The sequence below is a fragment of the Thalassophryne amazonica genome, chromosome 14, assembly GCF_902500255.1.
Source record: "Thalassophryne amazonica chromosome 14, fThaAma1.1, whole genome shotgun sequence".
Lineage (NCBI taxonomy): Eukaryota > Metazoa > Chordata > Actinopteri > Batrachoidiformes > Batrachoididae > Thalassophryne > Thalassophryne amazonica.
This window is the reverse complement of record NC_047116.1, coordinates 19,518,271-19,590,359: the sequence shown is the minus strand read 5'-3', so window position 1 is coordinate 19,590,359 and position 72,089 is coordinate 19,518,271. Positions and strand designations below refer to the sequence as shown.

The 72,089-nt window shown below is 41.9% G+C and overlaps 1 protein-coding gene across 1 annotated transcript; it reads right to left on the bottom strand.

The window, feature by feature from the left end:
* Nucleotides 1-29,791: 29,791 nt before the first annotated feature.
* cbsb (cystathionine beta-synthase b) lies at nt 29,792-71,809 on the bottom strand. The gene is given in 16 exon segments (XM_034186508.1): nt 29,792-30,025; nt 30,174-30,258; nt 30,329-30,437; nt 30,531-30,665; nt 30,750-30,827; nt 32,701-32,806; nt 37,230-37,314; nt 37,416-37,541; nt 40,023-40,114; nt 40,302-40,506; nt 40,605-40,684; nt 40,835-40,903; nt 40,906-40,968; nt 48,879-48,985; nt 60,535-60,840; nt 71,667-71,809. Coding segments are annotated over 15 exon segments (1,758 nt in total). The 5' UTR covers nt 60,834-60,840; nt 71,667-71,809; the 3' UTR covers nt 29,792-29,906.
* Nucleotides 71,810-72,089: the final 280 nt, after the last annotated feature.

Genomic DNA, 72,089 nt, shown 5'->3' with positions numbered 1-72,089 from the left:
CGTCACAGATCTGAGCTGGCTTCCAGCTCTTCTCACACTGTGCCTGTGACACGAGGGTTAGTGCTACTATTTTGTTTCTTCATGTGCACATGCTGGAGTTGTGTATCTGTGACTGTTGACTTCTGTTTGGTTGTGATATAATTAAAGGTTTTTCGTTATAGAGGACGTCATAAAGGGGTGTAAAATTACCAACCTGCTACCATTAAATAGTCGAGGTTTCACATTAAACGTGATTCAACTAAATGGACCGCATTTATATAACGCTTTTCCATCTGCATCAGATGCTCAAAGCGCTTTACAATCATGCCTCACATTCACACACAGTGATGTCAGGGCGCTGAGAACTTGGGGATTAAGGACCTTGCCCAAGGGCCCTTAGTGATTTTTCAGTCAGGCTGGGATTTGAACTGAGGATCCTCTGGTCTCAAGCCCAGCGCTTAACCACAAGACCATCACCTCCCAACTACCGGGTTTCAAGCTAAATTTAAGCATCCAGTGGGTTGTTTTGAGACATGTGTGACATATGTCACAGATGTTCATATCTGGACATTTGCCTGCTCTGTGAGACACGCCTACTAGCCGCTCTATACGCTGTGTGACACATTCAGCAGTTCTGTGGTGGACAGATAACAAGATGCTCAGACTCCAAAGGAGGGGGCACCACTTATCTCGCCAATGATGTTCATGACTCTGGCTACTCAGACAGATCGAAAGATGTTAAATGGTAAATGGACTGCACTTATATAGTGATTTTCCATCTATATCAGAAGCTCAAAGTGCTTTACAATGATGCCTCTCATTCACCTATTCACACAGACAGTGGTTAGTGTGCTTGGCTTCAGTGCAGAAGGCTCTTGGTTACAGTTACTTTTTACAGTTACTTTATTAGCAGCTGTTGAATGTAACTAATAATGCAACTAGTAATCTAACTTGGTTATTTACAAGATTAAGTACTCGGAAAAGTAACTATTAGTTACTTTACTGATTAGTTACTTTGCTGATTAATTGCCTCGTTGAATGGAACATTCCAACTTTCACCTCATGAAATATTTGTTCCATTGAAAGAATGAAAAAACATTCATTATTTGTTTTATATAACAGCTAAAATAGATCCTTGTCATTTGATATTTTAGTAATTTATAAACAACAGGAAGGGGACTTGCAACAGATCCTGGACATGTTGTGGCAACAGTTTATTTTTAACCTTACACATAAATTTGTATTGTGATGTAATCAACCAAGTCCCAGAATTTTAGAATATGTAAATAGGCAAATAATGGATTTGTTGGCTCGCAATATGATTTGTTACAGATAATTCTTATAGCTTTCTTTTGCAGCAAAAATAATGGATTAGTATTAATTTTCTATGTACTTCCCCAAACCTCAATACAATAGGTCATATATGGAACAAGTAATGAATGATATAAAATAGTTAATGAGCATTGTGCTTTATGCAAAATTGCAATGGCTTTTGACATTTTAGATTTAACAAAATTAATGTTTTCCAGCTCAGTTTATCATCAATAACAACACCAAGAAATTTGGTATCAGTTACAATTTCAATATCATTTAATGATAAATTTCTGCAGAAATTCCTGGACTTGTTTCCAAACATCACACACTTAGTTTTATCAAAGTGAAGCTTTGGTAAAACTTTCGATAATTTGTTTGAATCAAACCATTGTTGTTTGGGGACCATCACTTCAGGGGAGGTGATGGTCTAGTGCAGGGGTGGGCAACCTGTTCCAGAAAAAGCCATGAGGGTGCAGGTTTTCTTTGCAGCCACTGACTCCACCAGGTGATTTTACTGATTAATATCACTTTGAGCAGATGGAATCAGTTAATCAGTGAAATCACCTGGTGGAGTCAGTGGCTGCAAAGAAAACCTGCACCCTCATGGCTCTTTCTGGAACAGGTTGCCTACCCCTGGTCTAGTGGTTAAAAGCATTGGGCTTGAGACCATTTTCCTCGGAAAATCACCAAGGGCCCTTGGGCAAGGTCCTTAATCCCCTAGCTGTGAGTACCTTTTATAGCAGCACCCTCACATCTGGATGAATGTGAGGCATTATTGTAAAGCGCTTTGAGCATCTGATGCAGATGGAAAAGTGGTATATAAATGCAGTCCATTTACCATTTACATTTTGGTGTTCCACTGGTGCTTAACAGTCCAATATGAACTTTAAATTGGAGTCCAAAATCGCGACAATGTAGTCCATGATGCCGTCCATGGCTTATGGCGTAGTGGATTTGTTTTTTTGTGTTAGAAGAATTAGCAGTGTCAGTTATCTCCTTCAAATCATCGTCCACCAGCAAAACAAACTCCGCTATGTTTAGCTAAACACCGCCCCCGGTAGTGTGAGCACCAAAATTGCACGCTAAAAAAGAACCATTGCACGGTCAATGAAACACAACGGCAAATGGTATGAATTATCCACATCACGTGACATACAACCCACCAATCAAATGACAAGGATCCACTCAGCCGTTATATATTTTTTCCTCATTTGTAGCCACTGCCCCTATATTTTCCCCTATATTTTGATCGAGCCTTGCTGGGCACCCTGTATTCAGAATGTCATACTTTAAGCTTTTGGCTGGCAAGTTGTAACATAGCCATTTAATTTTTGGTGCAGCCCCCTAGCTCCCACCCCCTTAGATCCGCCAGTGGTTTTCTCAAGCACAATCTACCATCAGGCCGAGGGGGCTCTGACGGAATCCGCAGTCGATAGATGAGTAGTTTTAGGCAGGACTGTACGTAAATCTGCTGATCCAATCATCATTCGAGGCCAAAAGCTCTTCTGTGAGTCGGAGGTCGTGCCATCAGCTCGTGCTCCAGGTAACGGTGAGCATGCACTTGATAAAGTCTCAATGTGGGTCGCCGGTGTTTACACCACAGGATGGAGGGCAGTAGTACACGGGATAGAACATTGTGTCTCGCCGGGCAGTCTTGTGATTCTGCTGAGTTTTTGGAGGTCATTAAAGGTCAGGGCTCAGAAATTTAATCCTCATGCTACTTGTCGTTGTTCACAAAGACCGTTTGTCTGTCAGCGTGTAAATTTTCTTAATTGGCTTCACGCTGCTCAGGGTTACTTCCCCATCTGTGCGGTGCACGAAACTGTTGCATGACATCAAGTCCAATGACAGAAACGAGCGTTGTGTTCAGAGGAAGTGAGTGCACATCCTGTTGGCGTCATTACCCCCGGTTCCTTTTTGTCATTTCACAGATAGGGGAAAAAAAAAGAGACAGTTATGGTCTGAGTGGAGAAGCACCTGTTTTAAATAATTCCAGGGTGTAAAAGTGGAAGCCGGACAGTTCAGGAAGTTTACTCAGTGTTTCCACTGAGGTTTTGTCTGCAGCTGCATCAGGATCCACTGGCCTGTAAAAGTGCAGAGCCCGGAGTAATGAAGCGTGACTGGAGCTCAGGGGGACTCGACCGGGAAAACCCTTTTTTCTAGTGACAGTCTGCTGACTTTGACGTAAGCAATGGAGGGGGAAAAAAGAAAAGAAAAAACAGATCTAGGACGGGGCTCCCAAAATGGAGTATCTCCTGACAGAACAACAGTACACACTTACATTTTCACTTTCATGTGCGCACACACACACAAACACATGCACACACTCATGATTCAGTCCTTTTTATATTTATGTTTTGTTGACAGATTTTTGTCATATCATACAAACAGTTAAGACCATAAATCTACATACGCCTCACTGAAACTATCCAGTTTTATTCAACTGCATATATTTTATCAAACAATGTGTGTGTTAAAACATTAGGATGTCTATATTATTTCTGTATGAAATGATTTAAAATAATGGTTACAAGATACATTTGTTTTGATGTAGCTATATATACTATAGATGCACTCGTAGGTATCTATCTATCTATCTATAAATATTTCAATTTGTTATTTTATTTTAAGGTGCAATTTGCTCTTCCAGCTATTTTTTTAAAGCTACAATGTGTTGAATTTAGTGTCATCTACTGGTGAGGTTGCAGATTACATTATGTTATCACCGGCCACGATTCATGCTGCCTTGCCTTCTTGTGTGATAAGTACCATATATGCCGGAGTATAAATTACTTTTTTTTTTTACTAGTTTGAGAGGTGCTGCAATCTATACTCCTGGAAATATGGTAATATGTACGTATGATTCTTCATTTCACAAAAATGAGGGTTCTGAAACCTCTTAGTCTGCACAAGCAACCAGCAGACTGTATATTTCTTCTTTTTTCTTCAGTCTTCTGACCATGCTACAAAATGTGAAAAGGGGACGGCCCTTCAGATCGTGTGCACAGCGCGCTCAAGTTATCACGTCCACAGGCGCAGGATCTGTCAAAACGCACGCTGCGAATGCCACAAGTGGATGCAGAAAATGGGCGGAGTTTCTGTTTGTGTTCTGGAGGCTGAGTAAGTCTCGCAGTCGCCATGTTTGCGCAGCCTCGTGTGTTCCTGAAAAAAGAATTAAATGAAAACAAAACACTTAGTCTGCTGGTCGTAACCACAAGATTAACAGTGAAAAGCAAAAGAATGAGTGACTGACATCACCCTCCTGGGAGGAACTTTTTTCAGTGACTGTTCTGCGCAAGGCCGGGAAGCACGGCCTGGACAAAGACCCATAGCAGCCAGCGTGATCGAGAGGACACACTCAGTCCAAAATTCTTCACTTTTGGACATATATACACACCTGGTTTGAGCAACAGAGATTCTACAAATGTGTGTGAGTAATCTGAAAATAAAACATGACGTAAGTGCACCACTGAACACTGAAGTTTTATCGGCTAACATTAGCTTAGCCTTTAGCTGCAGTATGCTGAATCAATCACTCTGTCGAGCTGACTGAACATTATATACTCAACAAAAATATAAACGCAACACTTTTGGTTTTGCTCCCATTTTGTATGAAATGAACTCAAAGATCTAAAACTTTTTCCACATACACAATATCACCATTTCCCTCAAATATTGTTCACAAACCAGTCGAAATCTGTGATAGTGAGCACTTCTACTTTGCTGAGATAATCCATCCCACCTCACAGGTGTGCCATATCAAGATGCTGATTAGACACCATGATTAGTGCACAGGTGTGCCTTAGACTGTCCACAATAAAAGGCCACTCTGAAAGGTGCAGTTTTGTTGGGGGGGGGGATACCAGTCAGTATCTGGTGGGACCACCATTTGCCTCATGCAGTGCAACACATCTCCTTCGCATCATCCGTGAAGAGAACACCTCTCCAACGTGCCAAACGCCAGCGAATGTGAGCATTTGCCCACTCAAGTCGGTTACGACGATGAACTGGAGTCAGGTCGAGACCCCGATGAGGACGACGAGCATGCAGATGAGCTTCCCTGAGACGGTTTCTGACAGTTTGTGCAGAAATTCTTTGGTTATGCAAACCGATTGTTTCAGCAGCTGTCCGAGTGGCTGGTCTCAGACGATCTTGGAGGTGAACATGCTGGATGTGGAGGTCCTGGGCTGGTGTGGTTACACGTGGTCTGCGGTTGTGAGGCTGGTTGGATGTACTGCCAAATTCTCTGAAACGCCTTTGGAGACGGCTTATGGTAGAGACATGAACATTCAATACACGAGCAACAGCTCTGGTTGACATTCCTGCTGTCAGCATGCTAATTGCACGCTCCCTCAAATCTTGCGACATCTGTGGCATTGTGCTGTGTGATAAAACTGCACCTTTCAGAGTGGCCTTTTATTGTGGACAGTCTAAGACACACCTGTGCACTAATCATGGTGTCTAATCAGCATCTTGGTATGGCACACCTGTGAGGTGGGATGGATTATCTCAGCAAAGGAGAAGTGCTCACTATCACAGATTTAGACTGGTTTGTGAACAATATTTGAGGGAAATGGTGATATTGTGTATGTGGAAAAAGTTTTAGATCTTTGAGTTCATCTCATACAAAATGGGAGCAAAACCAAAAGTGTTGCATTTATATTTTTGTTGAGTGTATATTTGTAAATTGTTCGATCTATTTTTATTTTTACAAAATGAATCTACACAATGGGTTTTTTAATTGCTACTGCTCTGATTACTACTAATTTATATAACTTTGATTTTTTTAAGTTAATTTTTTTATCTATTGCGTAATCAGACCTTAAAGAAAATAGCACAGAACTGTTTTGTGTTTCTTTATATTTTAAGAAATATATTTCTTTACTTGTCCCACATCAGGAAAATTTCAACATTTCCTGTGCAGAGGAACTTGCAAATACAGATGCACTTCAAAACTTCCAGTGATGGAGCTGAACAGCAAAACCTGAAGTCCAGAAGGAAGAAGAGAACATCTCTGCTCTTCAAAATGTGAGGAAAGTGTCTCCAAAAACTCCACCAAGAGGTCGAAGCTGCAGAGGGAAAGAAAAACAAGGACTGAGTTGAACTTTGACTACAGTGAGTTTGACGTCAAGCGGTGGTGCGCGCTCCCAACAGAGGATCACGCAAGCTCTGTTTTTGTGCATTGTGCTGTGACGCAACGTTTTGCATTGCAAATAATGAGTTTTAGCACTTTGTGTGCCGTGTTTGTGCGCTCGGTGTGAAAGGCCCCAATTCATGTATCAACATGGCTTTGCAACGACGTGACCTATATTGGGTGTGGTGGTGGGTGTCAATATAAGCTTGTAGAATACATTGATTTTTGTTTTCTGGTAAATCTACACAAATGAACAGTTACTTATGAATGCTAAAATTCATTTTCTGCTAAAGAACACCCCTAAATTCTGCACACTGTAGCTTTAAATGTTTTTTTTTTTTCATTGTGGTAACGCTTCCTGTAGACCCATAAGCAAATTGCTTGCCGTCACCTGCATGGGAAGGGGGGGTTAATCACATTAATCCATCACACACCCCAGTTTGCTTATTCAGTACTTGATGCAAGAGCAACAACCTTGATGATAAATGAGGTTTTGAATAAATGTAGTTTTAAAAAGTGTGTGTGTGTGTCTTTCTCTCTCCTCTCTCTCTCTCTCTCTCTCTCTCTCTCTCTCTCTCTCTCCATATATATATATATATATATATATATATATATATATATATATATATATATATATATATATATATATATATATATATATATATATATATATATATACAAACTTTGGTCAAGACATACAACCCTCTTGGTTGCACAGTAGCAGACGTTTACTGATCAATCACATGTTCATGAAAAAAATATAAATATCAATGCTGAAATGGTGAAACACAAACTGGGAATCTACATAAAAGACAACTGGGGCCGAAAAGCAAATTGCATGAACTCAGTGGCACATAGACACACACATGCACAAACAAAGTCAGGTGTGACTGTGAGAAGAGTTTGATGCTGATGTGCAGTGAGATGAGGAGCCGGTGCATCAGATGGGTTTTGGGCTGCTGTGAATCAGACGGTGCTGCCCCGTCAGCTCCTCCAGACAGACGTTTGTCTCCGGCTGTGTGTAGGCATTGTCCCTCGGGACACTCGGCCTGCCTGTTATAAAACCGAGAGCTCAGAGCATTGCAGGTGCTGCAGCTCTACAACTTCATTTTCATTTCACAAAGCCACGAACACGTCATCTTTATCTCTTGTTTCGTGCACAGTGCACAACATGATTTTTTTAAAATAGTCTTCATTTCCTGTCCATGAATGGAACCACTTTCCTTAATTTCAAAGTGACATTCTACAGTATTATCTTCACCAAGCAGGAGGTCTGTGCTTCAGATGGCCTGTCAGCAGGGTTACAATGAACCTGTTTTTCATTAAACCTGCTGCAAATTTAAAGCTACAGTTTGTAGGATTTAGTGTCATCTAGTGGTGAAGTTGCAGATTGCATTATGTGGTCATGATTTTGTTTCCCTTCGTGTTTTTGCTTCTTTGATGACATGGATTCATGCTCCCTTACCTTCTCTTGTAAGGAAGGAACAGTAACATGAATATGGAAGCTCAAGTGACAGGAAGAACTGGAAATACACAGGAAGCAGGTGTCAAAATAAGAGCACAAGTGGAAAGCTAACATGGAGAATTCACTGGGAAGAGCATGAGGAAACAGTAAGAAATAATTAAAAAGAACTATCAAAATTCAACAGGAGCAGAAAACAGACACTAAAAACATAAACCAAGACCCTACGGTCACATTAGCTACAAGCGACGATCTGCCATTCATTTTCAGTCAAATTGGGTGTATTACAACAGTCACTATGCCACCAGCTAGGCGGGCCAAAATAGAACAGAAGGCTATTTTATACAGTATACAGTAGACATACACCATTAATGACCTTTAATTCTACTGTTGTCTATAAATCTGTTGAATTGAAAACCAACAATGGTAAGTCACCATAATTATTTTTTTTTTAATTGTCACACTTTTGCAACATTACTTAAGTTATTTAGTGCAACATATAGCCTACCATAAATGTAAAAACAACTTCAACATGCGCTCCTTAATACTAGGACTAGGACTAGTGGACCCTAGGACTAGTAGGAAGTTCCCATTTGGGGGCTAATGTGACAGTAAGATGAGACTTAGCTAATGTTAGATAAGGCAAATGTTCACCCTGCTCAGTGTGCTGCTCTCGTTGGAGCGACATCTCTGCTATTTTGGCATTGTGGGATATCTCGCCCACAGATTGAGCTCACCGGGTTACTTTCGCCTGACACAGTTTCAGGTTCTTTTCAAAATGGCGCTGATTTTTCCGACATGAGAAGATGCTGCTGGATGAGTCAGGTGTAAAAACACACGAGATACACAAGTTCTTGCGCCAAATATCACAATTATCTGGGAACTACTTTTTGCGCATGAATTCATCAAGCACGTCGGCCGCAGGCGCGTAGTAACACAGAATATACAAAAACTGTTATAGACGTTTAGCCAAAACAGGAGCATCCACTTTTAGCTTGCTATAAACTAAGCTAGTAGCGCTCGTGAGAGTATGGCAAATGTTAGCTAGTTAGTTAGCTAAAATGTAATTTAAAGTAAAAGAAAAACTAGCTAATGTTAGTATTCATCTCTAGACACAAACTGATCCATAACCTTTGAATGTAAGAAAGTAAAGTGTATTAAACAAACATACTTAGTTACATTATCCTACTACAGAATCCTTTAGCTTCCAGGCACGAATCATAACCATCCCAGCTAGCATCCCTCGCCCATAGATTGAGCTCGCCGGATTATACTTTTGCCTGTCCCAGTTTCAGGTTGTTTTCAAAATGGTGCTGAATTTTCCGACATGAGAAGATGCTGCTGAATGAGTCAGGCGTTAAAAACACACGAGATACACAAGTTCTTGCGCCAAATATCACAATTATCTGGGAACTACTTTTTGCGCAGGAATTCATCAAGCACATCTGCCGCGGGCGCGTAGTGACACAGAATATACAAAAACTGTATATAAGTTTGGCCAAAACGAGAGTGTCCACTTTTAGCTTGCCATAAACTAGGCTAGTGGCGCTCGTGAGAGTATGGCAAATGTTAGCTAGTTAGTTAGCTAAAATGTAATTTAAAGTAAAAGAAAACTAGCTAATGTTAGTATTCATCTGTAGACACAAACTGATTCATAACCTTTGAATGTAAGAAAGTAAACAAGACACATACTTAGTTATGTTATCCTACTACAGAATCCTTTAGCTTCCAGGCACGAATCATCACCATCCCAGCTAAACCCCCACCTTTTAAAGCAAAAACATGAACAAAATCCTTACTGAAGCTGCTTTAGTGTTTTAATAAGTTTACACAACCCAACATGCCCTTTGCACTGGAATTATTCAACATTCCACCTTCATAATGACACATGGTAAGAAAATGGAGGAAATGGGAATAAATGCTGCTGCAAACAAAAGAGCTCACAGTAAATTGAAAGGGTTGGTTCCAAACTGCTGTGCGCTCCCTCGGGGGCCCGTCTGTGACGCAAAAGACAAATTGGGGAAAACAGCTGCTTCACGGTAAATTCATTTGGCTTTTTTTTTTTCCCCTCTCACTCTCTTTGATTCCAGTATGTTTCTCTCTGTCTGTATTGATTCCAGCTATCTTTTGTCTGTCACAGGCAGAAAGTCTTTTCATCTGATCTCCTCTGTCACTGCAGGCCAGCAGAACCAAATAAGCTGTACAGGACTATAGATTAGAGACGGCAGGATGGAGGTCTCCGCCGTCAGGCTTTTTGCTTTTGATTCACAACTTTTGGGAGAGGAATGACGCAAAATGAGGAAATTAAAACCAAGACGTGTTTTTTTTTTCCTCTCGGTTGCCTCCTGCACCCGTGCCGTAGTCTCATAAAAACCGTGTGATTCCGTACAATGTTCTCCATTGTGCTGCATTCCTGTTGGATAAACAGGCATTTCCTGTCAGAAATCCTGGAAGTGGACTCACGGCCTAATATGCTCTTTAGGCGAGAGTCACTGCAGGTTCCGACAGGGGGGCGGGGCCAAGACATGACCTGTACCTGGTACATGTAAACACAAAGATGATTCGGTTCATTTACAAGGAAAATAAGACGTTCATCTGAACCAGAATTGATGTTTTCACCTGAATTTCAGCCAAGGGTTTTTTTTTTTTTTTAAGCAGGGTTACTTAAAACTAACAAGAAGGGACAGACACCTGCACCTTACACTCACAGAAATATTTAACCGTAACTTTAAGATTTGTGTAATTTTATTACATGACAAATTCCCATTTACTTTTTTTTTGTTGATCATTTTAATACAAACCTACCAAATAAACCTTACATGATGCATATTCATTACTGTAATAAATCCTATTTATTTGAAATGCATAATCCTCAGCTTTATGTATTTAGTATTAATAAAATATAATTACTCTAAAATCAATAATAATGACAGTATTTATTTAAAATACATAAAGTATATTGTTTGAATTGCATAATAATTATGTTACCTATGCAAGATAAATGGCATAGGTAACATAATTATTATGCACTGAGGATTATTCATTTCAAATGAATAGGATTTATTACAGTAATGAAAATGCATCATGTAAGGTTTATTTGGTAGGTTTGTATTAAAATGATCTAAAAAAGTAAATGGGAATCTGTCATGTAATAAAATTACATAAATCTTAAAAGGTAGGGTTAAATATTTCTGTGAGTGTATGTTTGACACTCTTGTGCAAATTAACTCTTTGGGATTCAGTGATTCCATAATATACTTTATTATTCTGTGTGGTTTTAACATTGATCAAGTTTGTAACAGCACTCGTGGGTATAAAGGCAACTAAAGGCTACAGCAGTCTGACATTTGACCCTGATGACCTTGACCCCTTCACCTCTTTAAAGGCAAGGTTGGGGTCAACCTTCATTGATAAACCAAATGGTAAATGGACTGAATTTATATTGCACTTTACCAAGATTGGTAGAAATCAGCAACAGGACCTAAGGGGACTAGGTCCACTGACCCCAGTGACTGACCTTTGACTAATTTGATCTTGCCAGGGCAATTCCAGAATCCGCCTCTGTGTGTGTGTGTGTGTGTGTGTGTGTGTGTCTGTGTGTGTGTGTGTGTGTATGTGCTAAATTTTGTGCAAATCAACATGGAAAAACTTAAATGTTGTCCTTTGACATGAATGACCTTGACTCCAATGACTGACTGGTAAATTGGATTTGCCTGGGAAATTGTAGAGCAGCTGTCGAAAGAAAACTGGCTGTAAAAGTGATGATTTACTTTAAATTCCTCAAAGGGTGTCAACATTTGTGTCCAGCATACATTTTATGTCAAGATTTTTTTGTTTCATTTTATGAAAGTGTTATGTTTTGTTCTTGTTGCCAAATAAATTTGGACATTTTTAAAGATATTTTGATTAAACAAAATTGTTTTGTTTGCATTTATTTCTGACCATATATTGTGTACATAAAATATAGGTGTACCAAAAATTTTGTTCGTGTGTCTAGACAGTATAGTTAATTTAGGATGAGTGTGTCTGGTTTTTAAGTTAAAGCAAAAAGACTGTTTTGAAGTTATGACCTTTCAGTTAAATATTATTTCATAATGAAGCAACTCCAATCGAAAATGATTCCTCAGAAACATTTCAATTTAATTTATAAAGGCTTTCTTTATGTCATTTAATGACTCCTCACAGCACAAAAACACACAGCAGAGTTCAAGGACCCAATCAAATACACAACAACATTATTCCAAACACGAACAAAGGATTGCCTTCTTCTTTCCTTAAAGCCTGTTTATTTCTTTGAGGACATGCAGCTTCAGAGCCTGCTGACTGATCTGAGGTTACTTTGTGTCACTGTGTCCAGCATTGTTAAATACCAAAAACTAAACTCTACAAAGGTTCCAGAATGATTTCCTGCAAATATCTGTACTTTTATCTTCAGACGGTGATGCATCCAAGAGCTCTCCCAGCAAATTGGACAAGAGTGCTCTGACAGCACAATATCCCCCGCTGACAAATGCTGTTTTGGTACAAGTGTTTGCTGATAACGTTTCAAGGAACTGTACCAAGTTTCCTGAAATTCCTCCAAAAAAATGTGAGAGGAGTTGATTTCAGAATGCAAGCAAGTCATGAAACTGGCAGTGTCTAGGTTTGTTAATCGAGAAGCAAACTTTTGCCAAAATATGTTAATCTTGTACAATATTACAATATGCGTATTATCGACCTATAACCAAGTACCAAATTACATGAAATTTCAACTAAAATGAGAGAAGAGTTAATTTCAAAATGGAGGCACCAAAGCATGAAAGTGATGGAGTGTAGCTTTGTTAATCAAGGGTCATAACTCTGCCAAAATGTGTCAATCTTGTACAACATTACAATATGCGTATCATCGAACTATAACAAGGACTTGTAACAAGTTACATGAAATTCCTACTAAACGTATGAGAGGAGATGATTTCAGAATGCAAACGCCCACTCATGAAACAGATGGAGTCTAGTTTTGTAAATCAAGGGTCATAACTCTGGTAAAATGAGCCCAACTGGAATGATATGAAAATATGCATATTTTCAACCTATAACAAGGACTTGTACCAAGTTACATGAAATTCCAACTAAAAATGACAGAAGAGTTGATTTCAGAATGCAGGCACTCAAGCATGAAAGTGATGGAGTGTAGCTTTGTTAATCAAGGGTCATAACTCTGCCAGAATATGTCAATCTTGTACACTGTTACAATATGCGTATCATCGAACTATAACAAGGACTTGTAACAAGTTACATGAAATTCCTACTAAACGTATGAGAGGAGTTGATTTCAGAATGCAGGCACTCAAGCATGAAAGTGATGGAGTGTAGCTTTGTTAATCAAGGGTCATAACTCTGCCAGAATGTGTCAATCTTGTACACTGTTACAATATGCGTATCATCGAACTATAACAAGAACTTGTAACAAGTTACATGAAATTCCTACTAAACGTATGAGAGGAGATGATTTCAGAACGCAAACGCCCACTCATCAATCAATCAATCAATCAATCAACATTTATTTATAAAGCGCTTTACAGCACCGACTGGTGTCCAAAGTGCTTAACATTAAAAACACAAATTTAAAAAAATAAAACACATATAAAATAAAATTTTAAAACAACACAGAAAAAAGAACATAAAAATAACAGAACATGTCACCTCCCCACTAAATGTTAAAAGCCAGTTTAAATAAATAAGTCTTTAACTTAGATTTAAAAAGTGGTAGGTCAGGAATAGTACGTAACTCAAGAGGTAGCTCATTCCACAGTCTGGGGCCAGCTACCGCGAAAGCATGATCACCCCAGCGTTTATATCTTGACCTTGGAACATCTAAGTAAAGCTGGCCAGACGCCCTTAATGTCCTACTGTAGGTGCGCAAAGTTAAAATTTCAGACAAGTAGGGAGGTGCAAGGCCATAAATAGCTTTAAAAACAAACATTAAAATTTTAAAATCAATTCTAAAACGAACTGGAAGCCAGTGGAGTGAGTACAGGATGGGCGTAATATGCTCACGTCTAAAAGTGTTTGTCAAAAGACAAGCAGCAGCATTCTGCACCAACTGGAGACGTGCAAGAGACGACTGATTAATGCCCGAATAAAGTGCATTACAATAATCAAGTCTGGAGCTGATGAAAGCATGAATGGCCGTCTCAAGATCACGTCTACTGAGAAAGTGGTTTATTTTAGCCAAAAGGCAAAGTTGGAAAAAACTAGCTTTGACAACAGAATTTATCTGTTGATCGAACCTCAAACAGCTGTCAAATATCACTCCCAAATTCTTGACAGCTGGTTTTACATAGTTAGCCAAAGCACCAAAATTTGGTGTTACCACATTTGGTATGCCAGTGCGCTCAAACACCATGATCTCAGTTTTACCATCATTCAGGTAAAGGAAGTTTTGGGACAGCCACTGCTTTACATCATGAATACAATTAATTAATGATGACAAAGCATCACTCCCATTAGTCCTCACAGGCAGATAGATTTGCAGATCATCTGCATAACAATGAAAGGACAGGTTGTGCTGGGTTATAACTGACCCCAATGACAGAATGTACAAAGAAAATAGAATCGGCCCAAGGACAGATCCCTGCGGCACTCCACAGCACAGAGGAGCAGTTGATGAGGAAAGGTCCCCAATCATGACAGAAAAGCTCCTTTCAGTCAAATATGATCTAAACCACTTAAGTGCAGTACCATGAATGCCAATAAAATGTTCCAACCGGGAAACAAGTACTGTGTGATCCACAGTATCAAAGGCTGCTGTGAGGTCCAACAGAACCAGCACAGCAGGATTCCCTGCATCCACCGACAGAGTAATATCATTATGAACTTTTAAAAGTGCTGACTCAGTGCTGTGTCGCGATCTAAACCCAGACTTGAATTTTTCAAGGATGAGATTGTCTTCTAAAAATGATTGTAACTGTAAAAAGACAACCTTTTCTAAAACCTTAGATAGAAATGGCAGATGAGACACAGGTCTAAAATTGGATAAAACTGATGAGTCCAGGTGAGGTTTTTTAAGAAGAGGTCGAACCACAGCATGTTTAAAAGCAGCTGGAACAGACCCTGATCTAAGGCAAGCATTGATAAAAGTTAGGAGACCTGCCCCAACAGTATTAAAAACCTCCTTCAGCACCTTAGCTGGAACAACATCTTAAAGGGCAACTTGTAGATTTTATGTGTTTTACAACATCAGCGAGAGATGCAAAAGAAATGGGCTCAAACTGTTCGAGCACAGCAGAATGTGCACGAGGAGCAGACAACTCAACATTACAGCTCTGATCAGCGTTCTGTCTGACTGATGAAACCTTATCAATAAAAAACTGAAGAAACTCTTCACAGGTTGTGGTTGTAGCGTCCATCAAAACAGAGGTGTGTGGATTTACAACTGAGTTTATACTCTGAAATAACACACTGGGACGATGACAACTGCTCGAAATAATATGAGACAGATATTGTGCTTTTGCCTCCTTCACAGCCTTCTGATAGTCAGTTAGACTGTCCCTCAGAAAACCCAGAGACACCTGTAGTTTGTCCTTTTTCCATTTTCTCTCCGCCCATCTGCAGCATTGCCTGAGGGCACGGGTCGTGGCATTTAACCAGGGGTCGGATTTTAATTTCCTGGATTTGCAGCGCATCGGTGCAACAGAGTCCAAAATGACTGTGCATGTAGAGTGGAAAGAAGAGAGGATGTTATCTGGGAGTAATGGAGAAACCAGTCCATTCATGGCATAAAACTGAGAGTCCATGAAGGCAGCAGCAAAGTCCCCCGCTGTCAAGGAGGTGACCAAACGGCGGCGAGAGACAGGAACAAGTGGCTTACTAGCAGATGGAGGAGCAATAAATTCAAAAATAACAGGAAAGTGATCTGAAATAGCAATGTCTGATATGTCCTTAAGTGAAACTGAGAGCCCAAAAGAAATAACCAGGTCCAAGGTGTGTCCAAGATTATGTGTTGGTCCATCCACAACTTGTGTTACACCAAAAGAGTTCAGGAGGCTTTTAAAATCATCAGCCAGCTGATTAGGACAACAGATATGAATATTAAAATCACCACAGACCAAAAATTTGTCATATTTTGGGATAAAATCTGCCAGAAACTCAGAAAACTCCTGAATAAAATCCTTATTAAATTTTGGTGGACGATAAACAACAGCACAGAGCACAGGACAGTCGAACTCCATCACAAACAACTGAAGTTCAAAAGTGGAGTAGACATTAGAAGATAAAAATCGGCATTTAAAACTGTCTTTAAAAACCGTGGCCACACCACCGCCTCGACCATGAAACAGATGGAGTCTAGTTTTGTAAATCAAGGGTCATAACTCTGGTAAAATGGCCCCAGTTAAAACGATATGAAAATATGTGTATTATCAACGTATAACAACGACTTGTACCAAGTTACATGAAATTCCTCCTAAACGTATGAGAGGAGACGATTTCAGAATGCAAATCAAGGGTCATAACTCTGGTAAAATGGGCCCAGCTAGAACGATATGAAAATATGTGTATTATCAACGTATAACAAGGACTTGTACCAAGTTACTCGTATATGAAATTTCAACTAAAAATAACAGAAGAGTTGATTTTAGAATGCAAACACCCACTCATGAAACTGATAAAATGTAGCTTTGTTAATCAAGGACCATAACTCTGGTAAAATGGCCCCAGCTAGAACAATATGAAAATATGTGTATTATCAACGTATAACAAGGACTTGTACCAAGTTACATGAAATTCCTCCTAAACGTATGAGAGGAGATGATTTCAGAACGCAAACGCCCACTCATGAAACAGATGGAGTCTAGTTTTGTAAATCAAGGGTCATAACTCTGGTAAAATGGCCCCAGTTAAAACGATATGAAAATATGTGTATTATCAACGTATAACAAGGACTTGTACCAAGTTACATGAAATTCCTACTAAACGTATGAAAGGAGACGATTTCAGAATGCAAATCAAGGGTCATAACTCTGGTAAAATCAGCCCAACTGGAATGATATGAAAATATGCGTATTTTCAATCTAGACTCATAGAACATCCACAGGAGTTTCCTGCAGATGTTAACCGCAACCTCCTCAGAAAGTACAGCCTGCTCTGTCCCTTCCTGTACAGGTGGTTGGTGGGGGTTGTTCAGTCCAGCCACAGCCTGAGGTACTTGTAGGAATCCATAGTCTCCACCTCAACTTCCTTGATCAGAACCGGTCACGGTCTCGGTCTGGACTTCCCAACGTCAATGACGAGCTCCTTTGTCTTCAAGGTGTTGAGCTGTAGATGGTTTGTGTGGCACCAGGCAGCAAAGTCCTAACTAGATGAGTTAAGATGAGTGAGTCTGACATTTGACCCCAGTAAGCTTGTCATTCACCCAAATTAATGTCCTCTGGCTGACCTTGCCAGGACAGTAATAGAATCCATCTAAGTGTGGGGAGGTGATGGTCTAGTGGTTAAGCATTGGGCTTGAGACCAGAGGATCCTTGGTTCAAGCCCTTCCCAGACTGGAAAATCACTAAGGGACCCTGACATTAGTGTGTGTATGTGTGCGTTCGTGTGTGTGCGTGCATGCGTGTGTGTGAATTGGTGAATGTGAGACATCAATGTAAAGCGCCTTGAGATTCAGATGGAAAATGCTATATAAATGCAGTCCATTTATCTATATTCGGTCCAAACTGGGTTGAAAATCAAAATCCTTCAGCTTGACCTTTGCCGATCTTGAACCCAATAGCTGACCTTACAGAGCAGGTCTCGAACTCAAATCCACATGTATGCAGAAAAACATATTTTGATCATTGAAACTAATGACATTGACCTCAGTTATTGATGGTTGGCAAATTTGATGTCGCCTGGCCAATTCTAAAGCCCACTTCCATGTGTGTGACATTTGGTGCAAATAAGAGCAATAAAATCAAACAAAATTACATTTTGACCATTGACCTCAATGACTGACCTTTGGTATATTTGACATTACCTGGACAATTATGAATCTACCTCCATATGTGCACTAAGGTTGGTGCAGATCAGAGCAAATAAGTTACATTTTGGCCACTGACTGCAATGACACTAACCCCAGTGATTGACCTTTGGCAATTTTTACATTGTCGAGGCAATTCCGGAACCCACCTCCATGTATGTACCGAGGTTTGTTCAAATTGTACCAAAATGCTTACATTTGGGCCATTGACTCCAATGACATTGACCTTTGGCAAATTTGACATTGCCTAGGCAATTTCGGAACCCACTACTATGTATGTGCCAAGTTTGATACAAATTAGAGTGAAAAACCAACATTTTGACCATTGGCCCAATAACTACCAATTGGCAAATTTGACATTGTTTAGGCAAGTCCAGAACCCACCTCCATATGTGTGACATTTGGTGATATTGAGATGAAAAAAACAAATTTTGATCTTAAACTTTAAGGCCAATTCCGGGGTTAACCTTCAGCGACACACCAAGTTTACCGTAAGTCTGACAAAGGACCTGGGAGGAGACGGGCAACAAACAGACAGATGTTTGCATCACTGTCCAAATACTGTGCTTATGGTAAATGGACAGCATTTATATAGCAGTGTAAAGCTCAAAGAGCTTTACAGTGATGTCTCACATTCACCCATTCACACACTGATGCCATGATGCTGCCATGCAAAGCACCCAGTCGCTCACTACACACCGGGAGAAACTTGGGGATTAAGGACTTTGCCCAAGGGCCCTTAGTGATTTTCCAGCCTGACAAGGATTTGAACCAATGATCCTCTGGTCTCAAGGCAAAATACATCCGTCGAAATTATTTAGCAAAAACAAAAACTGGTTACTCAAATCTGTAAAGGCCATCAAAAGGTATAGCTGGAGCAACTGCGTATTTCCAGTCACGCAGATTTCGCACAGAGGGGCGGCCATGATAGTAGCTCTGTGTATGCGTGAGCCACTTTGAGCACTGACGCAAGCGCCTCTTTCTCGGTGAGGGGTCGCGCCTGTAAGTGCTGTGACCTGGTTACTCGTCGGTTAGATAATGTCCACTGCACCAGCAGAGCCGTTACCAACACTGAAGGACAAAACGACTGCTTCTGACGGCATGACATAACCACAGGCACAGAGAGGGTGACGACGGCTCTGTGTCACCACGCTGACAGTGACGTTCACAGCACAGTGCGTGTGGTGTGTTCCCAGCTTCCATTATTCTGTCTGAGTTCACACGCGCAGAACAGAGACGGTGCATTCTAATGAGGAATGATTAACACATGAAATAACAACTCTTTAACACTGAACCCTGAAGCTGAACTGTATCATCTACGTCGCTGAATTTGAGGCTCTTCGTGTTTTCACGACCCTCAACAGTGACTGAAAGTTGGGATATGGAGTCCGAGTTCTTTATAAAATGCCAAAAGGAAAGTTAACTTTTTAAATAGACTGTTGATTATTTAAGCAGTCAAACCTCTGAGTCCTCAACTCACAGTTGACTATTGAAGCAGTTTCAGCCAAGCTCGAGTGTCCCATGTGCCTTCAAGCAAATTGTAACTCTGGGATCTACTCACCTACAATAGATAAAGAAAAATCGACAGCAGTTAAAGTAAATGCTAAATGGTTTGGAGTTGTTCTATATATTTTGTCAATAATACCACTTACTGGAGTTTTAATCATAATATTGTAGAATTGTGCTACAAATTTTTGGACCAGTAGATGTCAGGATGGTGTGGATGCTGTGGCGTCCCATAACATTATAATGTGACTTTTCGTAAAGTCTGAAATTACGAGCCCCACCTCAGAGAAACAATTTGAATGCGTGGCCAGGTTGGATTGTTTGCTCGGAAACCATCTCTGATTTATCAGACGTCGTAAGAAGTACAATCATGGCTTCCACCATTATGACTGTTAAAACAGCAGTATTTCAATTAACATTTAATTACTTTTTTCCAAGTGATTTCTGTTTGCCTGTGATACGTTTGCACTCGTCATATATAAGTGAAGGGCATCAGTTTTTTGAGTGTATCACTCAAACAATTGATTCATTGGATGAACTCAATTCAATTATGTGCAAGATTTCCAGCTAATAAGTATATGTAGCCCAAACGAAATGAAATTATCTTGCATGGATGCACTTTATTCGAGTTGGGGCTACATATATTTATTAGATGAAATCCTGGTCATAATTGAATTGAGTTCAATCAGTGCATCAGTTTTTTGAGTGTATAACTCAAACAATTGACTCATTGGATGAACTCAATTCAATTATGTGCAAGATTTCCAGCTAATAAGTATATGTAGCCCAAACAAAATGAAATTATCTTGCATGGATGCACTTTATTCGAGTTGGGGCTACATATATTTATTAGATGAAATCCTGGTCATAATTGAATTGGGTTCAATCAGTGCATCAGTTTTTTGAGTGTATCACTCAAACAATTGACTCACTGGATGAACTCAATTCAATTATGTGCAAGATCTCCAGCTAATAAGTATATGTAGCCCAAACTAAATGAAATTATCTTGCATGGATGCACTTTATTCGAGTTGGGGCTACATATATTTATTAGATGAAATCCTGGTCATAATTGAATTGGGTTCAATCAGTGCATCAGTTTTTTGAGTGTATCACTCAAACAATTGACTCATTGGATGAACTCAATTCAATTATGTGCAAGATCTCCAGCTAATAAGTATATGTAGCCCAAACTAAATTAAATTATCTTGCATGGATGCACTTTATTCGAGTTGGGGCTACATATATTTATTAGATGAAATCCTGGTCATAATTGAATTGAGTTCAATCAGTGCATCAGTTTTTTGAGTGTATCACTCAAACAATTGACTCATTGGATGAACTCAATTCAATTATGTGCAAGATCTCCAGCTAATAAGTATATGTAGCCCAAACTAAATTAAATTATCTTGCATGGATGCACTTTATTCAAGTTGGGGCTACATATATTTATTAGATGAAATCCTGGTCATAATTGAATTGAGTTCAATCAGTGCATCAGTTTTTTGAGTGTATCACTCAAACAACTGACTCATTGGATGAACTCAATTCAATTATGTGCAAGATCTCCAGCTAATAAGTATATGTAGCCCAAACTAAATTAAATTATCTTGCATGGATGCACTTTATTCGAGTTGGGGCTACATATATTTATTAGATGAAATCCTGGTCATAATTGAATTGGGTTCAATCAGTGCATCAGTTTTTTGAGTGTATCACTCAAACAATTGACTCATTGGATGAACTCAATTCAATTATGACCAGGATTTCATCTAATAAATATATGTAGCCCCAACTCGAATAAAGTGCATCCATGCAAGATAATTTAATTTAATTTAATTGGATAATAATAATAATAATAATAATACTACTACTACTACTACTACTAATAATAATAATAATAATAATAATAATAATAATAATAATAATAATAATAATTGAATTGGGTTCAATCAGTGCATCAGTTTTTTGAGTGTATCACTCAAACAATTGACTCATTGGATGAACTCAATTCAATTATGTGCAAGATTTCCAGCTAATAAGTATATGTAGCCCAAACTAAATTAAATTATCTTGCATGGATGCACTTTATTTGAGTTGGGGCTACATATATTTATTAGATGAAATCCTGGTCATAATTGAATTGAGTTCAATCAGTGCATCAGTTTTTTGAGTGTATCACTCAAACAATTGACTCATTGGATGAACTCAATTCAATTATGTGCAAGATTTCCAGCTAATAAGTATATGTAGCCCAAACTAAATTAAATTATCTTGCATGGATGCACTTTATTTGAGTTGGGGCTCCATATATTTATTAGATGAAATCCTGGTCATAATTGAATTGAGTTCAATCAGTGCATCAGTTTTTTGAGTGTATAACTCAAACAATTGACTCATTGGATGAACTCAATTCAATTATGTGCAAGATTTCCAGCTAATAAGTATATGTAGCCCAAACTAAATTAAATTATCTTGCATGGATGCACTTTATTTGAGTTGGGGCTACATATATTTATTAGATGAAATCCTGGTCATAATTGAATTGAGTTCAATCAGTGCATCAGTTTTTTGAGTGTATAACTCAAACAATTGACTCATTGGATGAACTCAATTCAATTATGTGCAAGATTTCCAGCTAATAAGTATATGTAGCCCAAACGAAATTAAATTATCTTGCATGGATGCACTTTATTCGAGTTGGGGCTACATATATTTATTAGATGAAATCCTGGTCATAATTGAATTGAGTTCAATCAGTGCATCAGTTTTTTGAGTGTATCACTCAAACAATTGACTCATTGGATGAACTCAATTCAATTATGTGCAAGATTTCCAGCTAATAAGTATATGTAGCCCAAACGAAATTAAATTATCTTGCATGGATGCACTTTATTCGAGTTGGGGCTACATAGATTTATTAGATGAAATCCTGGTCATAATTGAATTGAGTTCAATCAGTGCATCAGTTTTTCGAGTGTATCACTCAAACAATTGACTCATTGGTTGAACTCAATTCAATTATGTGCAAGATTTCCAGCTAATAAGTATATGTAGCCCAAACTAAATTAAATTATCTTGCATGGATGCACTTTATTCGAGTTGGGGCTACATATATTTATTAGATGAAATTGCTGGTCATAATTGAATTGAGTTCATCCAGTGCATCAGTTTTTTGAGTGCTCTCTATGTTGTGTTGTTTTGACTCCTCCCACTCACCTTGGGACGTGAGCTCACGATCTCTGGCATGGGAGGTGGACGCTCTAAGCAGAAAGCTCTGGCCCTGTAGCCAGAGAGTCCTATTATCTGTTGGGGAGCAAGGTTTATTGACTACTATTGCACAGCGACTCCTGCTGGCCTCCGGCACACAAAGATCACAGCACTGTCTAAGACGTCATGGTCGAGAAGCCTTAAAGCTACTATTCTTCACAATCAAACAGAAAAACACTGAACAGAGTAGGAACCAGAACACATCCCTGAGGAAGGCCATAATTCACTGTGAAGAAGTCACAGATTGTTCCTGTACTCTGCACTCACAGTACCTGGGTACTGGCCAGCTTTGATATCCAGCAAGAAAATAAACAAATAAAAAAAAATCCCCATAAGGCCAAAGATGACTTGATGGCAAACGTGCAGTTATTCCTCATCCCGCTATCGCTCCTGATGACTTTTCCCCTGACTTAACAGCTCTGATGTCTTTGAATATCATCTTCACTGTTGGCATTCATCTGTACAGGAAACTGTAACCAGCAGCTTCATTATTAAACAGGGTCACAGGGAGCAGGTCTTCAACGGCACGCTGTCCCCGAGTCTGCTGTGCACCGAGTCATTCGATCTGTCCTCATCTGAAGACAGATCGTCCTGGTGTGGGGCTGATGGCCTGAGATCACAGGAAGAAAAAAAAAAAAAAAAAAAGATCTATCTCAAACTATAAGACACTGTAACTTCTAAAGGTCAGCAGTGGAAAAAGAAAATGTGAAGAGGAAAAAAGAGGGTGAAGAGAAGTTGTATATTTATTTTTTTGCAAACTAACTAAATGAATAAATTATAATTAAGCAGACTGTTAGAATCAGTGCATCAAAGTGGTGGTTTTAGGATATAATGCTCTTGTTCAGTCTTTTAAAAGTGCTGTGCGATCGTGCTAAAATGATCAAACTTGTGCTGTGTCTGAGTAATGTTAAGACTTAGACTTAGACAACTTTATTCATCCCACCAGGGGCAATTAATTTCAGCAGCCTGCATACCGGCACATCACAAAAAAAACAAACAAACATACTACATCCACATAAAATGTGCAACATACTACATCCACATACCCATACATCTACGCCTTACAAGGAATTTAAAAGATGGATAGCAGAAGGAATAAAAGATTTTAACAACCGATTCGTCCTGCAGACAGGTGAAACATAACGACGGCCCGAAGGCAACAAAGAAAATTCACCTGCCAGCACATGTCCGGGAGAAGACAAAATACAATTTGCCTTCCTCACCATTTGCTGTTCACAAAAACTAGCTAGGTCTCTGGTTTCCACTCCAATGATATTTGAACATGTCTTTGTGATACTATGCAAGCTATTTTTATCTTTCAGTGCCAGGCTAGGAAACCAGCAGATGAAAGAAAAACATAAAAGACTTTCAATAAAGGACTGATAAAAACGACCCATAATAACAGAACTGACAGAGAAGGACTTCAATTTGCGAAGGAGGTACACTCTCTGTTGCCCTCGCTTCACAATGTCTGCCGTATTTACGTCGAATCTCAACTTCTCGTCAAAAAAAGTGCCCAGATATTTATATGCAGGAACTTTTTCTACAGCTTTCCCATGAATAATGCTGTCTATAGCAAACCCTTTGTTACGTCTAAAATCAATTATAAGCTCCTTCCTTTTAGATACATTTAACTCCAAGTGATTTGTATCGCACCATGAAACAAAATCAGCAAGGGCCTCCCCATGTCCTGACTCCTCTCCCTGAAGAAGGGACAGCAAAGCAGTATCATCAGAGAACTTAACTAAAGAGCTGCGTTGCCTGACACTTCTGCATTCATCTGTATATAAGATGAAAAGCAAGGGGGAAAGAACACAGCCCTGTGGTGAGCCTGTGGACAAAACTAAGGAGTCTGAAACGCGTCCATTTACCAAAACTCTCTGTCTCCTATTCGTTAAAAAGTCCGCCAACCATTCAACCATCTGGTGAGGCAATTTAAAATCACACCTTAACCTCTTAATTAAAAGGCAAGGCTGCATCAAGTTAAAAGCTGAAGAGAAATCAGCAAATAAAAGCCGAGCGTGAGCTCGAGGCTTTTCCAAATGTCTGTAAAGACAGTTGAGAATAAAAAGCTTAGCATCTTCTACTCCTTTACCCGCCTGATATGCAAATTTCATATTTGACATTATCATATTCTTCATAATTTTCTCAAAGACCTTCATACACAGTGATGTAAGTCCCACTGGTTTAAAGTCATTAAACTGTTTAGGAAATGACTTTTTCGGGACAGGAATTATAAGTGATGATTTCCATAAATCTGGCACTCGGCCGCAACTAAGTGACCTCTGAAAGATATAGAGGAGGACACTACTGAGTTGCTCACCACAATACCTCAGTGTACGTCCACAAATTCCATCTGGACCACAAGACTTCCTTACATTAACCTTCTTCAGAAGTCTTTTCACACTATCCTCGCTAATGATTATACCATCGTCAGTAGCAGAGGAAGTGCTCTCAAGGGGGAGTTTATCTGCAACTTCATAGTTCTCAAACCTAGAATAGAAACAGTTAAATGCATTCGGCAGATCCTCATCGTAGCTCCCCTCTACTTTAATTGGCGCTCTAGATTTAATGCCTATCCAGGCTGCCCACAGATCACCACTACTGTACATATGTTCTACCTTGTCTTTGTAAGCTCTTTTAGCTTTACGGATTTCGTTCCTAACCTCCTTGTTAATTTCTTTCTTTTCCACATTATCTCCTATATAAAAATTTTTTTTCTTATTATTTAAAACACTCTTTAAATTTTTGGTGACCCACGGTTTATTATTGGCATAGCTAATAATATTCTTCTGAGGAATGTTGATATCCACACAGAAGGATATATAAGAGGAAACAGTCTGTGTCAGTTAAGAAATTTGTTGTAGATTTTGTATTGAATTAGAATATTTAATGGCATAATTAATGGCATAATTCCAAACAGCAGGGGTTGTGGCCAAGTGGTTAATGCGCTTGGTTTCAGTTCAGAAGGTTCCGGGTTCAAATCCCACCCCTGCCACATTGCTCCATGTAATGTGGAGTTGCGTCAGGAAGGGCATCCGGCGTAAAACTTGTGCCAATTCAACATGCAGATCCACCTTGGATTTGCTGTGGCGACCCCGAGTGCAAACAAGGGAGCAGCCGAAGGGACTTACTAATGGCATAATTCCAAACACTCTGATACAGTAGGTGGCAGTATGCACCTCTAAAGCTGGTTTGTGATCCGTTAATAAACACAATGAAAAAGAAGAAGTTTTTTTTAATTACACTTTTTTATCCATATAGTAAAAAGGAAAGTGGCCTCTGTGTTTGTGTATCTGGAGCATCAGCTGAAATCCAGAAAGAACTGATTTTCGTCCTTTGGCATGTTTATTTTTTCATGAAAACAGCAAGTTGATTGGACCAATACGCACTTCCACAATAAGAACCTGTATTTCAAAATAAAAGCCTGTGAGGTCGCTGCAAACCTGACAGAATTCATCCGTCTGTCCATCCCCTAACATCCCAGACAGCAGATTCAAATCTGGACCTTTTCTCTATGCATGTGACCCCAAACCTAGAATTAACATGTTCACACTCCGGACAAAACAGCAGAATTGTGTCTCTACGGTGTCTCACACAGGCCAAAAATTAAAAAAAAGAAAGAAATTTGATCTAATGTGAACACAGTCAGTGTGCAAATATAAAACTTCACTTATTCATAATTCATTAGATGAAATATTGTACTGGTTAAGCAGCTTCAGAAAAGCTTATTGACAACAAAAATTCATTTTAGAAAATTTAACACAACTGAAAACAGATTAAACCTTCAATAAGTACTTTCATAAAAGCCAATAAATTTTTCAGTATCAATGCTTAAAAAAATGTAACATAACTTTAAACAGATTTTCCCTCAAAGTTAGCTGTCCTCTGTATATAGCACAAAGGATACATCATGAATGTTCTAGAATGTTTAACATTCTAGTTAATTTATAAGCGTTAGTGTCTTTTCAGACTGTGGGTGACTATGTGACCAAGGAGAGCACCTTAAAGCAGTGATTAATGATGGATTTAATCATTCACGTGTCTTGAAAACATTTTTAAAAGTCACTAGACTCACCTAGCACGATGCTAACATTAGCATGACTGAATTGCTTATATTGTGATCATGTCATTTTAAATATCTGTAATATTATGGCTTGATGTGTTGATTTGGCGTCACAGATCATCTAAGAAGTGTGTGTGGCTCTCTCTCACACACACACAAACACACATGTACGTTAGATATAGGATTGTAAAGTAAATATTTCTGGATTTTGGACCCTGCCCCATTTGACCCATGATCAAGTAAGCCATGTCATGTGAAAAATTTCACAACAAATTAAATTCTGTTGACCTCAATGTGATGATGATGATGATGATGATGATGATGATGATGATGATGATGATTTTTGACGCCACACATACCGAGTCCCCACGTTGTGGTCAACACTACCCCCTTCTGGGCAACTGACGCAATCACAGTATGATCTAATGCAGAATTTTAAGTACTGGTGCAAATGAATTAATATTTTTCTTTTGTAACTTAAGATCAAAATAAACACGAAAAAGCAGCCTTATTTCTCATGAAAAACCATAATTGATTATGATCACTGCTTAATTTAATTTCACTGATTTGGAAAGGTTCTAGTCTCCAGTGTGTGTGTGTGTGTGTGTGTGTGTGTGTGTGTCTGTGTGTGTGTGTGTGTTCTCGTACAATCCATTATTTTGTGTTTTATGTAATTGTATTTTGTTTAAAATAAATATAAGATTTAAATGTGTTATCTCTCCATTGCTAAAAACATTACTTTGACTGTTGCAAAACCTTTAACAAATGTATCTCACAGATGAACTACAACCCCTGGCAAAAATTATGGAATCACCGGCCTCAGAGGATGTTCATTCAGTTGTTTAATTTTGTAGAAAAAAAAAGCAGATCACAGACATGACACAAAACTAAAGTCATTTCAAATGGCAACTTTCTGGCTTTAAGAAACACTATAAGAAATCAAGAAAAAAAGATTGTGGCAGTCAGTAACGGTTACTTTTTTAGACCAAGCAGAGGAAAAAAATATGGAATCACTCAATTCTGAGGAAAAAATTATGGAATCACCCTGTAAATTTTCATCCCCCAAATTAACACCTGCATCAAATCAGATCTGCTCATTGACATTGACCATATGCCGTGACATTGACCCTATGTGTCTTTTTGCAAGGAATGTTTTTGCAGTTTTTGCTCTATGGCAAGATGCATTATCATCTTGAAAAATGATTTCATCATCCCCAAACATCCTTTCAATTGTCCAAAATATCAACATAAACTTGTGCATTTATTGATGATGTAATGACAGCCATCTCCCCAGTGCCTTTACCTGACATGCAGCCCCATATCATCAATGACTGTGGAAATTTACATGTTCTCTTCAGGCAGTCATCTTTATAAATCTCATTGGAAAGGCACCAAACAAAAGTTCCAGCATCATCACCTTGCCCAATGCAGATTCGAGATTCATCACTGAATATGACTTTCATCCAGTCATCCACAGTCCACAATTGCTTTTCCTTAGCCCATTGTAACCTTGTTTTTTTCTGTTTAGGTGTTAATGATGCCTTTTGTTTAGCTTTTCTGTATGTAAATCCCATTTCCTTTAGGCGGTTTCTTACAGTTCGGTCACAGACGTTGACTCCAGTTTCCTCCCATTCGTTCCTCATTTGTTTTGTTGTACATTTTTCGATTTTTGAGACATATTGCTTTAAGTTTTCTGTCTTGATGCTTTGATGTCTTCCTTGGTCTACCAGTATGTTTGCCTTTAACAACCTTCCCATGTTGTTTGTATTTGGTCCAGAGTTTAGACACAGCTGACTGTGAACAACCAACATCTTTTGCAACATCGCGTGATGATTTACTCTCTTAAGAGTTTGATAATCCTCTCCTTTGTTTCAATTGACATCTCTCATGTTGGAGCAATGATTCATGTCAGTCCACTTGGTGCAACAGCTGTCCAAGGTGTGTTCACTCCTTTTTAGATGCAGACTAACGAGCAGATCTGATATGATGCAGGTGTTAGTTTTGGGGATGAAAATTTACAGGGTGATTCCATAATTTTTTCCTCAGAATTGAGTGATTCCATATTTTTTTCCTCTGCTTGGTCTAAAAAAGTAACCGTTACTGACTGCCACAATCTTTTTTTCTTGATTTCTTATAGTGTTTCTTAAAGCCAGAAAGTTGCCATTTGAAATGACTTTAGTTTTGTGTCATGTCTGTGATCTGCTTTTTTTCTACAAAATTAAACAACTGAATGAACATCCTCCGAGGCCGGTGATTCCATAATTTTTGCCAGGGGTTGTGTGTATATATATATATATATATATATATATATATACACACACACACACACACAGTGGAAATGATGTTTTTAATCATCCTTTCTGTGCTATGTATTTCCATCACCTGTAACTCACTGTGCAGAATACATTGAATAGGTCGATTAAGATAAATTTTACTTACTAAATAATTTTGCACCAAAATATCAAGCAACAATACCTTAGTTTTTGTGCAGCCTGCACTGTAATTCATAAGAAAAGTCTTAAGTTCCGGATGTCTATGTTAAAATGATCATATACGAGGAGTAATTGGAAAGTTTTCAACCCGACCCAGAAAAATTAGGGTGTGGTTCTCCATGTTTTGCATTCTCAAGAACCAACAATTCTCAACATTGCACTCAGTGAGTCAAAACTTCACACATTTTCAAAAAATGTTGGTTTCTCAGAACGTAAAAGATGGAGAACCACGCCCCACTTTTTCTGGGTCAAGCTCAAAACTTGCAGTGGCCCCTGGTATTGTTTTTATGAGTTCTTCATTTCAGGATTACAAAAACGCCCACCAACACAAACACATTGTAGCACTTGAACATTAAGCTGTATTTTAATTTTATGAGTTATATTTAAAACACATCTTAATCTAAGCACGATAGATAGATAGATGATAGATAGATAGATAGATAGATAGATAGATAGATAGATAGATAGATAGATAGATAGATAGATAGATAGATAGATAGATAGATAGATAGATAGATAGATAGATAGATAGATAGATAGATAGATAGATAGATAGATAGATATTAGCAAAAAATGGAAAAACCAACAAATCACACACTAAAAAATATATTATTTAGCCCATAAACATCAACGTTCATGAGCTGCATGTTGGCAGGAGTGTGATTTTATCCACCGATAAGGATGGACAGTCACAGAGGCGCGTCATCTGAGGACAAACTCTCGCGTGCGCTGATGAAGTCCAGAAGGTCGATCGCTGTCACGACCCCGAACAGCATCTTCTTCAGACATGAAGATCCATCAACATCGTCTGGATGGAAACAAGAAAGATTAATCAATATGAGGTCATTAGTGCTGAAGGTCAGCTTTAATTTTACAGTAATTTTACACACACATACACACACACACACACACGCTTTGTAGTGTAGATAATTACAAGAGCAGTGTAATGATCTTACACTGTATCTGGTTATGAACCACCAGCGCAAACTGCTCCGTTTCCAGGATATGGAACAATCTTCCCAGACTGTCCGTCAGTTGCACCTGAGCAAAAAACAGACACGTTAGACGAACGTGCAAACCGCTGCACGTGTGCAGCCCTTCAGTGACTGACCTGTTTGAATTGATTTTGCAGGACTCTGCTGACAGAGTCTGAAGGTTCCACCTTCCCAGACACCAGAGAAGACAGAATATTCCCAACAGTCACCATTCCCACAGTCACACTGTGCTCACACAAATGCAGGTAGAAAACTTTATTATTAACTGATAAGTTAATTTTACAGTATTACAGAGCAAGGCGACGCTCACAGACGCACCCTGATTTGTCTACAACGGCCGCTTGGTCCAATCCTTCCTTCTTCAGGATCTTAATGGCTTGGTGGCAGGACACTGAGGGTGAGACAGTGAGGGGGACAGGCAGATGCAGACACTGGACAGACAGGGTCCACCACCTGAGACAAAGTGAGAAACAGACAAGTTCCTGGTTTTGATAAATTTCCTTCTAATATCCATGAGATGTGACCGAAGCTTCTTACCACAGTTTAGACTCCATCGGTTCGTCCAGTGTGAGAAAGCCCTTCTCCCACATCCACTGGTCACTCACGAACTTTGACCTGGAACCAAAGTAAAGAGTAATCAGTGAGAAGATTGTATAAAATGTGATATATTGATTTCAATAATATGCTTTGCTGATCTTTTTAATGGCAAAACTTTAAAGGGATACTATAAAAATGGCAATATTTATAGAACTACTTAGGATAGGTTCTTCACAATTTTCAAGGTAAATATCTAAATCAAAGTAACTCAAAATATGTGGAATTTCAGGAGTATCACTCAAGCTGAACAGAAATTTTAACCAGTTGGAGACCCCTAATGTTCGACTGCGGTAAACCAGAAAATAGAACATTGTAGTAGTCCAGTCTAGAAGAAACAAATGCATGAATCAGCAGAGGTGGGACGAAGTCATCAGTACGAGGTCTGTCAATAAAGTATAGGTCCTTTTTATTTTTTTCAAAAACTATATGGATTTCATTCATATGTTTTTACGTCAGACATGCTTGAACCCTCGTGCACATGCGTGAGTTTTTCCACGCCTGTCGGTGACGTCATTCGCCTGTGAGCACTCCTTATGGGAGGAGTCGTCCAGCCTCTCGTCGGAATTCCTTTGTCTGAGAAGTTGCTGAGAGACTGGCGCTTTGTATGATCAAAATTTTTTCTAAACCTGTGAGGCACATCGAAGTGGACACGGTTCGAAAAATTAAGCTGGTTTTCGGTGAATATTTTAACGGCTGATGAGAGATTTTGAGGTGATACTGTCGCTTTAAGGACTTCCCACGGAGCGAGACGTCGTGGAGCGCTCCCAGGCGCCGTCGTCAGCCTGTTTCAAGCTGAAAACCTCCACATTTCAGGCTCTATTGATCCAGGACGTCGTGAGAGAACAGAGAAGTTTCAGAAGAAGTCGGTTTCAGCATTTTATCCGGATATTCCACTGTTAAAGGAGATTTTTTTTTAATGAAAGACGTGCGGGCGGATTGCAGCGTCGGCTCGCAGCCGCCGCGACGCTCCGCCACAGGAAAAACACCTCTGTTGGAAGCCTTAAGGACAAGTTGGAACATGTCCAGCTGTTAAACAATTTCTCAGATACTCACTCCACTGAAAGCCATCAAAAGCCGCCTGGATTTTACAAATGGTTATCAACACGGAGGTGTTTTTCCTGTGCCGCCGCACCGCGCCGGCTGCGTCCCGACGCGCGGACCCGTCCGCACGTCTTTCATTAAAAAAATCTCCTTTAACAGTGGAATATCCGGATAAAATGCTGAAACCGACTTCTTCTGAAACTTCTCTGTTCTCTCACGACGTCCTGGATCAATAGAGCTTGAAATGTGGAGGTTTTCAGCTTGAAACAGGCTGACGACGGCGCCTGAGAGCGCTCCACGACGTCCCACTGCGTGGGAAGTCCTTAAAGCGACAGTATCACCTCAAAATCTCTCATCAGCTGTTAAAATTTTCACCGAAAACCAGCTTAATTTTTCGAACCGTGTCCACTTCGATGTGTCTCACAGGTTTAGAAAAAATTTTGATCAAACAAAGCGCCAGTCTCTCAGCAACTTCTCATACAAAGGAATTCCGACGAGGGGCTGGACGACTCCTCCCACAAGGAGTGCTCACAGGCGAATGACGTCACCGACAGGCGTGGAAAAACTCACGCATGCGCACGAGGGTTCAAGCATGTCTGACGTAAAAACATATGAATGAAATCCATATAGTTTTTGAAAAAAATAAAAAGGACCTATACTTTATTGACAGCCCTCGTAAGTCACTCTCAAGTCATGAATTGCAAGTCACAAGTCTCAAGTCATAATGACCACCAATTGTTTGCAAGCTGACTTGAGACTTGCAGATTCAGGACTTGAGAATGACTTGAACGACCAGATGGATAATGATTTCGTCCATATAAACGTTGCCGTCATGCCAGTTGTCTCTTACATGTAGTTGTGGATGGAGTCGGCCAGAATGACCACACAGCGTTGACCCTCCTTCAGCTCCTGAGCCACCTTCATCGCTGCTGTCACGACTGAGCCGGAGCTGCCGCCTGCATTCAAAGAGGCCTCACAATTAAGAGCAGGTACCAGGATTTTTTTTAATTATTTTTATTTTACTTGTCGAGAACCTGCTACATCAAGCAGAGGGTCACTCCTTTGAGTCTGGTCTGGTCTGCTTGAGGTTTCTTCCTCAGAGGGAGTTTTTCCTTACCACTGTTGCTCTGGGGGTTGGTAAGGTTAGACCTTACCTGTGTGAAGCGCCTTGAGGCAACTCTGTTGTGATTTGGCGCTATATAAATGAAAATAAATTGAAATTGAAATTGAAAAATTCTGATTTGTGATTTTGATTTCACATTATTTTTTATTTTTTTTGAAGCACTTTTTTTTTTTTTTTGCAAACATGCAAATTCCAGACAGAAATTCCCAGGCGGAAAGCAATCCCGTGACCTTCTTGCTGTGGATCAACAGTGCTAACCACTGAGCCTCTGTGCCATCTTGGGGTCACAGTTTTCCCAACATACATAAGTATTTTTACTTATACATTTCATCAAAATAAACTGAACAGCAGATGACCATGACTCTCCACATTGCACAATTTAAAATATCAAATTCAAAATATGCTTTAGGCTAACCTGGCCTACATGGGGCTGTGTAGGCCAGGTTCATTTAACGGCCTCGAGCTCTCTTTAACCGGGAACATTCCATGTTTATATCCTTTCACTAAGGTACTTATATATCATATCTCCATATACATTTCAACACGCTTTACTTTTCTTGTTCCCCCCTTTTTAATATTATTATATTTATGGAAATACTGGAGGAGTGGGGTACAATTAGTTATACTTAACAGCTAACGTTAGCTTATCTAGCCGGCTATAGAACTGTTTATCGTAGCTTACAAAATAATTGGTTCTTTTCTGTTTAATAACCCAAATTAATTCATACTTTTGTCCACATTTATTTTTATATGTATTTGCTAATACCGTTATTGTAGGTTTAACTACGCTATTATACTTCATACAATACTTACCGTTTTTGTTTATCTTGTTAGCTTGCTAGGTACGGTTGGCTTATTAATGGATAATTTAGCTCTTCTAAGTATAACCAGCTTATTTTTGTTATTTACAATTTTATTTTAAATGGTGTAGATTTTAATGATTCATCAGTTTACATGTTCTTTTTAAAGATATCAACATATAGTACCTTAGTTCTTAGGTTTCCATTTAATAGCATATAGATTATGCTTTTTATTTTCCTATAGTATGCTAGCAGAGTTAGATAGATAACAATACACATTACATTATAGCTTCTGTTTCTATAATAAAATACCATGACCATGACCAAATCTTCTGTATTAATAGTTAGGTTTTAATACCTACTCCTGTATATTATATAGTACCACATTTATTGTACAACCCCTGGCAAAAATTATGGAATCACCGGCCTCGGAGGATGTTCATTCAGTTGTTTAATTTTGTAGAAAAAAAAGCAGATCACAGACATGACACAAAACTAAAGTCATTTCAAATGGCAACTTTCTGGCTTTAAGAAACACTATAAGAAATCCCCAAATCCCCAAAACTAACACCTGCATCAAATCAGATCTGCTCGTTAGTCTGCATCTAAAAAGGAGTGAACACACCTTGGAGAGCTGTTGCACCAAGTGGACTGACATGAATCATGGCTCCAACACGAGAGATGTCAATTGAAACAAAGGAGAGGATTATCAAACTCTTAAAAGAGAGTAAATCATCACGCAATGTTGCAAAAGATGTTGGTTGTTCACAGTCAGCTGTGTCTAAACTCTGGACCAAATACAAACAACATGGGAAGGTTGTTAAAGGCAAACATACTGGTAGACCAAGGAAGACATCAAAGCGTCAAGACAGAAAACTTAAAGCAATATGTCTCAAAAATCGAAAAATGTACAACAAAACAAATGAGGAACGAATGGGAGGAAACTGGAGTCAACGTCTGTGACCGAACTGTAAGAAACCGCCTAAAGGAAATGGGATTTACATACAGAAAAGCTAAACGAAAGGCATCATTAACACCTAAACAGAAAAAAAACAAGGTTACAATGGGCTAAGGAAAAGCAATTGCGGACTGTGGATGACTGGATGAAAGTCATATTCAGTGATGAATCTCGAATCTGCATTGGGCAAGGTGATGATGCTGGAACTTTTGTTTGGTGCATTTCCAATGAGATTTATAAAGATGACTGCCTGAAGAGAACATGTAAATTTCCACAGTCATTGATGATATGGGGCTGCATGTCAGGTAAAGGCACTGGGGAGATGGCTGTCATTACATCATTGTTGTATGGCTGGGGGGCCTGGCTGCCTTTTTGTTTCTGTCTTTTGTTTTTCCTTCCAGGTGGCTTGCATTTGGGACTGAGTGGCTGTGTTGCTGAGGTTATCAGGACCTCACCCTGATCACCTGCGGCTCGTCAGGACTCACAGCTGAGGTGCTCTATATGGATTGGAACATGGTGGCATTTAAGACTGGAGTATACAGTGTGTATTTGCCAGAGACTCGACCTGTGACCAGACGGGTGAGATCGTCGTCTCGGGAGCCATCTCATCATCAGTGGATGCAGAGAACGTCCAGGGTTTGATGCATGGTCTGTGAAAGAGGAGGGGGTGAGGTCTCACGCTTGTCAGCACACTTCCTGAGGTACGTTAGATTTTGTGACTAACATTTATACAGTCAGTAAATGTGGTGTCCCTCACACCTTTTTATATTGAGCTGTATGTTAGTCATGTATCGGCTTCCACTGCAGTGGAGTTTTGTGAACTGGATGTTCCATGCCTGCAGGTTGGGAAGCTGATTAGTAATCAAGCCAGGAAGTGTTTGCTGTTTGTACACCTTTAAGTGTTCTCTCTGTGTGTAGAGTGTGGACTCACATAATGGTTCCTTCTTTCACAGACTCGGTTTGTTGCGGCCACCTGGGGGGTGTCGGCGGGGTCCTTGGGTCCGAACAGCTTCTGGCTCCGGACCGTTAGCGCTGCTGGGAGCGCACCACGCCAGACCGCACTTTCTCTTATTTTTGTATCACTGTTATGTATTAAATTCAGTTAGCCTTTGTACCGTGCTCTGCTTATTTCATACTGGGTCCTTCAAACGCTGGTCGGTTCTCCGAGCTGCGTCCGACACATAACAATCATCAATAAATGCACAAGTTTATGTTGATATTTTGGACAATTGAAAGGATGTTTGGGGATGATGAAATCATTTTTCAAGATGATAATGCATCTTGCCATAGAGCAAAAACTGCAAAAACATTCCTTGCAAAAGACACATAGGGTCAATGTCATGGCATAGGGTCAATGTCAATGAGCAGATCTGATTTGATGCAGGTGTTAATTTGGGGGATGAAAATTTACAGGGTGATTCCATAATTTTTTCCTCAGAATTGAGTGATTCCATATTTTTTTCCTCTGCTTGGTCTAAAAAAAGTAACCGTTACTGACTGCCACAATCTTTTTTTCTTGATTCTTATAGTGTTTCTTAAAGCCAGAAAGTTGCCATTTGAAATGACTTTAGTTTTGTGTCATGTCTGTGATCTGCTTTTTTTCTACAAAATTAAACAACTGAATGAACATCCTCTGAGGCCGGTGATTCCATAATTTTTGCCAGGGGTTGTATATGTTGTTTATTACCCTTAATATTTAATTATAGTTATACTGTATATATATGATGTAAAATGGAGTGCATTTATATAGCGCTTTTCCATCTGCATCAGACGCTCAAAGTGCTTTACAATTATGCCTCACATTCACCCCGATGTCAGGGTGCTGCCATACAAGATGCTCACTACACACCGGGAGCAATAGGGGATGATGTCTTATCTTTCTTATGTCTTATTATTTATTATTATATATACTTTTTTCATGAGCCGCTTGGGTGGGTAGGGAGAGTTCCTATGGGATAAAAAAGCTTTTCAACCTACCATCCCTGGTTCTCAAGACCAGGCACCTAAGTGGCTCTACTCTACTCTTTTGTACTCTTTTATTTTACTCTTCCTTTTTAGATATGTAGATATACCCTAGTATACTAGCATAGCTCCACCTTAGAATTGGAATATAATATATAAGTTATACCTTACTGAATTTTCATGAATATTTCAAGAAAAAAAATTTAATATCACAAAAATGTTTTTTATACTCACATGAGGTGGTTTTTCGGGTGAATCAAAAAATACTTATTATGAAAAATTGCAATGGAAACCGTTTTCCCACTGTTACAGGTAAAGTGATGTCTAAAAAGAGTCACATGACATTCTAAAATACATGGTGCACTGTTTGGGACACAGTGTACCATGAGCAAGCTTTGTGCAGCTGCACGTTGCTTCGTTCATATTAATTCTTCACTTTCTTGGGTCAGTTTTGTATGGATACACTTTCACCATCCAAAACCTGCAAACAGCAAAGTGAAACTGAAAACACTTTTTAAATCCTGACACGTCCTTACCGCACAGAAGCCCCTCCTCTCTGATCAACCTGCGTGACATCATAAAAGTCTCCTCATCATTTGATTTGTACCACATGTCGACCACCTGCAGTGGTGCATAAGAAAGACAGCTTGTTAATAATAAATAACTTTAGACCACAGGAGCGCTGCTCAATCTACAAGAAAATCAGAACGGTCAGAACTCACAGATCTGTCCAACACTGTTGGGACAAAGTCGTATCCGATGCCCTCCACTTCAAACGTTGTCTTACTGTTTCCGTATTTCTTGTCCGATTCAACCAAAACTGAGCCTTCTGGGTCCACACCAACAATCTACAACCACAGACACTCGAGGTTTTTACTGCAGCTTGGTGTATATGTGGCTGCTTCATGGCACATTGGTTCTACAGATGCAAAATAAAACACTCACACATGCTGTTTAGTGGAAAACAACCCAATCTCACATCATTTCATGACAGCATCAGGAAAAGTAAATTAATCTGTTGGTTTGTGATACCGTCATGGGAGCAGAAATGAATTTCATCACAGGAGCACGAAATGCGGGGTGATGTTGGGCTTATGGTTAGAGTTAGAAATATACAGGTGAACCACATTAACTCGCGTATGCATAACTTGTGTATTGACTTTATTATTTGTGGACCCCAAAAATTTAGATTACTATATAAAGACTACTGTATGTTTTTGGTCACCCTCATTAACTCACAGTTTCACCATTTAACTCGTGGTTCAAGTTTGTGGATGCGAACTTACACGAGTTAATGAAGTTCACCTACAGTTAAAAAAAAAGAATCACAAAAATGTGACTCATTTTGTGACGGAAGCACAAAATTAAAAAGCGTGAGACTGCTGACCTGAATGGAAAAAAATAGTCTACGTTGTAGCACCTTGGTGCACGGCTTTGATAATTCAGGTACCTGAACAACCTGTACTACAACCCCTGGCAAAAATGATGGAATCACCGGCCTCGGAGGATGTTCATTCAGTTGTTTAATTTTGTAGAAAAAAAGCAGATCACAGACATGACACAAAACTAAAGTCATTTCAAATGGCAACTTTCTGGCTTTAAGAAACACTATAAGAAATCAAGAAAAAAGATTGTGGCAGTCAGTAATGGTTACTTTTTTAGACCAAGCAGAGGAAAAAAATATGGAATCACTCAATTCTGAGGAAAAAATTATGGAATCACCCTGTAAATTTCCATCCCCAAACTAACACCTGCATCATATCAGATCTGCTCGTTAGTCTGCATCTAAAAAGGAGTGAACACACCTTGGAGAGCTGTTGCACCAAGTGGACTGACATGAATCATGGCTCCAACACGAGATATGTCAATTGAAACAAAGGAGAGGATTATCAAACTCTTAAAAGAGAGTAAATCATCATGCAATGCTGCAAAAGATGTTGGTTGTTCACAATCAGCTGTGTCTAAACTCTGGACCAAATACAAACAACATGAGAAGGTTGTTAAAGGCAAACATACTGGTAGACCAAGGAAGACATCAAAGCGTCAAGACAGAAAACTTAAAGCAATATGTCTCAAAAATTGAAAAATGCACAACAAAACAAATGAGGAACGAATGGGAGGAAACTGGAGTCAACGTCTGTGATCGAACTGTAAGAAACCGCCTAATGGAAATGGGATTTACATACAGAAAAGCTAAACGAAAGCCATCATTAACACCTAAACAGAAAAAAAACAAGGTTACAATGGGCTAAGGAAAAGCAATCGTGGACTGTGGATGACTGGATGAAAGTCATATTCAGTGATGAATCTCGAATCTGCATTGGGCAAGGTGATGATGCTGGAACTTTTGTTTGGTGCCGTTCCAATGAGATTTATAAAGATGACTGCCTGAAGAGAACATGTAAAGTTCCACAGTCATTGATGATATGGGGTTGCATGTCAGGTAAAGGCACTGGGGAGATGGCTGTCATTACATCATCAATAAATGCACAAGTTTACGTTGATATTTTGGACAATTGAAAGGATGTTTGGGGATGATGAAATCATTTTTCAAGATGATAATGCATCTTGCCATAGAGCAAAAACTGCGAAAACATTCCTTGCAAGAAGACACGTAGGATCAATGTCATGGCACAGGGTCAATGTCAACGAGCAGATATGATTTGATGCAGGTGTTAGTTTTGAGGATGAAAATTTACAGGGTGATTCCATAATTTTTTCCTCAGAATTGAGTGAGTCCATATTTTTTTCCTCTGCTTGGTCTAAAAAAGTAACCGTTACTGACTGCCACAATCTTTTTTCTTGATTTCTTATAGTGTTTCTTAAAGCCAGAAAGTTGCCATTTGAAATGACTTTAGTTTTGTGTCATGTCTGTGATCTCCTTTTTTTCTACAAAATTAAACAACTGAATGAACATCATCCGAGGCTGGTGATTCCATAATTTTTGCCAGGGGTTGTATAGAGAATACTACTTTCTGGAAACAACTACTGTTCTTGATGTTATTTTCATAACACGTTTGGATATAAAAGTCAAATTTTTAGTTCCTTTTTGTTTGGACCTCTATCTTTTCTTTTTCTTGACCTTAGTTTTGGGTCTTGACTACAACACTGACAATAGTACATGCTGGTAGTTTGAAAACGCTGTTGCAAATCTTGTTTGAGCAGAAACCGCTTGCATGAGATAAATCATTTTTAATCGTAAAAGTTCACACTGTAGTCTGAAATGTTTCGTTTGACCTGCAGGTGAATGTGCTTTACGAAGAATCCTGTCTTCGACTTTAAATACGTTATTCATAAATTTTATTTCTGTCACATTGGGCATGTCTTGCCTTGATGTTGGGGCACCGTTCCTTTAGCTTCCGTGCAACACCACTTAGTGTTCCGCCTGTGCCAGCCCCAGCCACAAACATGTCTAAATTACCTGCAAAGACAAGCATTTCCTTTAAATAAAGAATTGGGATTATTGCATCATATTTTACCCCTTTAGTGCCCGCCCTCAAACGAGACTGAGTCGTAGACTCTCATCCCTGGAATGATGTGATGAGCAGTATTGGGCCTCAGGGGCCTATAGCAATAGGACTTATTTTACTTATGTGTCAAAGACGAACCATCGCACTGCTCCAAGATCTCCTCAGCTGTTGTGTCATAGTGAGCCAGGGGGTTGCTGGGATTGCGATACTGATCAAGGATGTGCGAGTTGGGAATCTTATTTTTTAGACGCCATGCCATGCTAATGTGGGATTCTGGGGACTCAAATGATGCAGATGATGGAGTGCTCACTATTTCTGCCCCTAGAGCTCGCAGCATTTTCACCTAAAACATAAGATTGCAATTCAGCCACCCAATTAAAGACAACAATGGCACATTTACAACAAATAAATAAGGGTCACATGATCACAACAGCTGCTTACCTTGTCCATGCTCATCCTGTCAGGCATGGTGATAATGCAGCGATATCCTTTCACTGCGGCTATGAGGGCGACGCCGATACCTGGTCAGACATTGGAAATGTATACAAGACAATTAGCAATGCGTCTTCATAAAATAAACAAAAATTTAACAGATTTCTCAAGTGCTTTTGACCAATCTCTCTTTAAGTCTTTTTAGGCATGAAATTGGTTTATTTTTCTGGGTACAGTACCTGTGTTGCCAGAGGTGGGTTCAATAATTGTATCTCCTGGTTTGAGGATCCCAGATCTCTCAGCATCTCCACCATCCTCAGTGCAATCCTGTCTTTTATGCTGCCGCTTGCATTGAAGAACTCACACTTGGCCACTAAAGAGTCACACACATTTATCATTATGCATATCCAAGATTTGTGTGGGATTATCAGAAATGTTATTTCATTCTGATTACCATTCAGCAGCCCGGCATCATGTGTCTGTTTTGATTTAACAAAGCAATCCTTCATAAGTGGTCCGGTCTGGTGTGGGAGCACGAGATGGACCTTCGCATTGCCACAGATACGACACCATTCAACAACACCAGTGGTGTTGTGTTGCTGTATGAGGCTAAGCATCGAGAGAACACTCTGTCCTCTTTGTTCTGTGATTTTTAACTCTTGGCACTGACACCGGAGCAGCCATGTGAATCCAAGTTCATCCGGTTATCCTGTTGTAAGCAGTCTCTACTGTACCTTTCCCTTCTTTTTTTTACATTTCATTAACAGCTTCTTGGACCAAAGAACACTGAGTCTTTCATTTTCACCTCTACCAGAGTCTACAATCTCAGACAAAACCCCAACTGTCGCACAGAGAAGAACTGAAGGCCACGAGCTACGTGATACTTTCATGTTTCCTCTTGCACAGCTAACCAGGGGCCCAGTGGTATTAACTACTTAAAAAAGCAGTTAGCTCACAAATAACAATTTGTCAGTATGCCTTTTGTAACCTTATAATGATAAGATACTAAGAGGGTTTGAATGAAACCTCTTACTACATGTTTTTAACAAACATGACACACAACACAAATGTTTGCCTTACCTAGCATAAGCTAATGGTAGGTAAGGCAAACGTTAGCTATAGCCAGCTAATGTAAGTAAGTTAAATTTGGTACTTTAAAATTTCCCATAATCTCCCTGGCGGCCCCGTGCGCTTCCCAGAATGCACCGCAACCCCAACATAGTTCCGCTGTCTCATAGCGCATGTAAACAATGGCAAAGCGAGGATGTGGATGCATTAATTTAGTGAGTTCAGGGGCAATTATGATGATGATACGTTCTCCCAAGTTCAGAGCGTTATCTCGAGGAGGTGTAGCACCTGTGATGGACTTCTGCTGTACCCCGATGTTGTCTATACTTCACGAGGTGTGTTTACACTGTGAGTGCTGAGTTCCTGACACCAGAACTCTGCTGAAACCGACCTCTCCCATGAGTCACCGACCGAGATTCACAACTGCAAAACAGCGAATGGTAACTTAAGGCAAAAATGAGAACGTAGCTAATATTAGCATTTATCCATAGAGACTTGACACAGTCTAATTCATAACCTCTGAAGGTAAAAAGAAAAGAGCATCAAACAAGCATACTACAACGCTGCTCAATCCTCAGTGTTTCCTTTTGCTTTTTCAGGGACTGTTCTAGCGTGGTTCATCTCTTATTTGTCAGGTCGTAGCTTTAGTGTCACTGCAAATCAGATCATTTCTGACTCTGCCAGTTCGATGTGTGGTGTTTTGGGGCCAATTTTGTTTTTGCTTTATGTTTCCCCTTGGGAAAGATTATCCAGGAGTTTGTTGATGTTTCTTATCATTTATTTGCTGATGACATCCAAATTTACTGCTCATTTAAAGCCCCTGAGATCCAGAAATTGGACTCTCTACTGAACTGCCTTGAGAAAATAAAACAATGGCTCAGTGCAAATTCGCTGCAGTTAAATTCGGATAAAACCAAGGTGCTGGTGGTTGCCCCCAATGATGTCATTCCGGGGATTAAACAGTATTTAGGTCTTTTGAGTTCATCTGCAAACTCTAGCCTGAGAAACCTAGGTGTTATCTTTGATAAAGAAATGTCATTTGAGCATCATTCCAAGCAGCTAACCAAAAACTGTTTCTACCAGTTGAGGAAGATTTCCAAACTCAGATCAATTGTTTCAAAAGATGATCTTGAGTTGATTATTCATGCCTTTGTATCTTCTCGTTTGGACTACTGCAACAGTTTGTTTTCCTGTCTGAACAAAAAGGAGCTGTCCCGTCTGCAGCAGGTCCAAAATTCTGCAACAAGGCTGCTATCTCGCTCACGCAAAAGGACTCATATCTCTCCTATTTTAAAGTCTCTTCATTGGCTCCCAGTGTTGTTGTGTTTCCAATTTAAGATCCTAGTGTTGACTTTTAGAGCTTTGCATGGCCAGGCTCCCTCCTACATTAGAGGCCTGTTATGTCCCTACGCTCCCGCTCGGAGCCTGAGGTCAGTGGATCAGAACCTTCTGAGGGTCTCTCGTACCACTTAAGACCCGAAGAGATCGCTCTTTCCAGGCCGTTGCACCAAGCTCTGGAATGATCTCCCTTTGTCTCTTTGTTCGCTCGACTCTGTCGATGTTTTTAAGAGCAAACTTAAAACCCACCGTTTCTTCCAGGCATTCAATCCTTAGTATTGAGAGGGCTGTTTTATGACCACTGTGTGTGTCTTAGAATTATTTTATTCTGATGTACATTGTCTTTTATTCTCAGAATTTTTATCTGTGTGTGTTTTTTTGTGAAGCACCTTGTGACTTTCCTTGTCTGTGAAAGGTGCTATATAAATAAACATTACTTACTTACTTACTAACCTATTTACAGCCTGTTACAGTATCCTTAGGTTTTTGGCCACATATTGTACTATAGCATTAAATAAGCCATTGCAAGAGGTTCAATTAAGGTTAAGGGTCTAGTATATCTGGAAAATATTGTGACTGTAGGACCTTTGTGGCTGGGACGGCGGTGGGATCGAACCCTGGACTGGTCGAACTAAAGACCAGAGCGCTACCAGGTCAACCAAAGGGGAATTCCCCATTAGCCAAGCTAGCGGGAACATCTCTGCAATCTGGACTTCATCTTGTTACAATATACTGCATTGAAATGTTTGCTTTACCCCCAGTACCCCCTGTAATCCAAACCATGTTCACTGGTTATTCGTACCATTGCATTTAATTGGCTTAGCATTAGCTTGATCACGTTGGTGGATAAATATGTTCACTGGAATGTCTTTTGTCTTCTGATATTGTATTTGAAAATAAAAACTATGTAACTATGCTAACAGATATAGCTATTTGCAGGGATGAGAATCTTCCACAGATTTCCGACTTTTTCTGGATTTCTTGGCCATTTCTGAAATCACTGTAAATTTGTTGAGAAATATTTGGGGGGGGATGCAGGGGAGCCAGCTGTGCTTGTTTAACCTTTCCTCATGTGCACGGAACCGCATTGCTGAAAGTGCAAGCTAAAACGCGAGATGTCATTGGTTACTTTTTCTACAACAGCTAAGTTTCAGCCAGTCAGAATCTCTGTAATATCTACGAGGTCTGTTAGAAAACTATCCGACCTTTTTATTTTTTGCAAAAACTATATGGATTTGAATCATGTGCACTTGCATCAGCCAAGCTTGAACCTTCGTGTGCATGCGTGAGTTTTTTCACGCCTGTCGGTTGCGTCATTCGCCTGTGAGCACGCCTTGTGGGAGGAGTGGTCCAGCCTCCTCGGCGGATTTTCATTGTCAGGAAATTGGCTGATCGACTGCTGCTTTACTGCATCAGAATTTTTTCAGAAACTGTGAGGGACAGCCAGGTGGAAACCATTCGGAAAATTCAGATGGCTTTCGGTGAAGCTCTTATGGGGATCACACAGATTAAGGAGTGTTACAACTGGTTTAAAGACGGCGCACAATGGCGGAGCGCGCTGCGCTGCTCTCTGAGCGACGCTCGACAGGCTGAAACGACCAGATCATTTCCAAAGTGAAGGCTGTGTTGATCCGGAACATCGTCTGACTACTACAGAAATTGCAGAAGATGTGCACATAGCACTTTTTCGGCACATTCAAATCAAAATCAAATCAAATCAAATCAATTTTATTTATATAGCGCCAAATCACAACAAACAGTTGCCCCAAGGCGCCTTATATTGTAAGGCAATGTTGTGTGGGCCGCTGAAGAGGAGGTACTGCTGGCCCACCACCAGAGGGCGTCCTGCCTGAAGTGCGGGCTTCAGGCACGTGAGGGCGCCGGAGCACCGGGAGTGGCAGCTGTCACTCATCAACAACACCAGCTGTCACTCATCATCATCTTCCACACCTCCATAAGAGCCGGGCAGCATCTTCACCTCACTGCCGAGAAATCGTCTACCGATAAGTAAACGTCTCAGCCTTTGGTATAATACAGTGGTAACATTTTTACTTCTGTACTGACTGACATTATTCTGAGTTTGCAGACTGTTAAGTGTTGCTTCAGGATCTGTACAAACTCCGTGATTGAGAGGTGGAGGTGCTTTCAACCTTTATGTTGAACTGTTTGCTGGGTGTTCATACACCCACCATCACCTGTCTGTTCTTCCTGCCAGCAGTAACCAATCTGACAGCCGGAGGCAGTGGCCACCTGGGGACCCAGTGCTTGGTGGCTCCAGGATTGCTTCAGGTCCGGTGGAGTGGAAGGCGTGTGGGATCCGGCTCTTTTCTGGATGGGCGTCTCCTATCCTCGAGCCTGCTCACACACCACCATAACTTAATTGACTGGTGATCTCAACTGTGTTGTCTGTTGCTCTGTTGTGCACATTCACAACATTAAATTGTTATATTTGGCTTATTCCATTGTCCGTTCATTTGCGCCCCCTGTTGTGGGTCCGTGTTCCTACACTTTTCACAACAGGCTTTCTCGGCCAGCGTCATGGCTCCCGAGGGGCGTCAACCATCGCTTGAACCGCCAATGGAAGCACAGGGTGCACAGGCGTCGGCAGGAGGCGTGTTAGGAGAGCTGCAGCAAATCTTAACCGCCTTCACTGCTCGGTTGGATTTAGTAACCGAGCAGAACGTCATACTCAATCGGAGGATGGAGGCTCTCACCGCCCAGGTGGAAGCGTGCACTCCAGGCGCTGCTGCAGCGCCTCCTCCAGCCGACCGAGCACAAAATACAGACATTCCAGTGGTGATTCAACGAACTCCCCCCCATCCCCTGAAGCATACATAAGCCCACCGGAACTGTATGGAGGTTGTGTCGAGATGTGCATGGACTTCTTAATGCAGTGCTCGCTCGTCTTTGCACAACGTCCCGTCATCTACGCGTCAGATGCCAGCCGGGTGGCTTATGTCATCAATTTGCTTCGAGGAGAGGCACGCGCCTGGGCTACGGCGCTCTGGGAGCAAAACTCACGGCTCCTAACAACATATACTGGGTTTGTGAGGGAGTTTAAACAAGTGTTTGATCATCCCAATAGAGGCGAGACTGCTTCGACTGTGCTGCTGTCTATGAGACAGGAACGTCGGAGTGCAGCCGAGTACGCCATTGACTTCCGCATCGCGGCTGCGAGGTCGGCTGGATAACGTGCACTCCGCGCCGCCTCGTAAACAGACTGTCTCGGTCCTGAAGGAGCACCTGCTGGCTAAGGATGAGCCGCGGGATTTTGACGGGCTTGTTGACCTGGTTATATGGTTAGACAACAGGTTAGAAGAACACCGTTGGGAGTGGGGCGAAGGGCGTGGCCGGGCATGAGCCGTCCCTCTTCCTTCCGGGTCCGAAAGGGTGCCGCCGTCTCCATGCTTCACAGTCAGAGAGCCCCGTGGAACCACAGCTCCCCCTGCTGATGAAGCTATGGACACGAGCAGGGCCAAAGTAAAATCACATGACAGACAACGGAGGCTGGCTCGCGGGGAGTGTTTTTTCTGTGGCTCTGATGAGCACATACAAGAAACTGCCCCAAACGGTTAAACTCAACGCCCGCCCTTAGAGACTGGGTTAAGGGTGGGTCATAACATCCACGTGGGAAAAGCCCGTAGATCAGCACGCATCCCAGGTACGATCCTTGTGGAGATCTTACCCTTCACATCACAGCACTGGTGGACACAGGGTCTGAAGGGAATCTGCTGGACAGCAGATGGGCCAGGGAGGTAGGGCTCCCTCTAGTGGCACTACCTTCCCCATTGAAGGTACGGGCACTAGATGGCACCCTTCTCCCATTAATCACACATCAGACACAACCAGTGACATTGGTGGTGTCTGGAAATCACAGGGAGGAGATTGTGTTTTATGTAACACCTTCTACCTCCCGAGTGATTTTGGGGTTTCCATGGATATTAAAGCACAATCCCCAGATTGATTGGCCGTCTGGGGTAGTGATACAGTGGAGCAACACCTGCCACCGGGAATGTTTAGGATCCTCAGTTCCACCCGGTGTGACAGCTAATGAGGAGGTTAAAGTCCCCCCCCAATCTGTCAGCGGTGCCTGAGGAGTACCATGATCTTGCTGACGTCTTCAGCAAAGATCTGGCACTCACTCTTCCCCCGCACCGTCTGTACGATTGTGCAATTGATTTGATCCCAGGCGCTGAGTACCCGTCCAGCAGGCTGTACAACCTCTCTCATCCTGAGCGCGAATCAATGGAGACCTACATCCGGGACTCCTTAGCTGCCGGGCTGATCCGGAACTCCACCTCCCCGATGGGTGCAGGTTTCTTTTTTGTGGGCAAGAAAGACGGCGGACTCCGTCCATGCATAGACTACAGAGGGCTGAACGAAGTCACGGTTCGTAATCGATACCCGCTGCCTCTGTTAGATTCTGTGTTCACGCCCCTGCATGGAGCCCAAATTTTTACCAAATTGGATCTTAGAAATGCGTACCACCTGGTTCGGAAGGGAGACGAATGGAAGACGGCATTTAACACCCCGTTAGGTCACTTTGAGTACCTGGTGATGCCGTTCGGCCTCACCAGTGTGCCCGCGACGTTCCAGGCATTGGTTAATGACGTCTTGCGGGACTTCCTGCACCGGTTTGTCTTCGTATACCTGGACAACATCCTCATCTTCTCCCCGGATCCTGAGACCCATGTCCAGCATGTACGTCAGGTCCTGCAGCGGTTGTTGGAGAACCGACTGTTTGTGAAGGGCGAGAAGTGCGAGTTCCACCGTACTTCTTTGTCCTTCCTGGGGTTCATCATCTCCTCCAACTCCGTCGCACCCGATCTGGCCAAGGTTGCGGCAGTGAGGGATTGGCCCCAACCGACGAGCCGTAGGAAGCTGCAACAGTTCCTCGGCTTTGCTAATTTCTACCGGAGGTTTATTAAGGGTTATAGCCAGGTAGTTGGCCCCCTGACGGCCCTGACCTCCACTAAAGTCCCCTTCACCTGGTCGGATCGGTGCGAAGCCACGTTTAGGGAGTTGAAACGTTGGTTCTCGTCTGCACCCGTTCTGGTGCAGCCCGATCCCAATCACCAGTTTGTTGTTGAAGTGGATGCCTCTGACTCAGGGATAGGAGCCGTGCTGTCCCAGAGCGGAGAGTCCGACAAGATTCTCCATCCATGTGCCTATTTTTCTCGCAGGTTGACCCCGGCAGAGCGGAACTATGACGTCGGCAATCGGGAACTTCTTGTGGTGAAAGAGGCTCTTGAGGAGTGGAGACACCTGTTGGATGGAGCTGCGGTACCATTTACGGTTTTCACGGACCATCGGAACCTGGAGTACATTCGGACCGCCAAGCGTCTGAACCCCAGGCAAGCCTGCTGGTCACTGTTCTTCGGGCAATTTGACTTCCGGATTACCTACCGTCCCGGGACTAAGAACCAGCGATCTGACGCCCTGTCCCGGGTCCATGAAGATGCTTAATATATATGAATTATTAACCTTGCTTGCTTAGTTAATAATCCTTTAATATTTAATATCTCTTAGGTAATGTGGGGGGACCTGAGAGGCTCTTGGCGTAACCCAATCCTCAAATTCAAACTTGAATGTGATGGACTCATTTGGGACATCCACTTAAAATTTTCTGAAAATTGTGTACATTTTGTTCAAGGTATCATGAGCACAAAACACTGTAAGCAGACAAATCAATTTCTGGTATATCTCCGTTCTGGCCTTATGGTTCTTAGGGGATAAATCTGTGAATTGCAACAAATTGCTTTAAAAAAACTCTTCATTTTACAATCTTTTTAAAGCCAGAAGACATGTTCACATAATTTTTCAACAGTCCTTTGTTTGTTTGCTGACTTTTTTCAAAGAGGCAATTTATTTACTCACAAATTTCACACTTGATTCCAAACTCTTTGGGAATCTTGTTCAGTCGAACTAGAGGCGTGTTACCAATTTTTGCGAGGATGTTTGGAAGAATGCTGGGAGGTTGTGTACTGTGACCAGGGAAGACAGAGAGAGAGAGAGAGAGAGAGGAAAAAATATAAGTCAGGCAAGAACAAAATTATCAACTTTCAGCATGCATGAATGTCATGTCCTCAAAATAAATAATAAAGCATGTTGGTGCCATTTGTAAAGAAAAAAAAATCACCTAACTAACCTTTCCTTTCATTACTAGGTATTATAAGATAGCAAGTCATAATCACAGGATAGTACATCATTATTACAGATAGTAAGTCTTAAAGTCACAAACGTCTTAACCATTATGGGATAGTGAGTCATTTTTATGAGAACTCCAAGATGCTAAATTCAGAAAAATGGGATCCCATTTTTCTGGTTAACATCAAATGGCAAGTCATAATTATGAGATGCTAAAGTCATAATTCAAATCAAATCAATTCAAATCAATTTTATTTATATAGCGCCAAATCACAACAAACAGTTGCCCCAAGGCGCTTTATATTGTAAGGCAAAGCCATACAATAATTATGGAAAAACCCCAACGGTCAAAACGACCCCCTGTGAGCAAGCACTTGGCAACAGTGGGAAGGAAAAACTCCCTTTTAACAGGAAGAAACCTCCACCAGAACCAGGCTCAGGGAGGGTAGTCTTCTGCTGGGTGTCTGTCTCCCTGATCTGAATTGGGAGCTGGTTCCACAGGAGAGGAGCCTGAAAGCTGAAGGCTCTGCCTCCCATTCTACTCTTACAAAACCTAGGAACTACAAGTAAGCCTGCAGTCTGAGAGCGAAGCGCTCAATTGGGGTGATATGGTACTATGAGGTCCCTAAGATAAGATGGGACCTGATTATTCATCCATGTCTTTATGTCTGTAAGACAATCCTGCAGTTTAGCTAATTGGTGTGTGTCCTCTGGCTTCATGGATAGATAAAGCTGGGTATCATCTGCATAACAATGAAAATTTAAGCAATGCCGTCTAATAATACTGCCTAAGGGAAACATGTAAAAAGTGAATAAAATTGGTCCTAGCACAGAACCTTGTGGAACTCCATAATTAACCTTAGTCTGTGAAGAAGATTCCCCATTTACATGAACAAATTGTAATCTATTAGATAAATATGATTCAAACCACCGCAGCGCAGTGCCTTTAATATCTATGCTCTAATCTATGTAATAAGACCATTCCTCTGCAGATGATCAGTTAGCTGTTTTACAACTACCCTTTCAAGAATTTTTGAGAGAAAAGGAAGGTTGGAGATTGGCCTATAATTAGCTAAGATAGCTGGGTCAAGTGATGGCTTTTTAAGTAATGGTTTAATTACTGCCACCTTAAAAGCCTGTGGTACATAGCCAACTAATAAAGACAGATTGATCATATTTAAGATCGAAGCATTAATTAATGGTAGGGCTTCCTTGAGCAGCCTAGTAGGAATGGGGTCTAATAGACATGTTGATGGTTTGGAGGAAGTAACTAATGAAAATTACTCAGACAGAACAATCTGAGAGAAAGAGTCTAACCAAATACCGGCATCACTGAAAGCAGCCAAAGATAACGATACGTCTTTGGGATGGTTATGAGTAATTTTTTCTCTAATAGTTAAAATTTTATTAGCAAAGAAAGTCATGAAGTCATTACTAGTTAAAGGAATACTCAGCTCAATAGAGCTCTGACTCTTTGTCAGCCTGGCTACAGTGCTGAAAAGAAACCTGGGGTTGTTCTTATTTTCTTCAATTAGTGATGAGTAGTAAGATGTCCTAGCTTTACGGAGGGCTTTTTTATAGAGCAACAGACTCTTTTTCCAGGCTAAGTGAAGATCTTCTAAATTAGTGAGACGCCATTTCCTCTCCAACTTACGGGTTATCTGCTTTAAGCTGCGAGTTTGTGAGTTATACCACGGAGTCAGGCACTTCTAATTTAAAGCTCTCTTTTTCAGAGGAGCTACAGCATCCAACGTTGTCTTCAATGAGGATGTAAAACTATTGACGAGATACTCTATCTCACTTACAGAGTTTAGGTAGCTACTCTGCACTGTGTTGGTATATGGCATTAGAGAACATAAAGAAGGAATCATATCCTTAAACCTAGTTACAGCGCTTTCTGAAAGACTTCTAGTGTAATGAAACTTATTCCCCACTGCTGGGTAGTCTATCAGAGTAAATGTAAATGTTATTAAGAAATGATCTGTTGTGAAAGTGTAGTGACATGGACCCACAACAGGGGGCGCAAATGAACGGCCAATAGATGAGCCAAAAGGTAACAATTTAATGTTGTGAAATGTGCACAACGAACATACAGACAATCTCAGTATATAATTACAGTCAATCCACAAAGGTGACGTGTGGGCAGGCTCGAGGATAGAAGACGTCTGTCCTGAGAAGAGCCGGAACCACACGATTTCCGCCGCCACAGAACCTGGTGAATACTGGGGCCGCCAAGTCCCGAATTCCCAGGTGATCACCGTCCCCGACTGTCGGATCTGGTACTGCTAATGAGCTAATGAGGAGGTTAAAGTCCCCCCCCAATCTGTCAGCGGTGCCTGAGGAGTACCATGATCTTGCTGACGTCTTCAGCAAAGATCTGGCACTCACTCTTCCCCCGCACCGTCCGTACGATTGTGCAATTGATTTGATCCCAGGCGCTGAGTACCCGTCCAGCAGGTTGTACAACCTCTCTCATCCTGAGCGCGAATCAATGGAGACCTACATCCGGGACTCCTTAGCTGCCGGGCTGATCCGGAACTCCACCTCCCCGATGGGTGCAGGTTTCTTTTTTGTGGGCAAGAAAGACGGCGGACTCCGTCCATGCATAGACTACAGAGGGCTGAACGAAGTCACGGTTCGTAATCGATACCCGCTGCCTCTGTTAGATTCTGTGTTCACGCCCCTGCATGGAGCCCAAATTTTTACCAAATTGGATCTTAGAAATGCGTACCACCTGGTTCGGAAGGGAGACGAATGGAAGACGGCATTTAACACCCCGTTACGTCACTTTGAGTACCTGGTGATGCCGTTCGGCCTCACCAATGTGCCCGCGACGTTCCAGGCATTGGTTAATGACGTCTTGCGGGACTTCCTGCACCGGTTCGTCTTCGTATACCTGGACAACATCCTCATCTTCTCCCCGGATCCTGAGACCCATGTCCAGCATGTACGTCAGGTCCTGCAGCGGTTGTTGGAGAACCGACTGTTTGTGAAGGGCGAGAAGTGCGAGTTCCACCGTACTTCTTTGTCCTTCCTGGGGTTCATCATCTCCTCCAACTCCGTCGCACCCGATCTGGCCAAGGTTGCGGCAGTGAGGGATTGGCCCCAACCGACGAGCCGTAGGAAGCTGCAACAGTTCCTCGGCTTTGCTTTAAAGAAGGAATCATATCCTTAAACCTAGTTACAGCGCTTTCTGAAAGACTTCTAGTGTAATGAAACTTATTCCCCACTGCTGGGTAGTCTATCAGAGTAAATGTAAATGTTATTAAGAAATGATCTGTTGTGAAAGTGTAGTGACATGGACCCACAACAGGGGGCGCAAATGAACGGGCAATAGATGAGCCAAAAGGTAACAATTTAATGTTGTGAAATGTGCACAACGAACATACAGACAATCTCAGTATATAATTACAGTCAATCCACAAAGGTGACGTGTGGGCAGGCTCGAGGATAGAAGACGTCTGTCCTGAGAAGAGCCGGAACCACACGATTTCCGCCGCCACAGAACCTGGTGAATACTGGGGCCGCCAAGTCCCGAATTCCCAGGTGATCACCGTCCCCGACTGTCGGATCTGGTACTGCTGGCGAGAACAAAGACAGTCAAGTGTGGGTGTGTGTACACCCAGTAACAACAGTGGTGGGAATGCCACCTCCACCTCTCACTCAATATGTTGCAGAGTACTGTAGATTCCTCAGGGGAAAAGAGTGCCTTCAACGCTCTCTCAGCTTTCACCGATGGAGGTACCAGTACTCCTGCAAACACTCACAATATACAAATATTGCAATCACAAATGGCTGAGGATATTACCTCCAATGAAGTATGATATCTCGGCAACGAGGTGGAGATGACGTCTGGTCTTTATGGAGTGAGAGGACGTTGAGTAGATGGGTGACAGCTGTCAAGAGGTAATGAGTGACAGCTGTCACCCCCGGCTGTGTCCATGGTGGCAGCGCCCTCTCGTGCCTGAAGCCCGCACTTCAGGCAGGGCGCCCTCTGATGGTGGGCCAGCAGTACCTCCTCTTCTGGCGGCCCACACACAACAGGACCCCCCCCTCAACGGCTTGTTGGGGTGTCGACGGTAGAAGTCGGCCAGGAGGGCCGGATCCAGGATGAAGCTCCTCTTCACCCAGGAGCGTTCTTTGGGTCCATACCCCTCCCAGTCCACCAAGTACTGGAACCCCCGGCCCATCCGACGGACGTCCAGGAGCCGGCGCACCGTCCAAGCCGGCTCCCCGTCGATGATCCGAGCAGAAGGCGGCGCCGGTCCGGGAGCACAGAGGAGTGAGGTGTGGTGAGGTTTGATGCGTGACACGTGGAAAACCGGATGGATCCGCAGTGAAGCCGGGAGTTGGAGCTTCACTGCGGCAGGACTGAGGACTTTGAGGATCTTGAAGGGGCCAATGTACCTGTCCTGAAGTTTCGGGGAGTCCACCTGGAGGGGGATGTCCTTCGTGGAAAGCCACACCTCCTGCCCGGGCAGGTAAGCAGGGGCCGGGGATCGCCGGCGGTCTGCATGGGTCTTCGCCCTCGTCCGGGCCTTCAACAAGGCAGAACGGGCGGAGCGCCACACCTGACGGCACTTCCGCAGGTGGGCCTGGACCGAGGGCACACCGACCTCTCCCTCCACCACGGGAAACAACGGGGGCTGATACCCCAAACACACCTCAAATGGGGAGAGGCCGGTAGCAGAAGACACCTGGCTGTTATGCGCATACTCGATCCAGGCCAGATGGTTACTCCAGGCCGTCGGGTGCGCAGATGTGACGCAGCGGAGGGTCTGTTCCAGTTCCTGGTTGGCCCGCTCTGCCTGTCCGTTCGTCTGTGGATGGTACCCGGACGAGAGGCTCACGGTGGCCCCCAGTTCCCTGCAGAAGCTCCTCCAGACGTGTGAGGAGAACTGGGGACCACGATTAGAGACGATGTCGGAGGGTATCCCATGCAGACGGACGACGTGGTGGACCAGGAGGTCTGCTGTCTCCTGGGCTGTTGGGAGCTTCGGGAGGGCCACGAAGTGGGCCGCCTTGGAGAATCGGTCCACTATCGTGAAGATGGTGGTGTTGCCCTGGGACGGCGGGAAGCCCGTGACGAAATCCAGGCCGATGTGGGACCAGGGGCGATGAGGCACCGGCAGCGGCTGGAGGAGTCCTTGGGCCTTCTTATGTACTGCCTTGCCCCTGGCACAGGTGGTGCAGGCCTGGATATATTCCCGGACATCGGCCTCCATAGACGCCCACCAGAAGCGCTGCCGGACAACTGCCACGGTCCTTCGCACCCCTGGATGACAGGAGAGCTTGGAACCGTGACAGAAGTCCAAGACTGCAGCTCTGGCCTCTGGTGGGACGTACAGACGGTTCTTCGGACCGGTTCCGGGGTCCGGGGTCCGGGCTCCATGCCAGGGCCTCCCGGACGGTCTTCTCCACGTCCCAGGTGAGGGTGGCCACGATAGCGGACTCCGGAATGATGGGCACCGTGGATCCGACAGCATCGTTTTGACTTCGTCTTCGTGTACCCGGGACAAGGCATCCGATCTCTGGTTCTTAGTCCCGGGGCGATAGGTGATCCGGAAGTCAAAACGTCCGAAGAACAGTGACCAGCGGGCTTGCCTGGGGTTCAGCCGCTTGGCGGTCCTGATATACTCCAGGTTCCGATGGTCAGTGAAAACCGTGAATGGCACAGACGCTCCCTCCAACAGGTGTCTCCACTCCTCAAGAGCCTCTTTCACCGCAAGGAGTTCTCGATTGCCGACGTCATAGTTCCGTTCAGCCGGGGTCAACCTGCGTGAAAAGTAGGCACACGGGTGAAGAACCTTATCGGTCTCTCCGCTCTGGGATAGCACGGCTCCTATCCCTGAGTCAGAGGCGTCCACTTCAACCACGAACTGGCGGCTAGGGTCGGGCTGCACCAAAACTGGCGCAGTAGAGAACCGTCGTTTCAACTCCTTGAACGCGGCTTCGCACTGAACCGACCAGGTGAAGGGGACTTTTGGAGAGGTCAGGGCTGTCAGGGGGCTAACTACCTGACTGTAGCCCTTAATGAACCTCCTATAGAAATTAGCAAAGCCGAGGAACTGTTGCAGCTTCCTATGGCTTGTTGGTTGGGGCCAATCTCTCACCGCCGCAACCTTGGCCAGATCAGGGGCGACGGAGTTAGAGGAGATGATAAACCCCAGGAAGGACAAAGACGTGCGGTGAAACTCGCACTTCTCGCCCTTCACAAACAGTCGGTTCTCTAATAACCGCTGCAGGACCTGATGTACATGCTGGACATGGGTCTCAGGATCCGGAGAAAAGATGAGAATATCGTCCAGATATACGAAGACGAATCGGTGCAGGAAGTCCCGCAAGACGTCGTTAACCAAGGCTTGGAACGTCGCGGGGGCGTTGGTGAGGCCGAACGGCATGACCAGGTACTCAAAGTGACCTAACGGGGTGTTAAATGCCGTCTTCCATTCGTCTCCCTTCCGGATCCGAACCAGGTGATACGCATTTCTAAGATCCAGCTTAGTAAAGATTTTGGCTCCATGCAGGGAGGTGAACACGGAATCCAACAATGGCAACGGGTATCGGTTGCGAACCGTAATCTCATTCAGCCCCCTGTAATCAATGCATGGACGGAGTCCGCCATCTTTCTTGCCCACAAAAAAGAAACCTGCCCCCATCGGGGAGGTGGAGTTCCGGATCAGCCCGGCAGCTAATGAGTCCCGGATGTAGGTCTCCATTGATTCGCGCTCAGGTCGTGAGAGGTTGTACAGCCTGCTGGACGGGAACTCAGCGCCTGGAACCAAATCAATGGCACAATCGTACGGACGGTGCGGGGGAAGGGTGAGTGCCAGATCCTTGCTGAAGACGTCAGCAAGATCGTGGTACTCAACCGGCACTGCCGTCAGATTGGGAGGGACTTTGACCTCCTCCTTAGCCTGTAAACCGGGAGGAACCGAGGATCCTAAACACACCCGATGGCAGGTCTCGCTCCACTGAACCACCACCCCAGACGGCCAATCAATCCGGGGATTGTGCTTCAACATCCATGGGAAGCCCAAAATCACGCAGGAGGTAGAAGGAGTTACAAAAAACTCAATCTCCTCCCGATGGTTTCCAGACACCACCAGAGTTACTGGTTGTGTCTTGTGTGTGATTAAAGGGAGGAGGGTGCCTGCAATGGCGAAGGAAGCGCCACCAGAGGGAGCCCTACCTCCCTTGCCCATCTGCTGTCTAGCAGATTCCCTTCTGACCCCGTGTCCACCAGTGCTGGGGCTTGAAGGGTTAAATCCCCGCTCAGGATTGTAACTGGGAGTCGTGTGGCAATCTGTGTGTGTCTTACGTGAATGTTTTGACCCCCCCTTAGCCCAGTCTCTGAGGGCGGTTGTTGTTTTGGCCGTTTGGGGCAGTTTTTCTGTGTGTGCTCCTTTAAGCTGCAGAGAAAACACTCCCCGCGGATCAGCCTCCTCATTTTGGCCCTGTACGTTTCCCTAACAACGTCAGCAGGGGGAGCTGTTGCCCCACAGAGCGCTGCGGCTGTGGAACGTGGGGAGGGCGGCCCCTTTTCGAACCCAGAAGGGAGAGGGGCGGCGCGTATCCGGTCATGTCCTTCGCCTCGCTCCCGACGGCGTTCCTCCAACCGATTGTCTAACCGTATAATGAGATCGATAAGCCCATCTAAATCCCGCGGTTCCTCCTTAGCTACCAGCTGCTCCTTCAGGACCAACGACAGTCCGTTTATGAAGGCGGCGCGGAGCGCAACGTTATTCCAGCCGGACCTCGCAGCCGCGATGCGGAAGTTGACTGCATAAGCGGCTGCGCTCTTGCGTCCCTGTCTCATTGACAGCAGCACAGTTGAAGCGGTCTCTCCTCTGTTAGGGTGATCAAACACTGTTCTGAACTCCCCCACAAACCCAGTGTATGCTGATAACAACCGTGAGTTGTGTTCCCAGAGCGCCGTAGCCCAGGCGCGTGCCTTACCCCAAAGCAGAGCAATCACATAAGCTATTTTGCTAGCATCTGACGCGTACATGACGGGACGTTGTGCGAAGACGAGCGAACAATGCATGAGAAAGTCTGCGCACGTCTCCACACAACCTCCGTACGGCTCAGGAGGGCTTATGTATGCTTCAGGGGATGGTGGGAGGGGTTGTTGAACCACCACTGGAACGTTCATATCCTGCACAGGGTCGGCAGGAGGAGGAGCTGCAGCAGCGCCCTGAGCGCTCGCCGCCATCTGTGTGGAGAGAGCCTCCACCCTGCGGTTCAGGAGGATGTTTTGCTCGGTCATCTGATCCAACCGAGCCGTAAAGGCGGTGAGAATGTGCTGCAGCTCACCAATCACGCCTCCTGCAGACGCCTGCGCTCCCTGCTCTCCCACTGGTCATTCAACAACCGGGTGACGCCCCTCGGAGTCCATGACGCTGGCCGAGATATCCTGTTGTGAAAGTGTAGTGACACGGACCTACAACAGGGTGCGCAAATGAACGGGCAATAGATGAGCCAAAAGGTAACAATTTAATGTTGTGAAATGTGCACAACGAACATACAGACAATCTCAGAATATAATTACAGTCAATCCACAAAGGTGACGTGTGGGCAGGCTCGAGGATAGAAGACGTCTGTCCTGAGAAGAGCCGGAACCACACGATTTCCGCCGCCACAGAACCTGGTGAATACTGGAGCCGCCAAGTCCCGAATTCCCAGGTGATCACCGTCCCCGACTGTCGGATCTGGTACTGCTGGCGAGAACAAAGACAGTCAAGTGTGGGTGTGTGTACACCCAGTAACAACAGCGGTGGGAATCCCACCTCCACCTCTCACTCAATATGTTGCAGAGTACTGTAGATTCCTCAGGGGAAAAGAGTGCCTTCAACGCTCTCTCAGCTTTCACCGACGGAGGTACCAGTACTCCTGCAAACACTCACAATATACAAATATTGCAATCACAAATGGCTGAGGATATTACCTCCAATGAAATATGATATCTCGGCAATGAGGTGGAGATGACGTCTGGTCTTTATGGAGTGAGAGGACGTTGAGTAGATGGGTGACAGCTGTCAAGAGGTAATGAGTGACAGCTGTCACCTCCGGCTGTGTCCATGGCGGCAGCGCCCTCTCGTGCCTGAAGCCCGCACTTCAGGCAGGACGCCCTCTGATGGTGGGCCAGCAGTACCTCCTCTTCTGGCGGCCCACACACAACATGATCAGACAAAAGGGAGTTTTCAGGGAATACTGTTAAGTCTTCAATTTCCATACCATAAGTCAGAACAAGATCTAAGATATGATTAAAGTGGTGGGTGGACTCATTTACATTTTGAGCAAAGCCAATTGAGTCTAATAATAGATTAAATGCAGTGTTGAGGCTGTCATTCTCAGCATCTGTGTGGATGTTAAAATCGCCCACTATAATTATCTTATCTGAGCTAAGCACTCACTCACACAAGTCAGACAAAAGGTCTGAAAATTCACAGTAACGACCAGGTGGACGATAGATAACAACAAATAAAACTGTTTTTTGGGACTTCCAATTTGGATGGACAAGACTAAGAGTCAAGCTTTCAAATGAATTAAAGCTCTGTCTGGGTTTTTGATTAATTAATAAGCTGGAATGGAAGATTGCTGCTAATCCTCCGCCTCGGCCCGTGCTACGAGCGTTCTGGCAGTTAGTGTGACTCGGGGGTGTTGACTCATTTAAACTAACATATTCATCCTGCTGTAACCAGGTTTCTGTAAGGCAGAATAAATCAATATGTTGATCAATTATTATATCATTTACTAACAGGGACTTAGAAGAGAGAGACCTAATGTTTAATAGACCACATTTAACTGTTTTAGTCTGTGGTGCAGTTGAAGGTGCTATATTATTTTTTCTTTTTGAATTTTTATGCTTAAATAGATTTTTACTGGTTATTGGTGGTCTGGGAGCAGACACCGTCTCTACGGGGATGGGGTAATGAGGGGATGGCAGGGGGAGAGAAGCTGCAGAGAGGTGTGTAAGACTACAACTCTGCTTCCTGGTCCCTGGATAGTCACGGTTTGGAGGATTTAAGAAAATTGACTAGATTTCTAGAAATGAGAGCTGCTCCATCCAAAGTGGGATGGATGCCGTCTCTCCTAACAAGACAAGGTTTTCCCCAGAAGCTTTGCCAATTATCTATGAAGCCCACCTCATTTTTTGGACACCACTCAGACAGCCAGCAATTCAAGGAGAACATGCGGCTAAACATGTCACTCCCGGTCCGATTGGGGAGGGGCCCAGAGAAAACTACAGAGTCCGACATTGCTTTTGCAAAGTTACACACCGATTCAATGTTAATTTTAGTGACCTCCGATTGGCCTCCAAAGCTACGAATAAGCTACATTTATTACAAGTACCATTACTGCTAAAGGAGGCCGAGGAATAACTAAACATTTCACATCCAGAGCAGAAAAGTGCGGGAGAGACAGGAGAAGCCGCCATGCTAAACCGGCTAAGAGCTAGTAGCTGCGCTAAGCTAGCGGATTCCTAAAAACACACAAAGTGAATAATGTGTAAATAATTTAGAGGTGATTCAGCAGAGGGAGTGCTTTAGTTAAGGCACGTGAAGATTACACTGTGAAACAAATCGTTATCTAGATAACTAGATCAATCTAACTGCGCAGATTAAACAGCTAACAGATACAGCGAAACACCGCTGTGCTCCGGAGCAGGAAGTGATACAATACCGCAGTGAGAGCCAACCACCAGTAGAGGCCACACACACACAAAGTGTGAAATCTGTCCTTCCAAGGACAGATAATTGATGAATAGTAAGTTATTAGTATGATATAGTAAGTCAGAAAGGTGAGTTACTAAAGCCAGAATGATGGGATAAGTTATTATCGTGTTGTAAGTTCAGTAAGTACTTGGATGTTAAAATCAGAAATATAGGATAGTAGTCTCTCTCTCTCTCTCTCTCTCTCTCTCTCTCTCTCTCTCTCTCTCTCTCTCTCTATATATATATATATATATATATATGAGAATAAGAATATAGAACATAGAATATTGACTCATTATTATCAGATGGCAAAACATAATTATGGGATAGTAAGTTCTTATTATGAGATCGAATGCATAATTACGAGTTGCTATAGTGAGAATTATAGGATTAAGTTCATTAACATGCTATTATAGACCATTACTGAGATTTAAAAATCAGAAATATGAGCTCGTAAGACACTATAATTTGATAATAAGTCTGAATTACGAGATGCTAAAGTTGTAATTGTCGGATATAAGTGATTATTATGAGTTAGTAAGTATTGATGAGATCTTAAGGTCATAATTATCACATAAGTCACTGAGATTGTAAATCACAATGACTTTTTACTGATAACTGTGACTTAAGGACTTCTCTCAACAAAAACGATGTATTTTCAGGCGTACCGTGAGATGTGGCTATGAGGTGACTCTGATGGAGGGGCCCCCAGCCTCCAGGTGCATCTGCTGGGCAAATCGGGACGGATCCAGTCTCCGCTGTCTGGAACTCTGTTCCGCTGTTTGTCGATGTTGTCACCGCCCTCATGGGGTGATTCAATCTGAACTTCATGGTGTTCCTGCACTTGAGTTGTCAAGTTGACATTCTCAACGAATGAGTTTTGACGGATATTTGTGCTGTTGTTTGGAGCACGAGGGCCGAGAGCAGGAGCGGCTCCTGGATCACGACTGTGAGACGTCAACAACATGGTTCACCTGAAAACACACATGCAACCGTGACAACACATTTGCATTTTTTTACAAAGGTTGATCAAAAGGATGTTCTCATTAATTGGTTTTAAAATGTGAAATTAATATTTGTTGTTTGCCTCTACTAACTGGAGGAAGGCAGAAGTCAGGCGATCTGTTTACTTGTTTGTGTACAGTATCTCCAAAATGAATAGTTTAATTTAAATTAGTTTTATTGGAGATATGATTGTTGGCTCAGGGAAGACATTAGTACTTTTGGTGGTGGAGAAATGTTTACCTTATGATGTCAGAAATATCTAGATATCACACTAACAAACAGTTGAGTGAGTCTAATCAGCGGTGCATTGTCCTTTGGTTTTTAAAATCAATTTGTTGTGTGTGTGTGTGTGTGTGTGTGTGTGTGTGTGTGTGTGTGTGTGTGTGTGTGTGTGTGTGTGTGTGTGTGTGTGTGTGTGTGTGTGTGTGTGTGTGTGTGTGTGTGTGTTTTAAAGGCCACACAGCTGCATATCTATCACTGATTATTCCTCATATGTCGACACTACAGGCCTGTTTTGCTGTAACCTCTGATCCAAACGTGAATAAGTGTCACCATGAAGACAAACAAATATTTGTAATCTGTGAACACTCGGTATTTGATTAAAAGAGCTGTGAAGAAACAGGTTAACACAAGACAGCCATAAAATTTATTAAAGGCTTGTTTACATTATTAATAAACTAGCGTGTTGCCCGTGGGGATCCATGGGCTCCAGACTGGGTAGTGTAGCTGACATTTTTGAAGGGTGGCAATAAATTATGCAAAGTTTTAACTGATGGTGCAGGAAATTAAAATGAGAAAGTTTTGTGAATAATTGTATTTATTATTTCACACATTTTAGTTGATGTTTTACAAATCTCAAGGTTGAGATATTTCCTCTTTGTTCAGAACTTGTCTGGTTACCAGGGACTGATTAATGGTGATGTTGTTGTCCATTGTTCACTGATGTTACCTAATATCCCTAATTTGTCCAAAAATATTAGTCCTATCAACTTTCTGTTTTTGCTGCGTTCATCCTTGACCCAAAATACATAAGCAAACCAAACGGCAAATGTCAGCTCTCTTCAGCTTTGCACACACACATACACAGAGGCCAATTGGCTTTTAATATCTAGATACAGCCGTTGTGTTGTTTGACTGCCAGCAGAAAAATCTAATAAATGAATAAATAACTACATAAAAGTAAAAGATTAAATAAAGAAAATGCAGGAATCAGTTCCATTAAAATAGACAGTGAGATGGAAATTGTTTCCAAGTAGAGCTGAAACAACTAATCGAGTTAATCGATTAAAATCGATTATTAAAATAGTTATCAACTAATTTAGTCATCGATTAGTTGCTAAATAACTTTGTTTTACTGCAAATGTTTCGTTTCTTCCATATAATCAACCGAGCTTTGCTTTGAATCTTGAACCAATGAAGGAGTGCTTCGAGCTGCTGTTTCATTGGTTTCATTTATTTTATTTCGCTTTATCTTAATTTTTCCCTACTAAAACCCTAAAGAGCATATGTCTGTGAGGAATATTTACCTTTATATGTTAAACTGACCTGTTATGGTCTTCTGAAAGTTGATAGATATATTTTATGCTAATGTGATGCTAACGCATTAGCATGTCTATAGCGTTTTCAATGTTAAAGTTAGCATTAAGCTGCTGGCATTTCAGCATATTTGTGCATTTGTTTTCTGTATAATAATTAACGGCTCAGCGTTTGTTGTCGTAAAAGAGTCAAATGTATTACAAATTATAATATTTTTTAAATTTATTTGTATTTATATATTAATAATAGCAACAGTAATAATAGTAATCTTCTTTGTCTTTCGGCTGTTCCCGTTAGGGGTCGCCTCAGCAGATCAATCGTTTCCATCTCACCCTGTCCTCTGTATCTTCCTCTGTCACACCAACCACCTGCATGTCCTCCTTCAGCACATCCATGAACCTCCTCTTTGGCCTCCCTCTTCTCCTCCTGCCTGGTGGCTCCATCCTCAGCATCCTTCTCCCTATATAGAGGTTTTTCATGTGACGTATCGGTCACGTCATTTTGTGTCCCGCGGCCATTCTGGATTACGATGCGGTGGCCGCTGTATTACGCTACGTGCATTTGGCGAACAATTGCAGAAGCTTCAACTTCGGTGTGAAGAAGCCTCACGGCACCGTGGCGCTGAGAGAGATCCGCCGCTACCAGAAATCCACTGCTCCCAGAATTTTATTTTATTTTATTCGGCAATAAAATTATATAAGAATACATAAAAATACCGCTGAGGATAACATAAGAATGCTTCCAATACGGATGCTTATTTACATTGTGGTCCTCGAGCACCGAGCTGCTGATCCGCAAGCTGCCCTTCCAGCACCTGGTGAGAGAAATCGCTCAGGACTTCAAGACGACCTCCGCTTTCAGAGCTCCGCTGTGATGTTCTGCAGGAGGCCGGTGAGGTTGACCTGGTCGGCAGCTTCCTAGTTCACAATATTGCACTGTGACACTGTCGGCCAGTTCGTTACATCACCACTAAATTCACTATCTGGTACAAGATACGGATCCACTGAACCAACTGTTACACATCTATCATGATAAATAGCTTTATCTCAAGGATTTAAAGCATCGTAATAACCGTACATTCTCTCCATTTTTCTATCATGCGCCAGCCTCCTTGTAATTCAGAATGGAGACGGCACCTGTTCTGCAGCAAATCAGTCACGTGATTGAAAACCCTCTATACCCTGGGTCCCTCCGCTGCACATGTCCAAACCATCTCAATCTCGCCTCTCTGGCTTTGTCTCCAAACCGTCCTAACTGAGCTGTCCCTCTGATATGTTCATTCCTATACCTGTCCATTCTTGTCACTCCCAAAGAGAATCTCAACATCTTCAGCTCTGCCTCCTGTCTTTTTGTTAGTGTCACCATCTCTAAGCCGTACAACATAGCTGGTCTCACTACTGTCTTGTAAACTTTCCCCTTCACTCTTGCTGATATTCTTTGGTCACAAATTACTCATGCCACCTTTCTCCACCCACTCCACCCTGCCTGCACTCTCTTCTTCACCTCTCTACCACATTCTCCATTACTTTGAACAGTTGACCCCAAATATTTAAACTCATCTACTTTCAGCACTTCTGCTCCTTGTAACTGCACTATTCCACTGGGCTCCATCCCATTCACACACACGTACTCAGTCTTGCTTCCACTGACTTTCATTCCCCTTCTCTCCAAAGCATTACTCCACCTCTCCAGACTAGACTCAACTTTCTCTCTACTCTCACTACAGATCACAATTTCATCTGCAAACATCATAGTCCATGGGAACTCCTGTCTGATCTCATCCGTCAACCTGTCCGTCACCACTGCAAACAAGAAAGGACTCAGAGCTGATCCTTTGTGTAAGCCCACCTCCACCTTGAATGAGTCTGTCATTCCGACTGCGCATCTCACCGCTGTCACACTATTCTTGTACATGTCCTGCACTACCCTAACATACTTCTCTGCCACTCCGGACTTCCTCATACAATACCACAACTCTTCTCTTGGCACCCTATCATAAGCTTTTTCTAAGTCCACAAACACACAATGTAACTCTTTCTGTCCTTCTCTGTACTTCTCCAACAGTATTCTCAGAGCAAACATTGCATCTGTAGTGCTCTTTCTCAGCATGAAACCATATTGCTGCTCACAGATCTTAACCTGTTTTCTAAGCCTAGCTTCTACTACTCTTTCCCGTAACTTCATGCTGTGGCTGTGGCTGTGGCTTTATGCCTCTGTAGTTACTGCAGCTCTGCACATCACCATTGTTCTTGAAAACAGGAACCAGCACACTTCGTCTCCACTCCTCAGGCATCCTCTCACTTTCCAAGATTTTATTAAACAATCTGGTTAGAAACTCTACTGCCATCTCTCCTAGACATTTCCATGCCTCCACTGGAATGTCATCTGGGCCAACTGCCTTTCCACTCTTCATCCTCTTCATAGCAGCCCTCACTTCTTCCTTACTAATCTCTTGTACTTCCTGATTTACTCTCACCACATCATACAGCCTTTTCTCTCGCTCATTTTCTTTATTCATCAGCTCTTCAAAATATTCCCTCCACCTTCTCAGCACACACTCCTCATTTGTCAGCACATTACCATGTGCATCTTTTACCACCCTAACCTGCTGCACATCCTTTCCAGCTCTGTCCCTTTGTCTGGCCAATCGGTACAAGTCCTTTTCTCCTTCCTTACTATTCAACTTCTTGTACAGCTCGCAATATGCCTTTTCCTTCGCTTTTGCCACTTCTCTTTTCGCCTTATGCCACATCTCCTTGTACTCCTGTCTACTTTCTTCATCTCTCCGACTATCCCAAAACGTTTTCGCCAACCTCTTTCTCCTTATGCTTTCCTGGACCTCTTCATTCCACCACCAAGTCTCCTTGTCTTCCTTCCACTGTCCAGATGTCATACCCAGTACTGTCCGAGCTGTCTCCCTCACAACATCTGCAGTACTTTTCCAGTTGTCCAAAATTGCTTCCCCTCCAACCAGTGCTTCTCTCACCTGCTCGCTAAATTTCACACAACAGTCTTCCTCCTTCAGCTTCCACCATCTGATCCTTTGTTGAGCTCTCACTATCTTCTTCTTCTTTACCTCTAAATTCATCCTACAAACAACCATCCTATGCTGTCTAACGACACTCTCTCCTGCTACCACCTTACAGTCTGTGATTTCTTTTAGCTTGCATCTCCTATAAAGAATGTAGTCCACCTGTGTACACCTTCCTCCACTCTTATATGTTACCCTGTGCTCCTCCCTTTTCTTAAAGTAGGTATTCACCACAGCCATTTCCATCCTTTTTGCAAAATCAACAACCATCTGTCCTTCCCCATTCCTATCCTTGATACCATATCTACCCATTACTTCCTCATCACCTCTGTTCCCTTCACCAACATGCCCATTGAAGTCCACTCCTATCACCACTCTTTCATGCTTGGGCACACTCTCCACCACCTCATCTAACACACTACAGAAATCTTCTTTCTCCTTCATCTCACAACCTACCTGTGGGGCATATGTACTGATGATATTCATCATCACCCCGTCAAATTCCAACTTCACACTCATCACCCTGTCAGACACTCGCTTAACCTCCAACACACTTTTAATATACTCTTCCTTTAAAATGACCCAACACCATTTCTCTTCCTGTCCTCACCATGGTACAACAACTTGTACCCACCGCCGATGCTCCTGCTCTTACTTCCCTTCCACTTGGTCTCTTGCACACATGTCTACCTTTCTCCTCTCCATCATATCAGCCAGCTCTCTCCCTTTACCAGTCATACTACCAACATTCAAAGTCCCCACTCTCATTTCCACCCTTCTAGTTTTCTTCTTTTCCCGCTGTTCGTGGCAACGTTATAATAGTAATAATAACTAATAATGCTACAATACAATTTTAGAGAAAGAGACATGAGTCACGTGTGTCATTGTGAAATGACCACAGTTTACAAGTTATACAGAGAATGTTGCACATATAATAAGTCAGGCTACAGTTTTTGATTTAGGTTTTATGGTTAACTGGTTATGCTGATTGGTCATTTGCAGCAACAAAAATACCTCTTTTTTCACCATATATTTTATAACATTTATATGTTTCAATGTTGTTTTATGGCAACTCAGCACTTTGATAAAGCAGTGTCATTTGAAATAATTATTTTTGTTCTTTGTTATAAACTGTTTTATTCTTTATTATTTTATATTTCAACAGCCGAGGGATATTTGATGATTTGTTGATTTTCAAGTATTTTAAGTTTTCAAATAATGTTCTGTTGTTAAATAAAGTGATGGAAGGAGAGAAAAATTGTTTCCTTGGCACATTTCTAAAAAAAATTCCCCGCTAATCTGATTAATCGATTAATCGTGTCGAAACCCCATCAGATTCATCGATGATCCAAATAATTGTTTGTTGCAGCCCTATTTCCAAGGCAGAACTGATTAAATTTTGGTGTGGATCTGGATCAAGGGGAAGACCTTGTCTTTGATCTTGATTTCTCGTTTAACTGTCAGGATGATTTTTCGTAAAGACATGAATGAAAACCAAATCTGAGACCATGGCCCTCTGTCAGGAAAGGCTGGATTGTCCCCTCTGGGTCTGGGGACAGTTATTGCCCCAGGTGGAGTTTAAGTATCTCTGGCTCTTGCTCAAAAGTGATAGTAAGTTGCAGTGTAAAACTGATAGGCTGATTGAGGCAGTGTCTGATGTTTTAAGGACACTGTGCTGGACCACTGTGGTGAAGAAAGCTGAGTCAGAAGACAAGTATCAATTTACCAATTGATTTAAGCTCCTGTCTTCACCTATGGTCCTGAACTTGGGTAATGACTGAAAGAATAAGGTCGCGGATACAAGCGGTGGAAATGTGATTCCTTCACTGGGTATCTGGGTTTACGACGATCCCTGGGACTCAAGAGTAGCACCACTGCTCCTTTGCATTGTGAATGGTGCTAGCTGAGATAGTTTTGGCATCTGGTGAGGTGATAGTCATCTGGTGAGGCTTTCCATGCACATCTGACCAGGAGGAGGCCCTGGTGTGGAGGCCCTGTGGTGAAGTAAGAACTGAATCAGAAGGCAAGGATCAATTTACCAGTTGATTTACATTCCAATCCTTCCCCGTCATCATGAACTTGGGTAATGACTGAAAGAATAAGGTCACAGACACAAGCAGTGGAAATGTGATTCCTTCATCGGGTATCTGGGTTTACACTCCTGGACAGGATGAGAAGCTCGACAATCCGTGAGACTCAAGAGTAGCACCACTGCTTCTTTGCATTGTGAACGGTGCCAGCTGAGGTAGTTTGGGCATCTGGTAAGGATGCCCCATAGTCATCCTTATGAGGTTTTCCATGCACATCTGAACAGGAGGAGGCCCCAGGGAAGATCCAGGACACACCAACAGGATTATACTTCCCAGGTGGCTTCAGAACGCCTTGGCATCCCCCAGGAAGTTAGAAGACTTGGCCGAGGATAGGGAAGTGTGGGATGAGCTGCTTCGTATACTACTACCGCGACCTGAGTAAGTGGTAGAAAATCAACAACATGAGTTAATTTCAATGAAATGTGGTGGTGAGGTAGACTTCTCCAAAAGGACGGGTTAGATTTTGGTGCAGATCTGGATCAAGGGACAGATCTCAACATTGATCTATGTAAATTAGGGGAACACCATGTTCCCCTAATTATTTTGAGCAGTGTAGTTTCCAAAGGACAAAAAAAAAAAAAAACATACAGGTTATAATAAATTTATTTAAACAACAATTTAAATAAAACATGAACAATGTCCTTAACATGCCCTTCCCCTAACCCTGCGTAATACACAGGTCAAAACTCAGAATCAAATTAACAAAAATGGTCAAAATAATGATTAAATTACATGTATGCTACCTGTCTGCATACTGTCACAATTGGTAAATTAAAAAAGTACCTTCATGATATACCATAATTAACGTAATTTATAGCACCGGTTATAAAATGATTGCCATGGCAACCAGGAAAACATTCAAAATAATGCAGAAAAAATATGCTTTTTAAATTTCTTGTTAAGAACAAAATAATGCCACATCGTTTGATGGCAATGAAAATTGTAAACCTACAAAGACACTTCGAAAATCAAAGTGAAAAATGTGGCAGGCTGGTCCGTTACACCAACATTTCATTGCAGCAACTCAAAATGGTACTCAGTAGTTTGTATGGCCCCCGTGTGCTTGCAATGGCACGTATTGCTGTGCCATCCTGGAGGAGCTGGACTATACCTGTACAGCCTGTGGTGAAAATGGAGCATTTTACCGTTGGATAGACATTGAGGAAAAAAAAAATGGTTGAAAGTAAAATAAAAATAAATTAAAAATGTGTTGAAAACAGTTCGCATTTCAACGTGATTTGCATTGTTACCTCCGCCAAGGAGGTTATGTTTTCGGTAGCGTTTGTTTGTTTGTCTGTCTGTTTGTCAGCAGAATAACTCAAAAGGTTTTGAACGGATTTTGATGAAATTTTGTGGAGTGGTTTGAAATGACAAGAGGAACAAGTGATTAAATTTTAGTGGTGATCCGGATCACGATCCGGATCCAGAAATTTTTTAAAGGATTCTTCACCATTGCGGGATAGGGGGAATTTTGACATTCTAGTTTCTAACTCCACAAAAACAAGGCAGAAAGGCTTGAAAAAAATTAGGCTGTAACATAGTCAAATGTTCTATCAAACAATAAAGTTTGGTGATGATCGGATCTGGATTCCGGATCTGGTGATCCAGAACATGCAAAAATATAGGGAAAATAGAAAATGTGTCAGTGTGAGGTGAGAAATGAAGCTAGAGATGCACAACTAACACCAAATTGTAGCTAATCTGTACTGATTCAGTAAGGTGTCATCAGATTTGATGTAGCTTCAAATGTTATGGAGCTAGATCCAGAAGAAAACCGCCATTACCGAAAAATCGTTTTTATACAATAACTTTTGAACTAATAAAGACATAAAAGTGTATGTATCATAGTTTTGGTTGTAACACTGAATTGTTGAATAGATCACTGTGCCAAGGAGGGAATCTCTTTAGGGTCAGTGACCCTATGGCCTTGTTTATAGAAGTGTTTCATAAATGTTCAAAAATTCATATATTTGCAGTTTAGTTGAATAATAAATTGAATTTTGTCTCTTATTTGTTTTTGTCTATAAGCACATGCAATATCAATATCAGTGCTCAGATGACAGTTGCTTCTGGAAAAGGTGCAAGTTGCAATAAACTGTGATGCCAAGCGCTAAGGATACATGCTATCCAGTCACAGCAGATGAAACTTTTACTACTGAGCAAACATCATTGTTAGACTTTTTTAGGTTCAATGATTCCACGGCGTGTAGATGTTATGGCGTCAGTGACCCCATGGCCTTGGCGGAGGTTTGAACTCTCTGAGTGCTTCTAGTTAGTTTTTTTAATTCTAAATTATAATTTATAAATACAAATGCACCTTTTTCTAGTTAGGCTTCAAAATTATGATTTGCTATATTTCACACATTGTACACAGGGTGCTGAAAATCCCATTTAAAAACCAACATCAACACATAGGCTGTGAAAAAAAAGATAAAGAAACTCTTTAACCTTTTTTGAACGTCTTTTCCAACAGTGACGTTTATTTATTTATTTTTTAAAACGGCGACGTATTTAAATGTCTTTTGCACGGAAAAATGCTGTAACCGGTGACACAACAGACAATTTTCTCCAATCACAGTCTGTAGCTCCTTCATTTTTCTTCTTTGCAATATTTGCACTGATTCGCTTTTGCAGTTCTTGTTTAATAGCGTTTTGCATGTTATTGTGTCATTCCTACACTATCATTCCTACACTATAATTACAGTAAAGTTGGATCTAATATAATCAAGGGCACAATTTAGAACTAGAAATTGGGGGGGACAAAGTGTGAGGCCTGCAGGGCCGAAGCCCATAGGCCGGGGTCTGGGGGCCGCTTTAGGCCCCCAGAAGCCAACGGTTTCTAGATAAGCTCAGATGCATTCTGAGCATCCAGAACAGTAATTTTAATGTTTTGAGAAGACCATAAAGTGGACACCATTTGACTTATGCAATTTGAAACTGTGGATATAAGTACTTTATTCTGAGAATAGCCAGCATTGATTTTATTAACATCCTGGTGTAAATAAGGTATCATCACATGTGTAGAACTCAAAAAGAATGATAGGTTAAGTTCTCATTAAAAAAAAACAACTGCAATGTGATAAAATGTATTCATAAATATGAAAGAACAGGCTCTTAATAATTATTAACTATCGCATACTGTATTTTTTCTTCAAGATTTGTTTTTGCATAAGTTTGAAAAAACAACAGATCATAAGTTTAGGATAAATTACTTATCATGAATTTAATTTTCAAAGTGGCACTAATGACAACACTCATACTGAACATAATTTCGCTTGCATAGACTGATTTTGGAGATCAAGCAATAATTGCAGATGGGCTTTCTGAGGTCCCAGATAGCTTTTCTGATTTCCTTTTCTAACTTTCAGAATTTAGTAAATTAGCATATGGTCCATTGATACTTATGTGTAGACACTAGTCGCTAGAGGCAACTATTTTTGGTTTCAAATCTGGGTAAATGCAGTCCCAGAAAATTCTGAATGTGACAAACAAAAAACAGGTGTTGTAAACAAGTCAATGCTGATAAAAATACAAACTTGCAGAAACAAAGACACTATTCTGACATGGTTTTGCACATAAGACTGGCATCGCATGTTTCAAGTACACACATATGTCAGGAGGTTGGGGGGACATACCATATTCTGTCCCCCCTGGTTGAAAAGGTGGGGGGGGGACATGTTCCCCCTATCCCCCACAAAATTGCGCCCATGAATATAATTATGGTGCAGTTCCTGCAGAAAGTGTCACTGAAAGTGTGCCACGTACGTTCAAGATTTTAAAAAGAAATAAGCTATTTAAACCACCATCATTTGGTCAACGTTAGATTTTTTTTGTCATACAGTAAACATGCAGTCGCATGACTTCTTATTAAGTTATATCTGCCACTAATCTGTACAGATGAAAAGCTGAAATAAACAGCCTTTTACATTGTGAAAGACTTTTTTAAACAGTTTCTCAATAAATAACGTGCATTATCTCCCGTGCATGTGTCAACAATAATCCAAATGTGTCTGATTAAGAGTGCACTAATTCTAGAGGCTTGCACTGAGTACTAAATTGCATTGCATACCGAATACTGTCTTCTTGCACATGCATCAGAATCACTTGTCTCACACATACTAATGATCTGTGGACTCACCTCCTGTTGGAGCAGATGCCTTCAAGTGATCTCTGCTCGACCCTCGGACCTGCAGCTCAGGCTCAGATGTGGTCTGAGCTGATTGGTTAGGGTGGGAAAATTTCTACGTCTTCTTTCCTCCAATCAGCTCTCCTTAGTGGGGCAGATAACTCCGCCTTCACTTGAGTAGAATTTGCAGTAGTTCTGATGTCCTCCTGAGCAGGACCCAAAAGGATCTTCAGATACTGCTGTCAGTTATTTAGGAGTCATTCATTATATTTGTCATTTTCAAGGGCATACAAAATGTACTGGTTGTGTTTGGGGGTCAGTCACAATGTAGATCTTTTTCAAAAATGGTTTGTTCTCAGTGAATGTGTCAAACTTATATGGCATTTTACTGATGTGAAATATTAAGTTTCCTTGAAAAATGCATGAATTTTGGTC